Consider the following 63,463-nt stretch of genomic DNA (forward strand, 5'->3'; position numbering starts at 1 on the left):
CCTCAAGTAAAGTGGCTTAGATTGCTACTCCACCATGTTTGTTAGCAATTGAATGATTAGCGCTGGAAACACCGATGCTGTGGAGATTATTCGCACACAAAGAAGGGCGCTGTTATGGACACCCCGCCCCCCAGAATCTTCCCTTTGGATCCGTGGATGTTTACTTAGGTCATTTTGTCTCAGATTGCAGCCCTAAACCTCTTGGGATGGAAAACGGTGCAATCTTTGATAGTCAGTTAACTGCGTCGTCTTGGACCGCTTCGAATGTTACCGCCAAGGATGCGCGACTTAACTATCCCCGAGATGGCGCCTGGGTACCAAATCTTGGCCCAGGTCAATGGCTACAGATAGATTTGCTTGACTACCACACAAGTGTAACCTCGGTGGCAACACAAGGAAGATCTCTGGGGTACAGAAACCAGTGGGTGACGACTTACAAGCTGCAATTTAATAACTTAGACCACTCCTTCAAATACTTTAAAGAAGAAGGGAAAAATGAGGATAAGGTAAAATATCGCGCGGATAATCTCGTACGCAGATCCTACCGCGTAACTGTTACTGAAATATAGGTCACTCAACCGGGGAAGGTCTGGACTCGACACTAGCGCGCGGATCTAAAAGAAAACTTGAAAATAAGCATACAGTAGTAACTCTATGGTGAGACAAATGTATGAACTTCCATATCTAACGTGTTGTTATCCTTTATTTGGTTTAGATTTTTGCTGGTAACACAGACGGAAAGTCTACTGTATCACATGATCTAAACCCACCAATAATAGCACGCTATATCCGTTTTCTACCGATAACGTACCACGGATGGATAGCTATGAGGGTAGAGCTGTATCACGGCTGTGGACAAGGTATGACCGTTTTCAATCCTAACGGCTTTTGAATTTCATCAGGTCTGTATAGAACGTTTATATGAAGCCTTGTGGGAGACCCAAGAAGAAACTCAAAGGCCCCAAATAAAAAAATACAAGTCAAGACCCAGTGGGATAATTTATGTTAAATTAAATTGAATTAATTTGAAGTTGAAGCTAAAGGTGCGCTAACAACATAGCATTCAAACCGAAAAGGTGGGGATTGTAGGGATGGGGTAGGTGGGGCTTTACGTGCAAAGATTATACCAACATTTTAGTGTCCGACTGAGGTTTGGGACCATAGAATGTAGGGAAGTATTTTATGAAAGTTATCTATCTAACGTAGCGTTGACGTTCTTCCACAGCTAACGAAGCGCAAGATGATACAATCATTTCGTGGCGAGATACGAATTCCATCAGTGAAGACAAAGCGTTCGAGTTTAAACAAGTGAATGATCTGTTTAGACCCCTTTACCAGCTGTCCGTAACATCTGAAAATGAAACTTATTCTCTGAACATTCCAACAGTCCCCATAACCTGGCATCACGTGACATTCACGTGGAGCAAGGCGTGGGGATTAAAATACTATCAAGATGGCGCTCTTGTGGCAGAGACAGGGAGGTCAGAGAAAAGCATATCTGTAACAGAAGAGGGAACAAACGGATTGTTTATCATTGGAAAGAGGGTTCTGACCAGCATAATAAACTCTGCAGATAGTTTTCAAGTTCAAGGACTGACTGTGTGGCCTCGCCTTGTCTCTCAAGCACAACTGGAACGGGAGTTGGAAACTGGTAATTCCCTGATGTTAGAAGCAAATAATCTATTTTTTTTTTGGTTGATAGACAGTGCAGAGAATTGTTTTTTTGTTCTATGGAATAAAAGTTCGAAGACTTTTCGAGCAAAAGAGTCAGGACCCTCTGTTTAGCGTACAACTATAGAACTGAAGCTTTTTCTGTTGATGTAGTTAGGATATAAATTCACGCCAAAATTTCCAAATCAGTCAAATTGTGCTAAATGATTGAAAAACGCTATTTTTGTCGCATTGAGTTTTAATCCTTTGGAGGATGAGGACATCATCCTTTTTCAATCCCACAAATACCTTTTTTCCTTTGTAGTTACCTGTCACATTATGGATCAGTGTCTAAAGCAAACTTATAACGACGATTTTGATTGGTCATTCGGAATAAACTGTACGAAAACTCCCGGCACAGGTCCATGCAGTGATCACGTGCTCAGCAGTGAAGGTATGTGTTCAATTTCTTTATCGTACAAATCGTAAAAAGGTTCTTTTTCTGATCTTTCTGTTATTAACTGGGTGCACACAACGATTTTGACGTATAAATCGTGTAAAATTGAGCACCATGAGCGCCTGGGGGTGGAACGCAGGATTTTGATTCGCGACCAATTTGCTTGAAACTCGTACACCCATCTTCAAGTTCTAACATTGGTTGAAGAAATATCTGCGAAACACGGACTTTACACCGGAAATGATTTAGGTGGCTGCTGAATGGTTGTTAGGAAATCATTCTCATAATAAAAATTTGTAACTTTTAAGAATGTCTAACCGTTGACTGATACCTTGTTTGTGCTTTTCAGTTCGGCGTTCATTCAGTAACGCAGCTTTCAAAAGAAAAACAGAGCAATATGACAGAGCCAACTCTTCTCGGATGGTGGTTGATGGTGACCTTAACTCGTGGAGTGAACTGGGGCATGTCCAAAAGACATGGTGGAAAGTAGACTTAGGGCGTGAGGGCCTGGTGACTGGCGTGCGACTCGTACTCAAGCTTGCAAGTAATGGAAGCAACATAGAGTCAAGTCTTGATGTTATAATTGTGAAAGAGACTGGAAAGATTAAGGAGTCTTTGTGCGCAACCGTTAACAAAGGCAACATCGTTGAAAACGAGGTTGCTTACAAGGTGTCTTCTTGTGGTACGCCGTTACTAGGGAGATTTGTTAGGGTGGAAATGACGATGGAAGGTCACGTGAAATGCAGCAAGAACTCAACGTGTCCATCTCCAGTAATGAACTTGTATGAGGTGGAAGTCATGATGGGTAAGGATATAGGCTCATTTAGGGAAATATTCTTTCAATTGTACGTCCTGTGTCGACCAAACAACGTTCATTTTTCATCTTTCGCCCTTGAGGTGGCTCAAAATGGTTTCCTTAGTTTTTTTTCCATCATTTCTTTGATGGATCGTGTTTTCAAAAGGTTTCTGGTTTGTTTCTTGAAAATGCCATAAAAAATTGTTCAAATATTTCTGAGCAAGTTGTAATCGTTTTTCGCTAAATAAAGTTATCACAGCAACATTAAAGCGCCATGTAATAACCTTGTGCAATTTCAATGATCCCCGTTTTTGTCACTGAATTGGAATCACCTTATCAGCATTTATCTGTCTGAATCGGCATTTCTTATTGCCTATCAGCATTTTAAGATCAGTACTACCTTGCTCTTTTGTTGATACAAGGGTAAAAGTAATTAGGAACGTCGCTTGAACTTTATTGCGGTTATCTTTTATTTTTCCAACAGTACAATCTACTGGTTTCATTTACATAAACACTACATCTCCTCGCGTTAAAGGAGAAAAGGCTCGAATGATGACTCGGTACATTTTACCCAGATACAACTGTCTGTCATTCTCGTACCATATGTATGGAAGTCACATAGGAAGGTTGAATGTATATTTCAAGAGTTACAAGAGTTCTGAGATTCTTTTGTGGAGACTACATCAGGCGCAGTCCAATAACTGGCATCATGGAGAAATCCTCATTCAAACCAACGACACCTTTCAGGTTTGGCGCTTCAGTTGAAAATTATTTCATACGCAAAGTTTAAACGGGATTTACTTATGTATATAATGATGGCTTTAAGAAAACCGTATCATTTAGCAGCTTCAGAGACATCTATTAATGCGATACAGGACCGTAATATGCATGGATAGGCACGGTTGTCTGATAATTGGTACACTGAACCGCGGTAGGATCAACAGACCTGGGTTCGAACCTTGATCATGTCTTGCATCGTGACATTGTGTATCCCGCATGATCCTCCTTCCGTTTCGTAGGCTGAATTTCGCTTATTAGGGCTTTTTAATTTTCTCTATTAGATAATATTTGAAGGAATTGTTGGGAATGGAAATGAAGGCGACTTGGCCATCGATAATGTGATGTTCACAACAAATAGCAACTGTTCAATCACACCTCATGCCGCTAATCCGTCACTGATGCAAGGTAAGTACTGAAGTGATTAAGTTAGAATCAAGACCACAAAGTTTAGCTGCGCGAGTGGTATAGATTCCGTAACAAGGCTACCTTTTCTTAAAGAATGTAACCTAAGAAATTTTTTTCCTTATTTTTCTTTGATTTTCCTTTTTTTCCACAATGATTGGACCCGCTGTTTGAAACGAGCAAACTTAAAATTATTCTCCCAGGTTTCAGATCTGATATCATCGGCCACATCCCAGCATACCAAGCGCGCCTTGAGAGCTGGTTAACGTCTGTTAATTTTCATGGAAAGCTCTGGAAGCCTTGCTACAGCGCTGCCAAAGATGGATGGGACAGTAGTATTTTCCACGAGAAGTGCGATGGAAAAGGAGCCACTTTGACAATTGCCAGATTTAACAACACCATATTTGGAGGATTTACAGACCACAGCTGGGGAAGTATGTTGTTTGAGTGAAATAGTCATTCATGGCAGAATTCATAAGAGGGTGAGATAAAAATGGGGGGAGGGGGGAGAGGGTGGGGAAGGGGCATAAAAGATTGTAAAAACCGCTCAAAGGGAAGTTTTGGCGGGAATCATTTTCTACAGTAAACGGTTTAAAACCCTGGGTGGGAGTAGTCCTGAGAAGGGCTGTTGTCGGTGAGAAGGAGTGTTGTCGGTAGCAGTAACTGTCATGTCGACATCCTAAGTGGAAGGCATCATCAAAGTCAGGAGAAGAGGACATGCCAGTTTAGAGGTAGAAGTCCATTTCTTGTAAACTGATTGGTCGGTTTCAAACGTGATGTTATTGGCTCAAATGTTGTAAGTTGTTCATGATTGGTCAGTTTCGATTCGTCGGTCGTATTTCGGTTCGGTTCGTTTTTTCTCGTGATCTCACGGAATTACGTTTTTCAAGTAACCACAACTGACCACACGTGTTGACTAGGAGTTGGGGCGCCGGAGATAAAGCTATAATGTTATTCTGGATTGTTGTGTGACCTTATGCTGACATACACATTTTCTTCTCTTTTCAGGCTACCCCGAAGGCTACCGTATCAGCACACAATCATTTCTATTTCGTTTCGAAAAAAAGATAGGCCAACCATTCGAGAATCAAGTTCTGGGGATAAAACAGGTACATAAATTAATTCAGTGGAGAAAGGACAGAGGACCCGTGTTTGGAGTGGAAGAGCTGGTCATTACATCGAACATGAAACAAGCTACAACCAGTAACTTGACAAATTACACTCATCCATCAGGTTCAGATAAAAATGGTTCATCGACTGAATACTTACTGGGGGAAAGATTCGTTTCTCTTCACGCCGTAGAAGTTTTAGCCATAGGAGGTAATCCTAGTGTCACTTTTCTAACTTATCGTATCAAATTGGAAGGAAAATGAAATAACTACACGATCAAAACTCAAACTTGTTTGTGGAAGTGACTATTGAGAATACCAAACCGTGCAGTAGTTGTGATTGATTGATTCAGCTCCGGTTCGAATTGCGCATGCTTGCAGTCAAGTCGTCAGTTTGGAAGGTTCGCTTCCAGACTAAAGCAGAGAAAAACCGTTTTAACAAAGCAAAAATCGCCTTTGCTAAGATAAATTTAAGGCAGAAATGGATAATTATAATTCAACATGGAATGAGATAAAGAGGATATGCGCTCCTTACTTCTGTTAACTCTTATGTTGCTACCTTCCGTAAAATAAAGCCATGGAGTTTTCATTTTCGTGTCAAAATTTTTCACGCCCGTCGATTAGCGTTTTCACGGATTTTTTCCCATTTCTTACCATGATCGTTCGAATTTACCCCTTTATCGTAGTTTGCTTACATTTCACTTTACTCCTAAGCCGTAATTTATGTCCTTCAGTTTTTCCCGACACAAAAATGTCCTTGTGTATAGTGACAGTCATTTTTAACAATTCCTCGCAGATACACTGTGTCAGAGTCAATGTCCATTGTACCAGTACTGCGATGAAGTCATGGGTTGGTGCAAGTGGGATTCCGCTCTGAAAGAAGCTCGCTTTTGTGGTATTGGTAAGATGCCTTTCTCTCTTTATCAAAAGGTCCGAGTAATACCTATATTCTGCTCAAAATGTTATCATATAGTCTCTTGCTGATGTACTAAAAAGATAAGAAATAATTTTTTATGAGTAACGTAAAAAAGGCAGTCTGAGACTGCCTAAGGCTTCATTGAAAAGAACCAGAGGTTGTATAGTGAAGTTAGCGGGTGGTATTGCAGGAGTTTTGTATATATATGCAAAGCAGAAAACTTACGGCATCCATATATTTATGAGAACCGTTTCCCACAAGAGAAAGTTGATTCAGGAATATAGCGACCAATTGATCTTCAACCAATTATTAAATAGTATCAAATTATCCTACTGACAATAGTCATTATGATAATAATAGTAACAGTAACCTAAAGGGGCTCGCTTTAAAGCCTCGCGGTTTTCCCATCCTCTAGGCCCCAATAATGATTAAACTATTCTTCTTTAAATTCTGCCTCTAAGTTATCAATAATTTTCTTATTTTGATGCAATTTTCCATTTTTGTGAGACTTTTGTTTTATATAACAAAGCATTTCGCGTTTTAGGATATTCCGTCATTTCGCTAAGATCCTATTTTTAATTTTGGACACTAGTGTCAAAGTTTGGATTTTGGTCACCATTGTCCAATTTGGGGTTTTGGACACTAGTGTCCGATTTTGGCTTTAAATCATTAGTGTTTGATTTGGATTTGGACACTAGTCTTCCAAATTTGATTTTAGACACAAGTGTGATTTTGGATTTTGGACACTAGCGTTCGATTTTGGATTTTGGACACTAGCGTTCGATTTTGGATTTTGGACACTGGCGTTCGATTTTGGATTTTGAACACCAATGTCCGTTATTTCATTTTGGACACTAGTATCCGAATTGGCTGTTGGACAATAGTGTTAGATTTTTAATTTTGGAAACTATTGTCCGATTTTGGTTTTTGTCCAGTATAGAAGACAGAAACCGAAAAAAATTTGAAACTTATTAGGGGAGCAGTCAGACTGGATGTGACCCTTCTTGTTAGATATTCCTGAATACGTCACCTCTTTAATGTAACACTTGCCTCTACCACAACAGATACCTGGACTTCCTACTGGCCTCTGGACAGTCACGTGAACATGGTCAACCTAGGTGGGGACGAGTGGGGAACATTTGAAGGTGCTGTGAGTACCACGCAAGGGGCCCGGCTAGGAGCTGTTCACACCGGTGGGGAGGGTGCGGTCATAACACTGGGTGAAATCAACGACAAATGCTTCACTGAACCTTCGTCCTGTAAAAACAGCAACAATTTTTCCGTAACCCTGTGGTTCAGACACAGGACAACCTACTTAAATCATAATAATACTGTACAACAAACATTCCTGTCCATTGGAGACAATGAAAACATAGTATTTAAAATATTCCGGCTGACCGAGCAGACAGAAGAACATCTCGCTGTTGAAGTAGCTGTGTCGTCGAGAAATTGTCGTTATGTCTTCCCCGTTCCAAAGTTTTTATGGTCTCAGTTCGCTTTCGTGTGGAACACCACGGATTTGAATATTTACAGAGATAATGTTGAGGTGGAAAACTTTTTTGTCACAGATTGTTCTGCAATAACTGACTTTCCCCCTCAAAGGGCAGTAGTAATCTTGCAAGGTGATGCAACGTTTGACGATTTGAGGATTTGGAGCAGAACACTCGAAGCAAAAGAGATCGAGGAAATGTTCACATGTGTAAGAGGTATGCTAAATTCCCTGGGTGGAGTGCTCGGGTAGGTTTATATTCGGTTGGTATGATTCAACCGGATGTTCTATATTGGACCCCGCTAATTACAAGATTATTGGCCGTTAAGCGGGAAAATTAACAAATTTATGCCGTTAGTCGTAAAAAAATTAACTGCTAAGCCGTTAAACTCTTCCTATCTTCGATTTGTCGTTTAAACCGTCACCCAAAGACACTCAATTATAAAAAAGCAATCCACCGTTTTAATCTGAGGAGTGATTTTCTTGGTCTACTAAGATTCCTCCTTTGTTTCATCTAACTTTATACACGTATCAGCTTTCATTCTTTGTCTTTAAAATAGCTCCACCGTGGACGTGCAGTACATCAGACTGGACTGAAAGCATAAAAACACATGGATTGTCAAATTGTTCAGAGCCCAACTTCCTGCTGAATGGATTAATCAGAGGAGAGAACGGCGGCTTGGAAGATTACATTGATCGACTGGAAGGTGCAATGTGTTGCTCTGCGCCACTGGAATACAAAGATGACGACTTAAAATGTCGTAATTCTCTATACAGCAACAGTACTGGGTAACTAATAACTAGTAATACAATAGTCTTTCAGTGAGAAGTCATACATTATGGAGACCTTACTCTATTGAGACCCTACCAATAGCGTAATCATAATCATATCTGATAGTAAAGTTAGTAACGTTAATAATACATTGAATACAGTTTTACAAAAACTCGAGAAAATTATGCTATTTAACTTTGTATAGCTCCCAGAATGTCTTCTCTTTCCGCATAGGAATTTATTTTTGGCACGTGTTGATAGTGTTGTTTCTATTGTTTTCGTTTTAAGTTTTTTTATTTATTACTTGAAGCTCTCTCTTACTCAAGCAATAGACCGCACTTCCTGTCAGTTAACCGGCGTAATAACCCATGGCGGGACCAATCAGAGCGCTTGTAGCATTTCATTTATTTTATAAAAATTGATAGACTGATTCCGTCAAAGACGCTTAGGTTATTTTTGACTCCATTTGCTTCAAAATTTATCCATAGCCTATAAGCATTTCTGTCTTTGACCCCTTCAGAAATAATTTACACTTCGACTGTTATTATGGCACCTTCCTCCGTGGATTTTACCGCCAGGGAAGTTTACCAGCTACCTTCGATGTCATCACAAAAGGCCAATGCTGCAAGCATCGTGGCGGCCCATCCTCTTATCGTCAGTGTTACTCTTTTCAAATCAGTGACTTTAATAGACCCGGCCTGACTAAGTGTGAAGAACATTACTACATGGCGGGTATACGCGTGGGGGCCTGTAGACAGTTATACTGCATCAATCGGATTAGATGCTGCAGAATGAAAACAGGTAAGTACAGATTCCTCAGTTTATTGACTGACTGATTGGTTTATTAGTTGACTGATTGGATGTCTGGTCGGCTGACTGACTGACTGACCGCTGACTGATTCATTTACTGCCTCATTGCTTAACAAACCGACTCGCTCATTTGCTGACACTGATTGAATGACTGACCGGTTGGACATATTGACTAAGGGAGGGGCGGGGGAGGGGTGGGTAGACATAGGGACAAGGAATCAAGGAAAAGACAACCAAATTGACGAAAGTATGGACGGACAGACAGACAGATAGACGGAAGACGAATAGATAGCCAGACAGACGTACAAATAGATGAAGGGACAGACGGACAGACAGCCAGAAAGCCAGAAAGCCTGACAGACGTACAGCCACACAGCCACAGAAGACTGACAGCCAGACAGGCATACAGCTAGCCTGATGGCGTGATAGCCTGACAGCTTGACAAAGAAGAATAGGTAAATGAATAGATAGACTGACAGACCGACGTACAAAGATACGGAGGAACTTCAGTAATTCTGGCTCTTTTAACTTCTTTCCCTTAGATGAACGAGATGATCGAAATCTTGAGATTAGTCTGAAAGTAAATTTGTTGGATGAAACATGGAATGCCAATCTATTGAATAGTTCGCACGACGATTTTAATGAACTGCAGGGAAAAATAGAAAATAATGTAAGTTCTTGTCACATTTTCTGTTAAAGTAAGGGCACTATCATTTTTTGGCTTTGTATCTGAACAGAGGTCAAAATTTCACGTTTAAAACTTTTGTGCGTAAGGTGATCGGATGATACAAATTTTTGAAACATTTGAGGCAGATGTATCTTACATCAACTTACTTATACACTTATTATATTTTTTTGCATTTAGATCAAGGATATTTATAGCAAGGCTAATAAAAAGCACTATATAGAGGAAATACCAACACCAACCTTTAAGTAAGTATTTAAAATTCTAAAGTGATAACTGAAAGCTCTCTAATATTTCATTGTAAATCAGGTGAAAGAACAAAAATTTGGTTTATATCAAGATGGGTTGATTTCCCACTTTTGACGAACATACCTCTCTATTTCCACAACCGGGCTCAGTCAAAATGCTTCTTTTCTTAATCTATGCCGAAGATCAAATTGTTTCGTCTCCGACTACTTTCCATTGTTTTATTTCAGGTCTGGCAGTGTCATAGCAAGTTTCAGCATGATTTTTAATGTTCCTCAATACGATTTAATCTCTCCGCTCCTGGAAGTTATCAACAAAACAACAACAGGACCGGAAGAAGTGAACAAACTTGGAAATATGGCAATACAGCTCTTAGAAGTTAATCCACTCAACGGTAGGTTTAGATTCAAGCATGTTATAGTTAAATGGAAGAATTTACCTTGTTATTTCTACATAAGAACTTAATAGTCAAGAGACTTCCAGATAGTTTGTACACGTTCATCATTCATCGCGTATCTACAGCAAATTCGGTTTTGAGGTTACCCTTGGAATAACAAACCGTTCGTTAGGCTTTGACAGTCGACCTTTTCCTCTCTCCTATACTCAAGTACATACTTCCCTCCTGTTCGACTGCGAATCCTATTTTATACATTTGAATCTCTGATGACATTTCTTCTTCGCAGTTTACGGCAGATCTTTAAAAGTGACTGTCACCTTGGCTAACAGCTCAACCTTTCAACTGCAGTGGCAATTTGCTAAGGACGATCCGAAGTATGGGACATTTCAAGGGTATCAAGTCTTGTACCGAAAAATCAGTGAAATTACTGATGAATTCTTACTGAGCAATGACATTAAGGAGAATATTACTCAAGCTTGGTTCTCTGTCAAAGAAGAATGCGAGTTATTTGAATTCAAGGTCCGTGCCTATTCTTTGGAGGGATATGGAAAACTAAGTGAAGCAGTCAACGCGTCGACTCCTTGTAAAGGTAAACGCAATTTTCTGTCGTACTTAGGGCGTGTTTGTAATAGCTTTGTTATCACAAAGCCAAAAGAATATCATCGGTCAATCGTAACCGAACAATTTTCGAGTAAGACCCTGCAGCCATGAGTGGAATATTTTCTTTGCGCGTTGTACGAAGAGGAAACTAACAAGTCAATATCTTTGCCTTTTCCAGCCGTTCAAAATATTACTGCGACCGCGATTACATATTCAACTATCCGTCTTGATTGGAGCCCCGTCAAGGGAGGTCTTTTTACCTATTATAACGTGACGTATTCGATTACTGAGGCGAGTCTTACGTGGCACGAGGTGGTTGAGCGGAGTTACTCTTGGGTAGATCTTGTAAATCTTCGTGGAATGACAAATTACAGCATGAAAGTTGGTTTGATGTTAGAAGATGGTTTCACTCTCTGGAGTGAGGCTGTAACAAGTGAAACTCCTGAAGGAGGTAAGGAACGAGTCAATCGGTTACCCCCAAATACTCTTGGAAGGAGAGGGGGTTGGCGACCGGTATCTCCCCTTGCTTCAATTGCCGGAACCTGCATCACATTATCATCATTATTATCAGCAGTTTTACTATTTTTTGTTGTTGTTTTTATTCACACCAATTTTTTTGAAAAATACAAAAATCTGCAAGGAAAAGCTTTGTTATTCGACGAAAAAAGTCAAAGGTACAAGAGCTCAGAGAATACGACCTGCTGGCCCATCAAAACTAAGGAATTGCAAAGAACAGTGAATACTCCACGATATGATGCAGTAGAGTCAAGGACGGTTTTTAAGGCAGAGGATAGGACAAAAATATCCCAAAAACCCTCACTTTCTTACCTCGTCATTTTGTGTTTTCTTTCACCAGCTCCGAACGCTCCACCTGAAAATGTGATGTCCTACAACCTCAGTGCAACTTCTATTTACGTCACGTGGTCTCCGGTTCAAGAAGAGTTCTTGAATGGCATCCTTCGTGCTTACCAAGTGTTCTATCGAAAGTCGTTAGATACAATATCGTCCCCGATGGAAATATTCTTAACAGTTTCATCGCCATCAGTAAACATTTCAGATTTAGATAAATTCACGGTGTATTCTGTGTGGGTGAAGGCGGTTACCACAGCAGCCGGTCCCAGCTCTATCGTTGTCAACGTTACCACTGGCGAGGACGGTAAGATTTTCTTCTTTCATTTGCGCGCTTGAAACTTCCACCTTAATTTGAGTTGTAAAGTAGCTATAGTTGGGAAGCTTGAAATATTTATGGTAGATTTCTTGGTTGAGTCGTGTGTAATCCGTCTAAATTTTCCGCCGCGCTGACGATCTTCTTTCTTTATGTTTTTGTCTTCCCAATTATTTTTTTTCTACCTTACCAAAGTAAACGTGTGATTTTTTAGTTGCTGAAAGTAATCCTGCTCTTCGCTCACTTTATTCTTCCTTCAATTTCATTTAGTTCCCAGCTTACCTCCCTCCATTTTATCCGCGTTCCACCTGAGCTCCACTGTTATCCGTGTTGTTTGGGATCCCATACCTACCGAACATATCAACGGCTTGTTGTTGGGTTATCACGTGACTGCTCAAAAAGTTGGCAGAGTAAAGAGAAGTGTTACCATCGAGACATTGAATGCAACATCCATGTCAGTAAACTTAACAGGACTAAGCAAATTTTCTGAGTACAAAATATTGATCAGCGGATTCACTAGTAAGGGTGACGGGATTGAAGCAGAGATCACAAGCTGGACTGACGAAGACAGTAAGTGCTCATGGGTCCGTTATTGACTTTCTACTTATATACTTCGTGAGCACGACATAATTTTATTTTTTCGCAAGAAGCAGAAATCGAGATGGCATTGAGGACTTACCAGTTGTCTAATAATAATTTTTCTTTGCCTACTTGGTGATCGATTGAGGGAGAATGACTTATAAAGTGACCCATCGACTTGTTAGCTGATTGTCTGACCAATTGAATGTCTAAGTAACTGGAGAGACTTAAACTACCCCCTTTTAGTCACTGATTGACTGGCTGGTTTACTGTCTGAGATTTTGGACACTACATAATGTTTGCTCTTTTTCTGGTTATCAGCTCCAGACAGCCCACCAACAAATCTTTCTGTACGGAACAACGGAAGCTTGACTTTGGATGTCTACTGGAATCCAGTTACCCAAGAGGACCGCAATGGAATAATTCTTGGCTACAATGTTTTGTTATTCGACGCCTTGGGCGTATTTTTAAGAAACGCGACGGTTATGAATTCCACCCAGTTATATTACCAGTTCGAGGACCTTGAGGCATGGACCAACTACTCGGTGAAAGTGAACGCGTTCACATCTAAGGGGGCTGGGCCAGTTAGCTCCAGCATTTTTGTACAGACAGGCGAGGACGGTATGTTGCAGTACCACCACATTATCAACCGATATTACGTCAGACGAGGCCAGTCAATATTTTTGACCAATCATAACACAATGAACCGTGAATTTATCGTCAGAGTGCACTGCATGACTTCGATGACGAGTTCCACTTGACCGTTTATGTAAACGTGAATATTTCTTTTTTTTTTCAGTTCCTCTCGTCGCTCCAACTAACATAACTGGGCATAACACAAGCTCTACGTCTATCTTCGTTGCCTGGCAACCAGTTTCCCCAGAAACAAAGAACCTCCGGGGCATTCACCGTGGATACAGAATCTACTATATGCCACGTGAAACTTCCCGTCCGTCAGCGTTGGGTAACACAACTGTTGATGTCCATACCTCGGAAGCGGAACTGGTAAATCTCTACAAATATACCCTATACGACATATATTTGACAGTGCGAACGAGATGGGACGGACCAAAAAGTGGAACAGTCACTATTTCTACCGATGAAGGAAGTAAGCTGTATGGTTTTTACATTTTTATTTTTACAGCCTAAATTATGATGGCCTAGGGCTTAACTAGCCAAATTGTAAGGCCCCGACCCAGCTCTCCCTGTTTCGTATTTAAACAAGGCACTCGCCTCCGTCCTCCTTTTGAGAAAACGAGACTAAAACATGTTCATTAACAATTTCTACGTCTTACATATCAATGGGGAAACATTTTCAATTTTACTGGAAACGGTATAGTTTCTACCCCGAATTAAAAAAAACCTTCTCAAAGGTTCTCAGTTTACCATAACTATATAAGCAACATCTGTGTGGTTGCCTTTGTACTCATCGTTTTTACTGTTTCTGCTTTAATTTATCTTTTTTAATCCTAATCAATTCTAGTTCCAGACAGCCCCCCCACAAATGTCTCTGCACACGGTAACATGAGCACAGTTGTGGACGTTTTCTGGAACCCAGTAATTCAAGAGGATCAGAATGGCATCATTCTTGGCTACCAGGTCATCTTGTTCAATACTTGGGATAAATTCTTACAAAATGTAACCATCATGAATTCCAACCAGTTATATTACCAGTTCAAGGACCTAGAACCGTGGGTCAACCGCTCGGTCAAAGTGAGCGCGTTCACATCAAAGGGGACTGGGCCATATAGTCCCGGGGTTATCACAACGTTTAACGAAGATGGTAGGTTACTTTTCGATTCCACTTCTTGTCACTACTTCTAACAGCGTTCGCCAAGAATCTTCGGGAAAACAACCATCATTCACTTAGCCTCACCCTCATGTTGCATTACTAGACCTTAAACTACTGTCTAATTTTCTCCTATCCAGTCCCCCTCGTTGCTCCTGCAAATGTTACTGGACACAACACAAGTTCTACCTCTATCCTCGTCACTTGGACACCAATATCTCCCAAGGACAAAAACATTCGAGGTATTCACCGAGGCTACAGTATCTACTATGTACCACGTAACACTTCACGATCGTCATTGGCAAAGAGTGCTGCGGTCGATGTTAATGCCACGCATGTATATCTGTCAAATCTCTACAAGTATACTTGGTACGACATATATGTGACAGTGCGAACGCGATGGGATGGACCAGAGAGTGAGACAATCACTGTTTCTACTGATGAAGGGGGTAAGTTGCGTCCTGCATTTTTTGTTAATCATCCTACGGTCTGTTCCAATGGGTGAAGGAGACGAAGAGGCCCAAGATCCCTTTATCACTCCATCAGTTCCACGTCGAACCTCTTAGGATAAAATTTTTTTCTTCTTCGTCTTATCTCGCAACGGAAAAGAATTTGAACGGGCTAAACTAAGATTTTATTCTTGGGAACGGATCACCCTTAACCCTTTGAGTCCCACTAGTGACCTATACAGAATTTCTCCTTACACTATCAGTACGATATATATAAGCTGATAAGTAATGAGAATAACTGATGAAGAGAAACATCAAATAGGGGATTATTGGTTGATCCAATTCCAAATTCTCCAAACTAACATCACATAAATTGTATGGCAGGTGGCAAGATGAATTACTAATGAAATCTTGAGAGTTAAATGGTTAAAGAAGGTACATTGTCAACAAACTTCTCGAGAAATCTGACGAGAGGCTGAGGTAAAGTAGGTTGCGGGTAATGCCGAAAGGAAACCTGAAAAAAACATAGTGTTATGGTTGATAATCACTTCATAAAATGAAGACGACGAATATCACCAGGTTTTTGGATAAACTAACATAGCTTTCAATAGTCTTTTATTGCATTTTCTTCATTTTTTTTCAGTACCAGACCTCCCTCCGGCAGACGTAACGGCCAAGCTACTGGACAAGACGGAAATCAGAGTACGCTGGGGTCTAGTCCCTTTGGGTTATCGTTGTGGTATCATAACAGGATATAGGATCTCTTACAACTCCAGTAACTCAAATACCAGTTTTATTGACGTCCCAAGTGACGCTTCAGACGTCATTTTAACGTCACTTGCAAAATTTACCTTCTATTACGTGTACGTTCAAGCTCACACCATAAAAGGAAATGGCCCGGCTCATTATCTGAAGGTTGCCACTTATATGGGAGGTAGGGAAGTGACGTCACTTAAAAGGCTTTCTTGAAAGTCTAAATGAATGAAAACTTCATACAGCTTGTCCTTTAAGCATGGTATAGAAAAACAAAAAGGCAGTCATTTGGGAATGTTGATCTATTATCTTCCTGTTTCCCTTATTTAATGAGTTTCTCAAAATCAAAACCAAAGTTATTTCAACAACCAGTCAGAAGTAAAGAAAATAACTCACGCCTGACAGCAGGCTCGTGCTAATCGCATCAAGCGAGAGAAAACGATGGTGAAGTTGACTTATAAGTCACGATTGGTGATTGGTTCAAAGGATAGGGTTAGTTTTACTTTAGACTAATCGCAAAGCTTATCTCAACCTGGTTGAAAATTTGCTCGATGTCCAATGCATCATTATGAGCAAATATCATAGCAAGAATTGACAAATTCAAAACAAAAGTCTTCAATTTTCGCACTCAGTAGGTTAGGATATTTGGGAGATAACTTTCGTCTTTTTCATATTGTTTTCAAGTTCCTAATCTGGGCCCACCAGGACTTACAGCAGACAATTGGAACACAACTCACACAATCACAATCAGATGGCAGCCATTGCCTCTATCAGATGATTACGGAGTCCTTGCTGGGTTTCGAGTTCGGTATCAATTGGCGAAACTCGGAGACGTATCTGTCTCAGAAAGTTCTCGGAAGGAGCTGGTAACTAGTCCGGGAACCAATCAGGTTTTACTGGAAAATCTGGAACTGTATGGGACTTACAGTGTTTGGGTGTCTGCTTTTACTCTCGATGGTCACGGACCCGCAAGTTTTACTTATGCAGGTTAGATCTTGGAAAAATCCTCCGTGAAAATTTGTTAGCTTTTTTTCTCCCTTTTAACCCTAAGCTGCGTTTGTTACTATCCCAAGGGGAGTCGTAATGCCTTCAGTTGTAGGTACCTCACAAAAAATTAAACGCCAAAAGCCTAATGAGCACCCTTTTACTCGAATTCTAATGGGTACATGTGAAAGAGCTAATGGTTCTTGTCGAGTATCCATTCATTTAGAGTTGCTCATATGTTATGAGTTGCATTTTCAAAGCACACTCTTTGATCCTTGTTTTAATCGTTATACAAATAATTTTAATAATCGCTTATTTTGGTGAACACTTTCGAGAAGCCATCAGCGGGACTCAGAGTTTCGTAAAAAAGTTGCAACACAATTTAATTTGTTTCTTTCTTATGCCCATAGAAACATGTCGTTGCAATAAGCACCTCACAACAAACTGGCGCCAACTGCCACCCTACGTCAGTGAAAAAAATGCGGACCTACCCCTTCCTGATGGAATTCTGGCTTCTGTCCTAAGTAAGATGGCAGTTACGTGTTGTCAAACCTGCCAAAGTCACGGTGAGTCATTCCTAGAATTCAGTCTTGATGGCGACAAGAGGAACGCTGAGAAACCCAGTGATGCAGCTTTGAAGGAAGCGATTTCGGAGAAAACTGAGTTTCATTTTCCTATCCCGGGATCTATGGATCAAGAGAAGTTCGGCGCGGAGCATGGGTACTGGCCGTTGGTCCAGACACCGGGCGTTGCTTATATCGTAAACACTGGTGACAGTTATACGCCATCAGATGCACTAAATGATACTTTACTTGACTGCTGGGCTGCTTTGCTTGTGGTTTTTGTGACTTCTCTGCTGGCAGGATTAATAATATGGATTTTGGTGAGTTGTTTTTACATTTTTTAGGGGACGAGTTCTACTTGCTTGTATTCAGTAAGCGAGAGCCTGGCACAAAATATGTTGATGATAGTCAATGCATTAAGACTCCATCGCACCGAGTTTAAGTGAGGGAGGGGGGAGGGGGGAGGGGGAGAGGGGAGGGGAAAGGGGATGTTCTTTCAGCCCCTGTCTCCATTCATTGTATTGAGTCAATAATAGAACTTTGGCTCAGTCAGAGATTTGGCTGGTTACGTAAAGGGTTATGGGTAGGCTGGTCATACTTGTTTCCAATGTTTTGTATGGCTTTCGCTTGCGCGCTTCGTTCGCAGACACTCCACAACAATGTACGTATACCATTGTTACTGCTCGTAACCTCACAGGCAAACTAGATTAAAACAATTCTATCCGGAAAAAGATTGTTAGCAGTGGTAAGATTGATCAGTTTAAGTTTGGCATCAACCTAAATGAGCTAGTATTTGCAAAATAATTTGGGGACAGGAAATTTAACGCCTAACATGTTCTTTACAGGAAAGCGTGGAAAATCGAGAACAGTTTCCACGATCTATAACGCGTGGGCCTGGTGAGGGCTTTTGGTGGGCATTTGTTACCATGACAACAGTTGGGTTAGTACTTTCTTATGGTCAATTGCACAATTTTGATAAACATTTGCTTTTTCTTTAATATTTGTGTGATAGGTTCGATCAGATTCGCTTGTAGATTTGTCTATGAACGGGTGCAAAATAACTACCAAGCTCATGCATCGAGTACGAGCACGTGGTCTGGCTAATATTCAATAACCAAACAGCCAATAGGCTTCGCAGATTTTTAGTATTTCATGGTAATTTAAATTATTTTTTGCAGCTATGGCGATAAATACGCAGTCTCTCCTGTAGCCAGAATATTTACCGTTCTTTGGATGTTAGTTGGCCTGGTTACTCAGAGTCTCTTCGTTGCCACAGTAACAACGTCGCTGGTTTCCAAGTCTCTAGATACTGACTATAAACTCTACGGTAACAAGGTAGCAGAGCACTGAAATGAAAATAATTGTCCTCTATGAGGGCCACTGACAGTTTTACTCAGAGACATACAAAGATACCAGAGTTGCATGTGGTGCAATTTTCACCTGAATGCCAAAAGTAATCGATCCGAGATTGTGCTAGCTTCCATTTTCTCAGTCTGTGATTGGTCCAGAAAACCCCGCCAATCACTCAACCAATTAGATGCAAAACTTAACTCAATTGTGCCTTATTTTCCCTTCTTTTTTCTGATTAGCCGTTGCGATAACTTGTAACTGTTTGTGCGGCACTAAATGTAAGAGCACTCATTTTAGCAATAAAATTTCCGAGTCATAACTTAAATCCTTGTCATCTTACTTTCGAACTTGCTAATTTCTTTTGTCTCTAAAGGTTGCTGCAATTCAAGACTCCTTTGAATATCGTTTTGGGTTGAGACGGAACGCTCAGGTTAATTCTGGTAAGTACAACAATCCAGAACGAAAAGGAGGCAAACACGAGGATGAAGATGTATTTGTTAGAAATGGTTAGTGCGTGCTCTGTACATCGGCTCGATTGGCCTGGTTTGGAGTGTCGGCCATGGATATCATGTCTTGTTCTTGGGGTATAGCACTTCACTCTCTCAAAGCCTTTTCCACCCAAGATTGAACCCAGGACTTTTAAGGGTTACCGGGAAACTGTCAAGGAAGACCGATATAAAGCTAAAGGGGGGGGGGGGGGGACAACCTGTGATAAAAAAAAAAAAAAACATCCTTCTTAGAAAGGGGGGTAATGCTCTTCATCGCTTTTCTCCCACAGTGCCCCTCCCCACTCAAGATCCAACCCATGAGTATGAAGGGTACGAGAAATTTGTTGTGGAAACTGAATGAACTATCGTAGGGGCAACTCGTGATAACAATTTTCCCGTTGGGATGAGGGTACAAATCCTCTCAGTCTCAGATAACCAGCTTACTTTTCTTTCTCATCTAGATAATCAGTACACGACTTATGAAGAGATTGTCGAGGCGTTGTTAGACGGTGAAGTGACAGGAGCCTTAATTGATGCATACGTTCTTGGTAGCAGAAAGGATTTGTTTGAAAATCCCTCTCTTCGAGTCATTAAAGTCTTTGACTATTCCTCAGCGTACGGACTGGTGATTAGCGGTGAAGCTAAAAAGCTCAGAACGTGCTTTGGAAAATTTGCACAAAGCCACAAGAAAGAAATATTTGAAACTATAGAGAGTCATGTCGAGTCTGTGGAGGTTAGAATCCTACATTACCCACTTATGATATGTGGATAATCTTTTGTTGGCCTTCTGAAGGCTTTCAGCGAGTATAGATGAGCGCCGGTAAAAGCGAGCGAGTAGTCTCTCGCTCGGCTTAAAACCCGATTACCAGGAGCAGGTTAATTTTCCGTGTTTTTGAAGAAGTCATATGCGGAGCAATTAAAAATGGACAATTAAGCGCCAACTAGCGGTAGACCGACTGGTATTAATTACTTATGAGGGGGGGGGGTGAATGTTCTCATGATTCCTCCCTCACTGGTAGTTTGTTGGCGATCAAAATAGCCTCCACTTTACACTCTGTTCGCGACGACTGATTCCCTCCCTGTTTTCCCTGAAAACCGTGTCAAAAATCACTCAAACCCCCCTCCTCCATTCCCCTTGAAAACCATGTCAAAAATCGCTCACCACCACCCCTGTTCCCCCTGAAAACCACCTCAAAAATCACCCACACCCCCCCTCCGTTCCCCTTGAGAATCAAGTCAAAAATCACTCACCCCCTCCCGGCGACAAATAATGAATGGTATCCAAAGGTTATGTATTTAATAATAGCCTCTTAGCAACCTCCTCATATCTTACTTGTGTTAGTGGCATTATTGATCATTTTGATTGAAAGTTATCAATTGCTTTCTCCAGGAATCCTCGATACCACTTGCAGTGGAAAGAACTACTGGGTTGTTTGATATCGAGGGTTCAATGTTCCAAGCAGCTCTTATTTTATCGTCTGCTTTGTTGCTGGTGTTTGTCATAGCAGGACTTTTGTGGGAGTTGGTAAAGAGATTGAAAATTCGACGAATGGTGGCAACTGATGGTGAGTAAAACGAAAAAAGATCGGCTTTCTCATTCTGATTTTCGAAATGAAATTGTTTTGGCTCTGAAAACTTTAATTGGCCACCGTAAAGAGTAAAAAAGCAGACGTTTCGAGTGTTAGCCCTTTCGTCAGAGCGATTGGACGAAGGGCTAACGCTCGAAACGTTGGCTCTTTTACTCTTTGTGGTGGCCAATTTGCGTTTTGAATTCAGTTGTTAACACTAAATTACCTGCTATACTCTCCCACCGACGCAGCACAACAGTTTGTTTAGAAACTTACCCCCTTTATTCATTTGTTTTGGCTTTATTGAGGTGTACTCTCTGATTGGTTAAAAAAAATATCTCCAAATATTTGACCAATAAAATACAATTTTGGTGCCAATCATGACTAGTTCACGGGATTTCTTTCATAGGTTACAAGGAGATGGTCAAGTGATTGTTTTGATTGGTTCATAGGATTAATATTATTATACACCGGGTCAAAACAAAGCACGCATGACAAACTTTATTAAGCCAATTGTAAAGAAGCTTATATATTAACTGATACTGTAGCCAATCAGACTCACAATTAAAGCTAATAAACATTCCATGCTCAGAATAAATTTTTTGGAAAATTTATTCAGCTCACCGTTGATCATATCATTGTTTTATCCATTTAGGAGACCGTTTGAAGCTATTGACACAGAATACAAAAAGCGAAATGAGTGGCACTGTGAAAGATTTTATAACGGGAATAGAAGCTTTAACAGAAGAACTGAAATCTAAACACTCGAAACAGAGAAGAAATCTTGTAAAGACACTGAAGTCAAAGCAACAGAAGGGCGTATCTTATCATCTTAACGGGTGTTTTACAGGAGAATCTAGGAGTTAACTAATAATAAGTTGTGGCAGAAATAGAGCGCGTCATTCTCTTTGAAGTCATGCAGCCCTGAGTGAACACTCACAAAACGTTGGACATCAGAAATAAATAAATAAGTTAGTAATTAAATAGATGGATAGATGGATAGATGAAACAGCCGTAAACGTGCGTAAATACCAAAATACACTTTCCATAATTTTCTCTATCTTCTCCGCCCTGTTCCTCCAAATACCACGGTTATCATTTTTAAAATAAATATTAACATCATATTTGCATCATATCATGTCTCTTGATATCAATTAAGAGCTTACCACTCTTGTTCACGATAGTAAAATGTTTGTTTCACGATGCAGTCTTGCAATTAACGCTTCGGAAATTATAAAACTATTGGTCGATCCTCGACTTCACGTCTGAGAGAAATTTTACTTCCTTAGATCACAACTGATCTTAGGGGATATCCTCTTCAGTTCGTTCCCTTTGTTAAAAGCAAACGTGACTAAAAACCCATTGAACAAGCTCACGTAAGACGGCAGTTTTACAAGAATCTTAGTTACCTTAGCTTTGAAATCGAAGCAGTAGCCCATTTCTCTCATCGATACTATACACGCTTTAATCTGTACCTTCAGGAAAATTCAGAGATTGTTTACCACTTGAAAGTAACAACTTCTCAACATGATCTCGAGACCGAAATTACGATTATCGTTATTTCTAAATTGGCACCAAATTTATTGATATAGTAATTTCGTGGCACTCTTTACCAATGCTCTTTACCGTGTTAAATAAAGAGAAGGACTCGGTTCCACTGTCTCACAACATTCAAGATGGCGGAGGAAAGGGGTAAATGTGTGTTCAGTTGTGATCAGCATGATCTCGACACCAAGATAACGATTATCGTTATTTCTAAATTGGCCCTGAAATAACGAATATCATAATTTCAGTGCATGTCTGAGACCTTCGGGCTCGAAGCTTGGGAACTAGTATTCAGGGAAAGATAAAATGGCGGCTTACGGCGGCGAAGGAAATCTCAGTAGTTTAATATTTTAGCGTGAAAAGGCTTGGGTGTTGTGATCTGGTTCTCAAGTAAAAAAAAATCACGGTCTGCAATGGCCCTACCACCTTTTGAACAACAAGAAAACATTGAAATGGTGGTAAAAAGCAGCAAGTTTCGAAGTCTAAACGAAAGATGGGTAAGCTGAGTTTCAGTCAAATATCATGACATTTGGGATGTAATTTCGATACCGAATAAATAGTTCTACATGGTTATACACGCATAGGATTCTGTTGTGTTCACGTGAAGGCCATTTCAGCCATTCCTGCCACTTGTAAGTGGTAGGAAATAAAAGATATGTATAGTTGTTTCGTATTGAAGCCCTGTGAAGTCACAAATTTGATTTATTTCTTCTTTGTTTTAGGTGGTCATTATCCATTACTTTTGGAAGTCGATACTGATGAGAAAGAAAAAATGTTTATGATTATTTCTTCTCTCGAACATTTTACTATTTAGGTACCAAATAATCTTGATACTGAAGACCATTGCATCCTATTATGAAAAATGTACCCCTGATTGCTTTGTCAACATGTATGATGTAATATACCTTGTGATTTGTGGGATTTTCACATGTAAACTAGAAATACCTGTAGAGGGTAATGATGTACTTAATGCAAAGTGTTTTGGTACAAAGTCTGCTTTGCTGTAATCTACCTGAAGGTGCTTTTTATATGCTAGTAACACTTGCACAGCCCGGTCAAAATGTTCTTTAGTAGTAGTCAAGCTGGCTGTTGTAATTATAGGCAGCAGAGGCCAAACCTCATCCTGAAAAGCAGTCTGAAAGGTGTGAAGTCAGTGGAAGATACTTCATTGTAGGTGGCCAAATTGCAGGCTGTCAGCCCATTTTGAGTGAGTAGTTAAACTCAAGATCGGCTATTTTAACTAATTTTATTGAGAGCCAAATCCTGCAAGGCTTATATTCTGTATTAATTTGAAGTGTTACTTTTATGTTTCTTATTTTGCAGTAAGTGGGCTTGTTGTGGCCATTTTTCTCTCAAACATTTTTTTCAGCTTAGTCAAAACGTTTTTTAGAAGTAGGCAAGCTGGCTATAGTAACAGAAGGTAGAGACCAAACCTTGTCCAGACTAGACGCCTAACAAATGTTCTGTGTGGAAAGCCAAATCCCTGGTTACCGGCACATTTTGACTAGGCTATTTGTTATTTAGCTACTCTTATTATTAAAGATTACTGCATTCCTTTTTAATAATTTGCTGCCAATTGTATGCTGTATATAGCTTATGATTTGTGTGATTTTCAAGAGTAAATTAGAAATACCTGAAGATGGTAATGATGTACTAGATGACGTACTTGATGCAAAGCAATTTTGGCACAAAGTGTATGCCTTGTCCTCAGGTGATTTTAACATGCTAATAAGATTTGTTATTCAAATAATATACATCAGCTGGAATGGGAATATTGAAAGAAAAATAATAATATTTAACCATAACAAGTTTTGGTTTTATGTCCAAATTAAGCACTTAGTTGAAGATCACTGCACTGATCAGGCCCCGAAGGCCAAAAAAGTGCTGTCTGCTGTTAGTTTAATTTTTGTCATTTCTATTGATTTATTTTATTTATCAATGTTTCTTTGAGTTATAATTCATTGACCTCTTTCAATAGTGCAGGTTCGCTCGTGTAACCTAATCCCACATGTATGTATGTACAATCTCAGTTGAAATTTTGAGTGGCAGGCAAGCTGGCAATAGTAATAGGCAGCAGAGGCCAAATCTTGTCCTGAATAGAAGTCTGACATGTGTGAAATTGGCAGCTATTTCATTGTAGGTGGCCAAATTGTTGGCTGCAGCACATTTTGACCTGGCTGATTGTGTGTGTGTTATGTATGTGTTCTTCTTTTTAGGTGTTAAACAGGTCAAAGTACCGAAAAAAACCTCTGTGATAACTTGGTAGTCTAAGATGTAAAAATTTTTAATAATAAGGTAAAGCTTGATCATTCTTAAGAGTTTGCATCTGTTCTAAAAGTTTTGGGGAGAGTTAGGGGAGCATTATTTATACAAATGTATTGAAAAAGTAACAAAAAAGTAAAAAGAACTAGGGCAAAATCCCAATTTGCTTTAAAAGTTTATTTTATTAAGAGCATAATTCTGGATATAGCTTGGGATTTGTGTGATTTTCACAAATTGTTAGGTTGTTATGTAAACTTAATTTACAGGAACCTTGTTAGTTTTCAGCTTCAAGAACAAGTACATAATTGCAGGAAAAGCTTGAAGCTTGAAAAATTGACTGATGAAACTGGAACAGATGTCATGAGATTTGTACAATAGGTTGGCCTGGGAGGGACCAAGAATTAAAGAATTCATTGATTCTCTTACACCTTTTGTCTGCATAGTGTGCTTCTGTAGAGCTTAGTTATTGCTGTAGAAAACGTTTTTGGAGGGCCCTTGAGATCACTCACTTTTGAGCTAGTTGCCCCTAGGGAAGAGGATATCTGTACTTATTATCTTCCTTGGGGGGGTGAAGGGTTAAAGACTGATTCTTCTCCAGTAGCCACAAGTACCCCTGCATATGGAAATTTTGAACACTATTAAAGGGCTAGTACCCTCATTTCATACTTGAATTTCTAATTTAGTGTAAGTTATGACAAATAATGAATGTAAATTCATCTTGGTTGTACAGGTTATATCCAGCAGTCCTTAAAAAAAAATAAAAGGTATTTTTCTGAATTAAAAAAAAAGTGTTCTTGCTTCAAAGTAAGTGCATGATATGTCATTCAATTAATGCTCTAGCAGAGTTTTTGTTTGAAATGCCAAAATCAACTTCATGAGTAAGGACAAAAAAAAAAGGCAATAAGCAAATGTTCTTCTGTATCCTTTATGTCAATTTGGGCTGAAAAACAGGTTTTTTTCCTTTTGCAAAAATTAGCTTATTTCACGACCAAAAACGATGCAAACACGCTGAAACGTTATGTTTTCAGCAAAACAGCGATAGAATCTGCGAAAAAACAATGGAGACAAGCTAACACACAGTGTTCTCAGTAAAATTTGGGCAAACAAAACCTTAAAAACCAAAAAAAAAACAATTGCGCTGACTTACCCATTTTTTGACAAGATAACTGCCAAAACACTGAAAACTAGCTTGAAACTACATGTTTTTCACAAGATCGCGACGAAATCTGTCTAAAAACTCTAAAATACGGCAGAAATGTACGATTTTTGCAAAATTTTTCGCTAAAGTTGACAAAAACACTAAATTCGACTGAAAAACACGTTTGTTTTTTTTGCAAAAATAAGCTTATTTCAGTTTTAAAAACGCTGCAAAAAATGTTCTCAGCAAAATAGTTTAAGAATCTGTGGGAAAACACAAAAACCAAGCTTAAATCAAGTGTAAATTGATAAAAAGGCCCGAATTGCGCATTTTGGCAGTTATTTTGGCAAAAAATGGTATATTTTGATTTCAAGCAAACTTTCAAGTAGTTGTTAAAGTTTAGAGCCAAACACAATACCAAAAAAAAATTGGATGTTTTCAGAAAAAATTGTGACCCTCAGCCTAATCATAATCCCACCCTACCCAAGCCCTAACTCTAGCTGCGAGCTATCCTAACCCTAACCCTAACCCCGGGTTAGGGTTAGGGCTCGGGTTAAGAACGGAACTTTTCACTCCAGTCAAAATGATGCAACTGGTTAACATGGTCCAACCAGCCAAAACAAGATAAAATGGTTTAAACGGTGAAAAGATTTTAATTACGTGACATGGTCCAATCGGAAGAAACGATCTCACTTAGTAAAATGGTGCGACTGGTTAACATGATCCAACTTGATAAAATGATGCCAATATCTAAAATGGACAAACTGGTTTAAATAATCCAACCAGTTGAAATGGTCTAACTGGATAATGCATGTGTAACCAGTGAAAATGGTTCAAATAATTCATGTAAGGATGGTAACATTAGTTAAAAAGATCCAGCATATTACAGTGGTTCAACTGGTAAAAATAATCATCCAACTACTAAAAGTTATTAAACCCCAATCAAAATTAATCCAACCGCTTCAAATAATCTAACTGGTCAAAATTCTTCAGGTGGTTATTTAAGTGAAAAAGGTGACAAAATCTTCTTAAAAATATTTTTGAAGAGGCTTACACCCTTACCCTAAACACTAACCCTACCCCCAAACCCTAGCTTAGGATTGGTTTGGGGTTTGGGTTAGGTTTAGGATAGCACAGAGTTAGAGTGAGCACAGGACGAAATAGCATGATTCCGTAATTCGGAAAAATGAAACTCTATGTTTCCACATCATTCACTTCTTCCTTGGACCTGTTATGTTTCCGTTATGATTCCTGAACGGAAATATGACGACACGTTTCCGTTGCATTTCTGTCAACGGAATATTATCATCGCCTGTTTCCGTTACGTTTCCTTGTACGGATTCAAACTTTTACCGTCAAGTAAAACATATATTTATAAAGTGCTGTACAGTTCTTACACCACGTTACCATGAAGACGTGATCGTTCGAGGACAACAAAGGCAAATTGACGTGCATTAGGTGTGTACGTTCGTAGGAATCATAAGAAGTCCTAGAAGCTTCGATGTTTTACACTGAGCTATGTGCATGTTAATTTTGGAACTGTTTCGAAACCTTACAAAATTGAATCTTTTAAACTTACTCTGTGCTTAGATTTTTAAGCAGCTGGATCATTTGAGCCAGTTTAGTCACTCAAACCAGCAATACAATACTAGGCTAACTGGATAGTTTTAGGGTTAGGGTTAGGATTTTCAAGTAGGCACACGCAGTTGTGTGGATATTGTGGTACATGGAGTTTAGTAGAGTGTAGATTTTAGCAGTATTTGCCAGTGTTGACATATTTATAAAATTATGGTTCCAAAGTGCGTGTCACTGTTGAGAACCCAAGAAAATCATGAGAAAGTCGCCGATGGATTAGCCATAAAAATAAGCCCAACTCTGAGTCAATGCCAAACCAGAAGAAAGTTGTGAAACTCGCGCCAATGTAAAAAAAAAAAAACAACAACTGAGGTTCGAAGAATGGGTCGCTAACATCCTATGAAAATCATGGGAAAGTCGAGGAGATTGGTCATGGTACCAACCAATGCCACTTTCCCATGAAAATCAAGAAACCTGTGGTAACTAGCCAACATATGCTAGAATGACAATCTTTAATAAAATTCATATCTAATAAGGATGTGTGAAATGGCCAATATCGCTCTTGGCCGAGATACTGGTTTGCCGTGTTTTGGCAGTTATTTTGGCGAATATGGTTAAAATCAAATGTGTAAAAACAGTAAAATCAACGAGTTATTGAGGTTCGTCAACATAGGGAGGGTCCTCTTAGTCTAGAGAAAAACTTCTGCCCACGGCTAAAGGCGTTAAATTAATGAATTGATATATCTGGGCGGCATATCACACAGCAACACTAAACTTCTCCTTTCTCACAGCTTTTTCCCCTTTAACATCTTTGCTAATTCCATTTTTTTTTTAAGTAAAAACTCGTTTTGGAGGCATAAAGGTCCCTAAAGCAACGTTTCAAGATTTTATGGCGATCTTGTGAAAAACATGTAGTTCCAGCTAGTTTAGAGGGTTTTGGCAGCTATTTACACAAAAAGTAGGTAAAATCAGCCCAAATTTTACTGAGAAGACTGCGTTTTAGCTGGAATAAGTGTTTTCACATGGATTGTATCCCTATTTTGTTAAAGACATCGTGCTTTTGAATGTAAAATAGGCTGATTTTTGCAAAAAAAAAAAAAAAAAAAAAGGTGTTTTTCAGGTCGAATTGAGCGCTTTTGTCAACTTTTGCGTAAAATTTGGCAAAAACTCGTGCGTTCTGCCGGATTTTGGTGTTTTTAGATAGATTTCATTGCAATTTTACGAAATACATGTAGTTTCAGCTAGTTTGCAGCGTTTTGGGCTTGAGACCGGCAAGAGTGATGGTAGACACTCTTAGCAGAGATAATTGTGCTAGCAGATATTAAAATTTCACCTGTAAAGACAATAAATTAATTGAACACAAGAAAATGGAAACTTGATAAGAAAATTAGAATAATGGCGGGGAGAAAAGAGGGCTGCACTAAAGATTATGTACTTGTGTTATTGAAGCTGAAAATTAGCAAGGTTCCTAACAATTTTTGAAAATCACACAAATCCCAAGCTATATCCAGGGTTTTCTCTTAATAAAATTAACTCTTAAAACAAATTGGGATTTTACCTTGGGCCTTTTTTTTTACTTTTTATGTACATTATTTATGTATAAATAATGCTCCCCTGACCCTCCCCCAAATTTCCAGAACAAATGGAAACTCTTAAGAATGATCAAGCTTTACCTTATTATTTAAAATTTTTACATCTTGAATTATCAAGTTATCACAGAGGATTTCTTGGTACTTTAACCTGTTTAACACCCTAAAAGAAGTGCACATATATACTACACACAATCAGCCCAGTCAAAATGTGCCACAGCTGACAATTTGGCTGCCTGCCACAATATAGCTGCCGCTAACTTCACACTTTTCACACTTCCATTCAAGACAAGGTTCAGCCTCTGCTGCCTATTACTATCACCAGCTTGCCTTCCACTCAAAAACATTTTGACTGAGCTCATCCATACATACATACATAAGTGGGAGATTAGGTTACATGAGCGAACCTGCACTATTGAAAGAGATCAATGAATTACAATTCAAAGAAACATTGATAAATAAAATAAATCAATAGAAATGACAAAAATCAAACTAACAGCAGACAGTACTCTTTCAGCCCTCTGGACCTGAGCAGTGCAGTGATCTTCAACTAAGTGCTTAATTTGGACATAAAACCAGAACTTGGTATAGCTAAATATTATTATTTTTCTTTTAATATTCCCACTCCAGCTGATGTGTATTATTTGAATTACAAGTCTTATTAGCATGCAAAATCACCTACGGACAAGGCACACACTTTGGACATAAAACCAGAACTTGGTATAGCTAAATATTATTATTTTTCTTTTAATATTCCCACTCCAGCTGATGTGTATTATTTGAATTACAAGTCTTATTAGCATGCAAAATCACCTACAGACAAGGCACACACTTTGCACCAAAATAGCTTTGCATCAAGTACATTATCTAGTACATCATTACCATCTTCAGGTATTTCTAATTTACTTGTGAAAATCACACAAATCATAAGCTATATACAGCATACAATCAACAGCAAATTATTAGAAAGGAATGCAGTAAATTTTAATAAGAATATTACTAAGTAGTTAAATAACAAATAGCCCAGTAAAATTGTGCCCGTTGCTGGGAATTTGGTTCTCAATAAAATTAGCTAAAATAGCCAATCTTGAGTTTTACTGCTCACTCAAAATGGGCTGGCAGCTTACAATTTGGCCGCCTACAATGAAGTGCCTTCCGCTAACTTCACATTTTTCAGACTGCTTTTCAGGAAGAGGTTTGGCCAGCTTTTCTACTACTCAAAAACATTTTGACTGGGCTGTGCAAGTCTTACTAGCATATAAAAAGCACCTTCAGGTAGATTACAGCAAAGCAGACTTTGTACCAAATGCTCTGCATTAAGTACATCATTACCCTCTTCAAGTATTTCTAGTTTACTTGTGAAAATCCCACAAATCACAAGGTATATTACATTATACATTCCAGTTGACAAAGCAATCAAGGGTAATTTTTTCATAATGGATGCAATGATCTTCAGTATCAAGATTATTTGGTACCTAAATAGTAAAATGTTCGAGAGAAGAAATAATCATAAACATTTTTTCTTTCTCATCAGCATCGACTTCCAAAAGTAATGGATAATGACCACCTAAAACAAAGAAGAAATAAATCAAATTTGTGATTTCACAGGGCTTCAATACGAAACAACTATACATATCTTTTATTTCCTACCACTTACAAGTGGCAGGAATGGCTGAAATGGCCTTCACGTGAACACAACAGAATCCTATGCGTGTATAACCATGTAGAACTATTTATTCGGTATCGAAATTACATCCCAAATGTCATGATATTTGACTGAAACTCAGCTTACCCATCTTTCGTTTAGACTTCGAAACTTGCTGCTTTTTACCACCGTTTCAATGTTTTCTTGTTGTTCAAAAGGTGGTAGGGCCATTCCAGACCGTGATTTTTTTTTACTTGAGAACCAGATCACAACACCCAAGCCTTTTCACGCTAAAATATTAAACTACTGAGATTTCCTTCGCCGCCGTAAGCCGCCATTTTATCTTTCCCTGAATACTAGTTCCCAAGCTTCGAGCCCGAAGGTCTCAGACATGCACTGAAATTATGATATTCGTTATTTCAGGGCCAATTTAGAAATAACGGTAATCGTTATCTTGGTGTCGAGATCATGCTGATCACAACTGAACGCACATTTACGCCTTTCCTCCGCCATCTTGAATGTTGTAAGACAGTGGAACCGAGTCCTTCTCTTTATTTAACACGGTAAAGAGCATTGGTAAAGAGTGCCACGAAATTACTATATCCATAAATTTGGTGCCAATTTAGAAATAACGATAATCGTAATTTCGGTCTCGAGATCATGTTGCAACTTCTACGCCTCTTCGACGCCCTCTCAAACCCAGTCTTTGCTCGGTTGAATTGTGATCGCGCGGAAACTGGATACCGTTGTCTGGGGAGACCTGACATTAGTCGATTTCTTTCGAAATATTTATAACTCCTGCATACGCGATGAAGTTCTACTGCACGGATTGCTTGCTCAAGTAAGTGATATTCGCCTTGAAATTTATTGAAAGCTTTCGCAACGGGAATAAATAACATTTGTCGTTATTTTGGCATTTTTAGATTTAACTGGAATCAAGTAACGAGCGCTTTTTGGACACGATATCCAAACCCGTTCAGTCGACACGTGCTGTCTGAGGACATCGTAAGCAGGTGGATATCTCTTCGTATTTTCCGTCAGCCTATTGTTACTTTTTGTTACACGTGAAGAATATCTTATTTCTGGAATCATTTATGTTTTTGTTCTGGTGAAATCTTGGCACTTTTTAGTAGTAGAAATAGCATCGTGACCTACCACATGCAGCCTTGTGATCCAGTACATTGGTGACGTCAATTAACATTCAACGCGTTTAGGTTACCCTGCCTAATTTGTTTTTTTTCGGCTCATCCTCGGGTAACTCAATAGATGAGCATATGTTTTACTTTCCCATGATACATTCTTTTGCAGTATTCTTGAAACAATCTTCTTAAAATGCGTGTCTTTGCTAAGGATCGAGTTGGTCAAAATTGTACTTTTTTTCCCCTCGATATTGGTAATGAAATCTTTTTTGTCATTCAAACCTGAGCTTACAGGTACAATGCTTGTTGCTGTTTGTTTCTCACGATATCAATATTTTTTCACTTTTCTTGAACACGATAGTTGTGGAAAAACGATATGTTCTTACACCTTTTTACATGAGGCAAATCATTGCAGAGTTTTCTAATTGGAAACCATTTTGTTTCTGTCAACTCTCAAGAAACCAAGTTGAATGGGGATTATTGAATTATAAAATTTACAATACAACTGGCATTACTGTATATTTTGCATTTTGCAAACATTCAGATTTGATGCCCTTAACAAGGAACAGGCCAGGAGTTTTATAATGTTATTCATCAGGCTTTAAAAGTCACAGAATTCAAGTTTGGGTCATGGAAATGCATGGGAAATATTGCAAAAAAATTAGTTCAATTTTGAAGACAAAAAACAAACAGATTGTCTAAAAATATTATTTTTTTTAAATTTTATTGTTACATTTTTGAGTTGTAGAGCGTGAAGAAATGCGTTAAAGGTTTTGCAAGGCTCAAAATGAGAGCAGGAGCTGAATATTTACAAATTTAACCCTTCACACCCTAACATCAGTATGCATATTCTCCATACTTTCTCTATACATTTCTTAAGGTTCTGAAAAGGAGAATTTGTGTAACAATCAAGAGCTTCTTAAGTTGTTGATCATTTCCCTTATTCTCATGACCTTGCTAATGTTCTATTCAGGGGTGATATTGTAAGGAGAAATTAGATGCCAGTCACTTTAAAGGGTTAAAGGGTTAAGTAAAGTAGAGTAAAATCTGAAATCAATAGTCCTTCCCTTCTGACTATTTTCTGAGGTAATTTTTGTGGTTATTTGTTATTTTCAGATCAGTAGAAGGTAACAAACTAGTCACTAAAAAACTAATCACAAAGACAAACAGTCTACCAAGATGGGCAGAGAGGGTAAGAAACAATTTTTACTTCACTTTGGTCACAAAATTTTCAATTATGGGTTATGCCATAACTCAAGTTATATGAACAGCAAAAAACATAGATCAGTATTGTTCACAACTGCAAATACACACTTTAGATGCAATCCTTGCAGTTTTGAATAATACTAAACTTTTTGAAATAAGGCCTGAAGAAAAATTCAGGCCTGTGCAGGATTTGAACCCATGACCTCTGTGATACTGGTGCACTGCTCTACCAACTGAGCTAACAAGCCAAATGGGAGCTGGTCATTATGTTGGATCCAAATAAACCTTTCACATGGCGAATAATGACTGGAAGTATATGAAAATCATGTATGTGCTTATTTCAACCACTAGTTCAGTAGTTTTCATAACTGCAAGGATTGCTTCTATATTCTATATTCCATTCTATATTATATAAATCTAATTAATTATTTTCTTTATTCTCATTACTTGCCTGCTTGATATCATATTGATAGTGTAAGGAGAAATTCTGTCTTGGTCACCAGTGGGACTTAAAGGGTTAAATATCAGCTAGACTCTGCAATTGATAATAACTCTAAGTTGTGAGACAAATGATTAAACATTTACTTATTGGTTCAGTGTTATCATAACGGTGATGGAACTAGATTAAGGTATGCCAATCATGCTCATTTTTAAAAATTACTTTGCAAGCAGAGTTTGATGGAATCAATCTTCATCATTTTTTCCCTTGCTTTGCTTTTTAGTTTGTAAATTCCAGGGTAGCGTGTATTGTGGAGGAATCTGTTGTTGACCCAGTGGCCAAAACTCTCACAACGTATACAAGAAATATCACATTTACAAGACTTATGGTGGTAGAAGAAAAGTGTGTTTATTCAGTACATCCCAACAACAAAGAATGGTGAGAATCAAATGATAATGCTTTTATTCTGTTCTAATTGTTAGTGGTCTGGGTGAGGGTTATTATTATATATGTCCTGAAGAGAACTGACGTAAGAGCAGTAACTTATGTTGCCATAACTGGAGGGAAAATCAAAAACCCTTCACTCCCATGATCTCAATACTAATTCTCCTTACTATCTGTCATAGAAAGTTGTTTGTTAGTTTGAAGAATTTGGTATTGGATCAACTAACAATCCCCTAATTTATTGGTGGATTGTCTTTATTCTCATCACTTGTCTGCTTAATATTATATTGATATTGTAAGGAGAAATTCTATCTTGGTCACCCACAGGAGTTAAATGTTGACAGAGAACTAACTATAGGAGCGTACATTTTCAATTTCATAATACGCTGGCTTTGATACTAAAAAAATTTGAAATTCTAATTAATGAGTTAAGATTAGTATTTAAAGTTTTAACCTTTTTTTTTTATTAAGGACAATGTGCAAGAAAGAATCTTGGATATCTTGTGGTATTTTTGGTTTTGCAAGACCAGTTGAAAGATTTGGAGTTGAAAGATATAAATCAAATTCATCTAAGGTATGTTGTTTGAATACCACTCCTGTTACAGTTAACTGTATTTATTGTCACAAAAAAGGTAAACATGTTAACTTAAGTGTATTGGATGGAACATAACAGGGTTTATCATGTGACACTTATAGTACATGATATCATGGGCAGGGAAAGAAAAAGCTCTAGGGCCTATGAGATGAGCTGTAGGGCTGATGGCTCTTGTTCATGAGGCACTGACCTCTCTGCACTCAGTCCATATGTCATGATCATGAGCCAAATATTTTTCTGCCCAGCCCCTCCCACTCAGTCAATAAGTTTGTACTATTAAACAGCATTGCAGGAAAACACTTTTTTATGAATTTTTTTTTATTAGGCTCTTAAAGGGCTGAATCATGTGCTAGAGAAGCTGTATATTCCTGAAAGACCTTCAAGGCCACTCTCAATCCCTGTGCCACAGATGAGTTGATATGCCAGGTCATCCTTCCTTCAAATTATGATATTTTGAATCCAAAATGTAGGAACAGGAAGTTTATACTTTGTAAATTTATAACTTGTCATACAGATGGGGCTGCTTCATTTCGTTACTGATGCAGCATAAACTAGACACTGCCTACAAGGGGCATGAAATTTTTATTTCTGCTGCAATGAGTGTTTTTCACTTTTTTGTGAAGATCAGCTTGAAATAATATATGTATATATAATTATTATATAAAAAAGCATTCAAATAAAAACAAAAACAGGTAATAGCAAGTTGCTGTGAGAATTTTGGAAGCAATTGCCTCCACACTCACTTGTTTGTCTTGGTTAATACTGGTTCATTTTATGAAGGGATTGTCATCATAGAGGAAAGCAATAGGGTGGATAGGTAATGTGCAGACTCTCTTCTCTCCACGCAACAACCATTCAATCCCTGTGCCATGTAAAAACAATTTGGCAACTAAAATTCCGTATCAGGATGTCATTTTTTTAGATTTTAGGTTGACAAATGGTGACTTTGGAAAGAAGTGAACTTTGGGCCCTTGTTGAAAATGTGAAAAAGCTGTACCATGCTTCCCTATTAACTCAGAATTTATTCACCTGATTTTAATGATTTTACTACAATGCTTCAGGTAACTCCCACTCACAACTCTCAGCTCATTCAAAGGAAACACACACTCAATGTCCCATTATAAGGATGTGGAACAGTGCCATATATAGGGCGATAAAACATATGTGGCATACATGTTTGTTTGGTTATGTGTAAAATAAACAAAATCACTTATAAATGTCAATCAAATTAAAAATAATTAATGCATCATACAGTGTCTAATACCCTTAATGGCAAATGTTATTTCAAACATTTTAATGTAGACTTGAATTTGAGTTTCTTTTTTTTTTTTTATTATTATTGGAGGATCCTACAGGGAAAACCAGTTTACATGATGTGTTAATTAAACTATGGGGAATTTGTACAAGTTAAACTCCAGGGTAATACAGCGTCAAGGAAGGCAATGATTTCCATATTTCTCAGAAACTTGGTTTGAAATATTTTCATTTTTTGTCTATGTTTCTGTGATAATTTAAGTGCCAAAACATTGACATCCTCAGTCATAATGTAATTAGAAAACTGGTTTTTGAACAATCTACAATTTATGGGTTCAAAGGTGGCTGGTAGTGAATTCATGTTTTTTGGATATTTCACCCTTGAAGAGTTAAATAAATAATTTATTACTTCTTTTCATTAAATGACAATTATTTCTTTATGGTAACTATCAAAATCATTGTCATTGGATACTGTCAAAGGATGATAAGAGTTAAAATGGAAAAAAGATGAAGATACTATTTTGGTGTTGTCTTCAAAAATTCAACAGTTTGAGAAATTTGAAATAAAATTGTTGAAGAAGAATTGTGTCACATTTGTCTCTATAATTTTTTATATTTTTAATTTTATGACTTTTGAAATTTTCCTTTGTAGCCTGCTTAACCTTTGAATTCCCAGAAGTGATTGACATGTAACTTCTCCCTATAATGTCCATATATTATTCAGCAATAAGACAATGAGAATACTCTAACTTATCAGGCAGAAGTTGTTATCTTGATCTAACACCAAATTCTTGTAACTAAGTGGCAAGAAAATGTGTAACAGCTAGAGGAGAGAATTAACAATCAGATCTAGGTAGTAAACAGGTTAGTATACTGCAGGAAAAATGACCAAAGATTAGTTCTTTCCTTTCCTTGTACAAAAATTTTCAGATAATACTAAAACATTAAGGCATCTCATAGCTCTTGTCAGAATAACAGCATCTAACAAACATTAACGTCTTTAATGGCCCTGAGGCCACTTTTGTCTCGCAAATTAACCTCAGTGGCACAACAGTTTGTTGAAAGTAATGTCTATCCCTCATGAGCCTCTTATTTGAGGGCTGACATCTACTTTCAAGGGAAGCAATGCCATTTCATCTTCCTTTGCTGCCTTTTTCTTATGTGGAATTTTCTCTCCAGCCAATACAATATGTCACTCAAGCCTTTGCTGCTGAGCATTGCTACCTTTGTTATGTTGCAGAGTACTGCCTTCTGTCCAAAGTTAATTTCTAGCTGGTAGTTTGGTGTATCAGTTAAAAAGCTTTTGGGAACAGGTGCCCAGTGGTGTATAGGGATTCAGTGTCAGATCCAGAGAAGGGGCTGAGAAATCTGCCCTCCCTCCCCTCCCTCCCCTCCCCCCTAACCCAACCCCATCAGCTCTTACTTATCTGAATCAAAATTCTCTTAACAGTAGAATTACATACTGCCGCTGGACTTTCAACATATTTTAGCTCGTTGAGGCTCTAGATTTATTGATTTATAAAAAATTCATTCTGCAAAGGGATTCGTGCGAACTGTTATGTTACGTAACATAAAGATTAAGCAATAGTTAACTAGTAGAAGTTTTCATATCCCCTACTTTGAAATTCCGGAAATGATCGAATGCAATTATGGTCAAATCAAACAATAAAAGAATGACAGCAGCAGTCAGACACAGGATGGCGGCTTATTTCAAGCTCTACCGCCAGAGATGCGTTACAGCACAGCGATTGGGTGATCAGTGGTTCCACCCTGTTGATTGCGAGGCAAAACAAACGTTCTGTTGGGATTGTGTCTGGGGGTATTTCACTGGAGGAATTGATCTTTGTAGTAGTTAGTTTATGCAAAGTGAGGATATTGCCATAAATTCTTACAAAGTTATGTTATCAAACGGATTTCCTTTGGAGGAAGTTGCAACTTCACGACCTATGGGGATTTGAAATTGTGGGTTGCGTGTTACGTCCAGGCGACCACACAGAAATAACGAGTTCTACTTACAACATGGCTCCATATAACTCGTCAATGAAAGTTTCTTGAATCTGATGTAGTTAACACTCCAAAGAGAGGTCAGTGACAATTAGTTATGGGTTCTGGAAGTTCTATTACGAAAAAAGTGATCGTAGACGACGAATTTAGTGAAGGAGATTCCATGGTGACCAAGAATATTCCCATCGAATGTCCGCCTGGACGAAAAACTACATCACTTAAACCAAGTGGTTCGATTGGCAAGAAAAAGAGTCGGAGAAGCACAAAGGCAAAACCAGTAATAAAAAGCTTTAGTCTCCGCTCTGCTTTTTCTGTGGAGCTAGAAAGAGAAGCTGATGAACTCCGTAAAGAACTTGAAATTTACCGACAGAATAAAGCAACAGAAATTGCCGAACTTGAAGTTCGGAAGGAGAAATTGCATAGCGATAACCAGCGGCTTCGTGGCGAGATTAAAGCTTTACAAGCCACTTGTTTAAAGTTAAAGAACGAAAGGGCTATGGCATTGGAAGGAAGGGATCAAGCGCTTCAGAGAGCAGCAGCATTTGAGAAAGGTAAGAAAAAACTCTGTATGTGCTCCAATTCGGATTTGTCTTACTTTACCATCGTGCAGCTGTGTTTACATCCGCTTACGAGCTTGTCAAGGAATCTATGAATTAACTGGTTGAATCGTGATCGAGCACACATACAAAATATTCAAATACTTAGATTTATGTTGGCATTTTGTGTTATAATTGATTTTGTCGTAGTTACTGTGAGCGAGACAAGGGACATACGTGCCCAAGATTAAGGTCTGCAGTTCAAGTTACTAATTGTGAATCGCGACAAATTCTTTGTCCTTGATCGTTGACCATCACTTGGCTAACCAAGAACTTGAAACTTTCTATTGATAGTTAATTTGATGACTCGAGCATTTTCCACAACATTTCCGTTCATGATAATGTCCCTGATTTTTTTTTTAATGCTTGTGGCGGATATTGAGGAAGTTAAGTAATATAATTACTCTCAGGTTTTCCTTTGGGTTTGCGATCATTACTCAGTGTTTGGTGAATTCAATGTTGCTTGACCTAAGAATACAGATCATTTCAGGGGTAGCCATGCGCAAAATCTAGAAATGCGTAAAATCTATGCTTACTTCCATGGGGAAAATGTCCGTCTAAAGGTAAGCAGCAGTGCCCATATCAGGCAGCAGTATTGGGTTTTTATCTTGTGGGAATGTACATATCAGACCACAGAAGTTTATAAACTTTGTCAGCAGACCTTCTATCAGTTTCTGATTTTGTATTTCCACAATTTATTGGAACAAAAAACAAAAAATGACAAACTGGCCAGAATCAGCTGCAGTTTTGACAGTAGGTTTTCTAGAGAATTATATGAGGAAAAATGTTTAATGTTAACACAAACTGTTTTTTTTTCTTTTTTGACCAGGATGCTTGCATTGTAACTTTACATAACCCATGTCTCACACCTTTTGTGCTTCTTGTAGTTAATTTGCATTAATCACACCTTATTTCCTACACTCAGTCCCTGAAGTTTTTAGATCTTCAAGATCCAGCTTCCCCTTTTATTATCTGACTGCACAAAGTAGCATACAAATAACCTGCGAATAGAGTACAGATATCTTGTGATATTGAATGGTTATTTGGTCACTTGGTTATTTTGTGCTGTAAAAAAACCTGTTTAACCAGTTGGCTGTGCACACTAATTGCTTCTTGCTTTGTTTTTCCTACCCTCTGAGAAATTAGTTGAAAGACTTAGCAGAATAAAAAAACAGTCAGAAGTTTTTTTACAAGTCTTACAAGTTTTTTTGTAATTTGATGAGCCCATAGGGCTCATTAAAATACAAACAACAAGTAAAAATGCTCAACAATACTACACACCAAAATGTCTAATAAGTTATACTGATTTATCTCCTCTACAAATGGTTTTAAAGCACAATGTTTTTGGGATACCATTCCAATATACTAGTAGTTTAAGAACTTTTTCTTTTGTTTGTTAATCTAATTCTTTGAGTTAATTAGAAACTTCTAGATACTGTTAGTAGCTTCTTAAGTGCATCAGAAGAATTTCCATTTCTTGTTCAGACATTGTTATTGTCTCTTTTCGTGATCATCTCCCCAGTATGTGGGCAATTTGCCTCAGGAAATGTTTTGTGTTTGCGGCTGTGTCTATGAAGATGACAATTATAATAATCTTGTTAAGAAGGCTTACAAATAAAAGTGTTTGAATAGTTGAAACAGCCACAGAAATGTACAGACTTATCAAGATATATCAGCGTTCACAATCTGGTGGATGATTAATCAATTTAAGGCTCATGTGGTCACGGAATTCAGTCCAAGTAACTTTGATGTGATTCAGAGTTACATTAGATTTGTAATTTGTGATATATTGCTCAATGCAGGTCTGCACAGCCTTTTTTAGAGCAACCCAACCATCAAATGATTCAGGATCTTAAGATCAGCAGCATTTTTGGTGGCATCTCATAATTTGTCATTTTAATTCCATCCAACCATCTCCTTTGGGAGATATTTCTTTGATGACGCAAAGGAAATGATCAAGTCTTTGTGTATATTTCTTATAGGAATATTCTGACAGCGGACAGGCCTAAATTACTTTTTGAAATATTTGTCATTAGAAACCATTTCTATGGTACAGCAGAGGTGTATGTTATGTAGATGTCGTGTCTCTGGTTTATGTTGGAATTGAGTACAACTCTAGAGTAGTGGTGGCCCTTAATGATGTTGTCACCATGTTAGTCATGAGATTAACATCTGAGTGTTAAAATAATAAATTAACAGTGTTAGTTTTATTAGCAAGGCTAGAATAAACATTGTTTACTTAATCCAATGGCAGTGTGCATGATCAAGTTCTGATTTAAGCTCAATTGTGGCTCGAGAGTTGTTTTTTTTTTTGGCTCAAAAATAGTGTGGGACAATTGTAATTTAATGCAACAGATTTTGACCAAGATTTAAAAATCTGTCAGTGAACATATTGATTACAGTCTGTCAGTTTTTGCATTAATCCTTTGATGGCTTAGAGTGGCTGGTATGTACATATAATTTCTCCTTACAATATCACTCCTTAAACACACACTATGTTCGTGATTGTTGAAGAAACTCTCCATGTCAGCGTCTTTGGAGGTGTGTGGAGAACAGTATAGAGAATATGAATACTGATGTTAGGTTTTAAAGGGTTACGTAAATGATTGTGACTTGAAGACTTCAAAATGAGAAACATTTTAAGTTGTTAATGTAAACATGCAAATAATTTACCAAACTTGACTGTGTGCCAAAAAGAACAAATTGGGAAGATTTCGCAAATGAGATACTGTGAAATCTTTCTGGTCCAACAAAGCATGAGGTGTTTAGACAATAAATTGAAAGTGAAAAAAACAATGATCTGTAATTCATAGCCTGGAAGAGAACAGGGAGTGAGATATTTATTGAATATCTTCCATCACACACTGTTGGGTTTGGAAAATGATTGGGTGTAAGGGAGAGCTGACAAAAATGACTGATGCATGTCTAAACCAAAGTTAAAACCAAGCGATGGTGAAAAAAACAATTTCAGCAGCAAAGACAATTCTAAATTTAAGCATGCAGAATGATAGGTGTAGCCAGCCAGACTGCTTATTGATTGCTGTAAGCATAGAAATGTAGAGATTTGTAAAATGTTAACAATGAATGCTTAATATGGTCTTTGTTAGAAAGGGACAAAGTTCAGCGACAGTTCAAGATCTTCAGGGAATCCAGAGAACGTGAAATACAAGATGTACTGCAAGCAAAGCGTGACCTTGAGCTTCAGTTTCAGCAGTGTCTATCAGTGTGGTCACGAGATGAAAACAGGTCAGAAGTTGTAGGCAACATGGCCACAGACTGGTGGGCGTCATCACTGGAGAGTGACCCAAGCATTGATAGTTTAACACATGTGACATCTTTTCGGGGACCTGAATTCTTTCACAGTCCATTGGAGAAAGAAGGACCTTTTACCAACATCAGTAGAGGTATGATATCAAGGAACCCTTTAACCCCTAAGAGTGACCAGGTTCAAATTTCTTCTAACAGGTTAAGCCCTGAATCAAACATTCTTTAAGGTCAAGAGAATACAGGGTGTGGCTATCTCTAATGAAAAACAAATTATCCTGTCTTGTCTAGTGTCTTGCAAATGCATTGAACTGAGGACTAATATCACTAAATCTGTAGTGTAGTTCACTAACCTTTAACCCTCCAGATCACTTATCTTTCAAGAACAAGACAACTCTTAGTCTTATGGAACTTTTCACCTTGATTAAATTTCAATTCAGATGACTGGAATGCAGTAGTGCCCTCAGTTCTGCAGCTTGCATCATTAAGTCTCCAAGCTCCAGTCCAGCAGCAAACAATCAAAATGTACATATCTGCACCAAGTGGCATGCAACAGGAAGTTGATCTTTTCAAGCAGGTAAGTGCACTTGGTACATTTGCCAAAAAATGTGCTTTCTTTTTCTGACACTTTGACCTCCTAACAGTGAAAAAGTGACTACTTTCAGTATCACCCCTGGAACAAACATTAATGCCAAAAGGGTAAAGGAAATAAATTAAATCACCAACTAAATAACCCCTTGATTTTAAACAAATTCTCCTTTTCAGCACCTAAGGAAATATATCTTAACAGAACAGTATGAGGAATGTGCATACTGATGTTAAATTCTCAGGATTCTCCAGTGTGACCTTACAGGTTAAAGCCTATCTTACCATGAATAAGGAGCAAGACATGTAAACAAAAATCAGAGGGGATAGGTTTACAGACTTATGAATGATTTAATTTTTTTTTACAGTTATATATTCCCAGGCTCGAGTGGCTTTGTGAAAGTCATGGAAAGTTCCTGGCAGTTGTCCATTTTGAAGACACAGAGGAAGACTTAAATGAAGAGGTACTATTTCTGTCATTAATAGTAATAACAATGAGAAATTGTTGGATCAATCTGTGAAAGCTTAACCAAAATTAAACCTAACTCATTATCAGGTGACTGTTATTGGGTTAGGGGAGGGGAAGATGTGCTTTTGCTCAGATACTATCTTTGATCATATTATTTTTAATTCAATAACTACTGTTAGAGCATTAACTACTAACACTGTGAATATAGGTTAACAAAGTCAAGAAATCATCTGTAACCCAATGAATTCTCTTGATGTCTTTCTAAATTACTTTGAAAATAATTGAGTACTGTGATATTTAGAGGAAGTTATTGAATGTTTTCTTTTAAAGGATATAACGGCAATGGTCCAGATGAGAAGAAAGCAAATAAAGGAGAGTAAGGTGTTCATTGCATTTTTGGGTGGAAAATCAAACAGGTTTGTCATTGCAGTATCAAGCTCAAAATTTGCCGTCGTAATAATTCTATCTTTTCACATGAGGCTTTCAACATTTCTCATCTTAGCTGTATGCAGGGCTATTGTTGCTTATTAACCCTTTTGTTTTCAAGATCTCATTAGTAATTCTCCTTACTATTTGCTACACAATTCTTATGATGTCAGCTACAAGAAGTTGGTTTTTGATCAACAAATAATTCCTTTTCTCTATTCTCATCACTTGTCTTCTCGAAATTGTATCAATGTTGAAAGGAGAAATTCTACCTTGGTCACTTAAGGGAGTGAAAGGGTTAAAATTATAGCAATTTCTCAACTCACCTCAGTGTTCTCTGAAGCTCAATGGTTGAAAATTGTCAAAGCATGGATTCAAAGGTCTGAGATTCAGTTCATCTTGGGAATTTAGATGCCTTCCTTAATTGTTCCATGGTTGTGTTTTAAGTCCTAAACCTGAACCATGAGTTTTTCAATTGGGTCTTCTTATTCATTTTTAACCCCTCAGAAAAGGTAGAAATAGAAGTGAGGGTACCATAAATTAGTCCCCTTTTCCCATGTTTGGAATTTGTTTGTGTACTGCAGTCCTCATGAGCTGCATAAATTTTTATTATTTCTTCTTGTTTAAGAAATGACTCGCTTAACCCAGAAGTGATTCACATGTAACTTCTCCCTACAATATATGTCCACTATTTAGCAAACTGGTAATGAGAGTATTCAAATGTATCTGGTAGAATTTGTTTTCTTGATCTAACACCAAATTCTTGCAACTAATTTACAAGGAAATGTGTAGCAGCTAGTGGGGAGAATTAACAATCAGATCTTGGGAGTTAAGGGGTTAATGGCTGACATTCTCCTCTGGTTTTGAACTCAAACAAGAATTTAATCAGCTTGCATTTTGTTTTCTCAGTTTTACGTATGAAGAATTTCACCAAGCGCACTTGAGTAACCCTGGCAAATGCCATCCTATCTTCTGTTTCAAAGACCCAGACTGGGATAAGTAAGTGAAATATGTTTGACTCACCTGTTGAAGATATGTGAGAGACGCAGGCACCTGGTACTGTGCTGGACTGACCACAGTAGGGGATACAGTAGAAGGGTGTGGATGGGGGGGGGGGGGGAGGAGAAGGGAGTTGGTAACCACATATGAAGTTGGGATCGGGGGTGGTTATGGGTTGGTCTGGAAGACATACCTCTGGAACAACCCCCCCTTCCTTCCTCTATCAAAATTCGTGGATGTACTCCCGAACTTGTGTCATGTCTGAAGGCTGATGAATGGAAATTCTGACTGAACAGATTGTCTTCTATACAATGTGAAAACCATGTGTCTTAAGTAAAAAAAGAATCCTTTTTTATTGTGAAATACATGGTTAACCCAAACTGTATATGAATGTATTTGAACATGCTACAATTATGTGAAATGAATGCTATAAACAAACAGAAAAATTTGAGTTGTAACATCTAGAATGATGTAGCTCTAAAATTGTGTCACGTTTTCTTTGTGATTATTTTTCTGTGTAAATTTTCTTCAGTGATCCATCTCTTAAAGATGAAAGTATTTTTCTGGCAGAGCAGTTGAAGACAGAAATCAGAAAAACAGATGATATGAAGGTACTGTAATTAGAAATTATGGTTACTCAGGTGAATTCAGTTCCACTGAAAATGTTTACAGTAATGAGTCATCTGATGTGTTTAATAAACACCTTCTTTCAGGTTTTCTATAATTTCTTTTCTATGAAACCTTGTCACCTCTATTTAATCATGATATTGTTGCAATTTTTATTATTGTAGCTGTTTGACAATTACAAGACGTCAGAAAAAGGAGCAGAACTTGCATACAGGGAACTTAAGAAATTCTTAGCAAAGGTGAGGTAAACATAGAAACAAAGGACATAAAACACTGAACAAAAAGTCTCCCTATGCTTTTCATTTGCTTTGTTTGTACTGCTTCCAAAATGAGTCAATGTTGCAACTAATTTTATACCCCTCTGATGTAATTCTGTCCTAGGAGAAGGTTTGTGATCAAAGACCAAAACAACATTTTAACTGATTCTTAAGTTATTGCTTGGCTAAAAATGGTACTCAATTATCTCCCAGAATGCTGGAAATTATTTCTTAGAGATTTTCAAATTTCACATTTATCTGGGGGCAGACCCCCAGACCCACTCTAGATGGGCTTGTTGCTCTGTTATTCAGCTGCCTACTCTTTTCAGATCATTCAATTCTATTACATATTTTAATGTCAACACTGGCAATGGCAACTTATGCTTTTGAAAAATTCCTTAAAGTGCTCCTGTGATAACTGGTTGGCCTTAGTTACAGACCCTATCCCTGCATACAGAGGATTTTCTTTGATAAAAGCTTTGCCTCAATATTTCTTCTTTCCCTCAGGAACTTGGCTTATTTGATGACCATTCATCACCTGTTGATGCTCACTTCCTTGATGGTTCTTCTTGGGATATGGCAGAGGACTGGGAGCAAGTTGAAACATTGAAGGCTGCTGCAGAATGCTCCTGTGAAATGGGGCTCAGTAAAGTATGTTGAGGTTTGGTACATGTACTTGTAAGTATCAAGCTTCAACTTAAAAGAAATTCCCACCCCACCAGTCAGCTAACTGATGTGAAATCCAAATACTCTGTCACTACAAATAAATTTCCATGGCTCAGCAGAAGAAGTGTCAACTCCTTTACTTGTAGAAGTAATTGATAGGTGACTCTTTCATACAGCAGCAAAACATTATCCATCGCATACATGTGGGCATCGTTCTCCCTAATTTAAAGCATGATAAGTAAAAGAAGAAATCCTTTTACAAGTTGAATGTTCAAGAATTCCAAGCAATTTTAGATGGAAAGTAAGAGCTACTACAGGCGGTAAATTTTACTAGTTACAGTGTGAATTACTCCTTCATTAATTACACTCATTTCATAGCAATAGTATCTGTCATAATTTATGACATTATAATTATTACTGCCAGTTCTATAGTGACCTCAATGAACATGTGTCCAGCGCAGGACTCAAAGCTCCAATGCTTGTAAAAGGTGATGCTGGGTTTGGAAAATCACTTCTCTTAGCAAAGTGGTAGGTAACTTTGTGTTACAATCAGTCAGCCATTCTATTTTATGCAAAGCTGTAGTTTAAATAGGAAGAAGCATGACCAGGCTTTAGTTGATGATCATTTCCTTTATTCTCCTGACCTTGATGTGTGATTCAGGGATGATATTGTAAGGAGAAATTAGATGTTAGTCACTGTAAGAGTTCAAAGGGTTTTTTATAGAATATGCTCTCCCAGGGGTTTGGTGTTATGCAATTTTGTGAAATACATGAATAAAAGTTTCTAATATTTAGATTCATGCATTCTAATTGCAAAAGGACCTGAAGAGAAGTTTACTGTATGTTTGTATCAACTTGGTGGTCTCTATTGACTGTTTTTTGGAATGAAGTAATTTCCTTCAATTCTTTGGTTTTAATCTTTATACACACATCCTCTTTTCCATTCAAGTTGCCCCAGAGAGTTCATTGGTTTCCTCTCTGTAGTCACCGTGATGTGAATGTAGTAATTAGTGGAGTGACAATGTTTAAACAGTTTCTTCGTTTTCATTCATTCAGGATAGCTCTGCAACAAAGCAGTTTGTCTGGACGGCTGGTGCTTTATCACTTTGTTGGATCATCTTCATCATCCAGTGCTAATTCAATTCTGATGATACGAAGGTTTACTCTGCAGGTAAAGTGTGGTGAAGTGCATGATCACTTGATATTTTGTGGCATACCAAAATAAATTTTGTTTTCTGTGTGTAAGTGTGGTGGATTTCTTGCAAACCATTTATTTGGCATCCAAAAGTTTTTTGAAATTTGTTCTCAAACAAAGTGGCATCATTACCATCGTCATCATCATTGCATCTTAACCCTTAAACTCCCAGCAGTGATCAACATGCAACTTCTCCCAATAACATCCATTTATTACATAGCAAACAGGTAATGAGAATTCTTAGTCTTATCAGGTAGAATTTTTCATCTTGATCTACTGTAACACCAAATTCTTGCAACCAATTTACTCAGAAATATGCAGCAGCTAGAGGGGAGAATTAACAATCAGATCTCAAGAGATAAAGGGTTAAGTAATGGTGTCATGGTTATTGCAAAGACTATGCTTTCAGGAAAACTGCTTTTTATTATTCTGAATGAATTCGAAACTTACTTTGAAAAATTTTAAGGAAACATCTCACAATTAGCTCTTCTTTTGCTTTACAATAATTTTGTAATAGTTTTTTTTTCTATAAACATCTTAGTTGATGAAGCAGTTGGCATCATCACGTGCAGTGCCATGTGACCCAGGTCACTTGGAAGAGGAGTTTCCACGGTGGCTGGAGAGAGCTGCATCCAAAGTCCATGGTGGTATCACCATAGTAATTGATTCAGCTGATAAACTACAAGTATGAAAATATTTGTGTGTTAGCATTGCATGCTTTTCTTCAGTAGGTTGTTGGATGTTAAATTACTGTCTCAAGTGAGGCCTTAACCCTTAAAACCCCAAGAGTGACCAGTATCTAATTTCTCCTTACTTTATTACTGCTGAATCACTCATTACAGTCCTGAGAATACAGGAAATGATTGCCAAACCAAGAAATTGTGTGGTGAATTCTTCTTGTCAGTAACAAGGGGCATTTGTAGAGAAGAGGATGGAGAATATGGATACTGAGGTTTGGGTGTAAAGGGTTAAACTACAAGTTTTGGTCATTAACCTTACACACTGTTCTTGATCAGTGGCATCAATTAGGTATTTGAAAACTTGCCACTGTAATTGACCAATTACAGCTAGTATAGGACCTCACTTTAAACAATAGCATGTCAGTTATCAAAGATTGCTTCCAGTGTAATATGTGGAAGAGCTGGCCAGATAATTTGTATTGATATGGATAAATTGAAGATTGAAAGGTAGGAGGCTTAAAATAGTTGATGATGCTTTAGTTATTTTGTAAAGAGTTTTAAAACCACTTTGTCATTTTATGCTTCATCAGGGTGCACCTAATCATATGAAGTGGTTGTTGGATCCTTTGCCTGTTGGTGCAAGAGTTATTTTATCCGTCACAGAAAGCACTTGTCCTTTAGCATGGAGGTCAGTTTGTTGTTCTAATTAAGAGGAAAAAACCCTTTAACCCTCATTACACTCTCAGAAGTTGACAGAATGTATTTTTTTTCTTACAATATCAATACTTTTTTAAGGGTGTTGAGAAGAAAAAAGAGCATGTTTACATGATCCCTTATAAATCTGTCTGAGAGTGTTTCTTGATAGTTGATTGTTTTGACTGTAGGCCATGGTCATCACTGGAACTTCAGCCTTTGGATTTCAAAGGCAGTGTTGAATTGCTTGCTTCTTCTTTAAACAAGCTTGCAGTGAATATACCTCAAGAACAGGTAGGAAAACGCATTAGTATTGGTCGAAACAGTGGCATTTTTTTCCACTTTGGGGATGTTTTGTCAGGTTTTAACTAATTTTGGTCTACCATGATGGCTACATCAATTTTGTTATCATAATCCTTTTCTTTAAACATCAGTGTCATTGTAATTATCATTTCATTATCATTTTCATTGTCATTTTTTGAATAATAGGAATTTTATTAGATGTTTTAATACTAGTACTAACAATAGTAACTCTTCAATTCTGCATTGATCTTCAGTATGCATATTCTCCATACAGCTCTTTCTACATTTCCTAAAGTGCTGACAAGGAGAATTTGTTTTCTAATTGAAAGCTTCTTTTATTGGTGATCATTTCCATTATTCTCACGACCTGAACATGTGATTCAGAGGTGATATTTGATGTTAGTCGCTCTTAGGGATTAAGGAGTTAATTTGGTAAAAAAATCACCAAAATCACTACACAATAGTAATAATAGCAATGATTAAAATAATAACCATTAAAAATATAGTAATACTAATATTTATGATAAAAATTTTTCAGTCAGATAATCTATGGCTAGAAATTAAGTTAAAACTATGCTTAATAATTGTTCAATATCTGATAAAATCTAAAATTTCCAAATCAAATTGCTCCCTCTGTTGTCTTGATGCCAAAATCAGCGTTCCTTTCATTGCAGGGGACTCTCCTCACTGACTCTCCTCACAGCGTTTCTTTGTCATTATCAGTATTATTATTACTGTTGTTATTATTATTATTATTATTATTATTATTATTATTATTATTATAATTGCTATTATTGCTATTATCTTTCTGACTATCATTATCAATATCATTTTCAACAGGTCAGCAGAATGCTTTATAATTCCCCTTCTGAAGACAAATTCAATCCAAGATTTCTAACTCTACTGGCTGCAGAGATGGCTGCGTAAGTAACAATCACAAGCACTTTCCTTATTTGATTATTGCAGTGTATGTTGGTACAATAACATGTAAACTCCTTACAATAGTGTTAATTTAGAGTAGCTTCAAGAAAAGTTTGTGACTTTAAATTCACCATGGAGAAAACAAAACATGATTCACAGTTCTATGTTTTTTTTTTTGTTGTTGTTTTTTTTTTTGGTTTTATCTCTGCTAGATGATTCTGTCAGGGTGAAAGACAAAAGTATAATGCTCAAAATTATTCATTGTATCTTCTAGTTGTGAAGATAGAAAAGCTCTGTTTGACCACTTTGCAGATTGTTTATCCCAAAAGGTTTGTATGTTAACCCAATAATCAACATGTTCCTATGGTACTGAACTTGTTCTGATTGTTGTTGCTTGAACTGCAGTGTAGTTTTGCCATGTTGAAAATTTCTAGACTCACCCCATCCTGTCCCCCTTACTCCCCAAGGATTCACAATTTTCTCATGATCTCAATTGAACTCATCAATGCTACAAACAATTTATTTATTGATTTATGATATCTTGCATGTTTGTACCTGAAGTGATGTTATCGCATGACTGGAATTGGATAAATTAGTTCAGCACCTAACAATATCACTTGTTACATGTCACTGAGCAAAGCAAATTTCATAGGTTTGATGTCACCCTATTCTCCCTGTCACACAACATTTTCCTTCCCTTAGTTGGGTTGACCAAGCAATGGCTGCAAAGGAGACAGCTGTCACGCAAGCATCAAACGTTTTTGTCAGCTTGTAAGCTCTCCTGTTGCAAAGAACCTCAGTCAACCCCCTGCCCCCTGCCCCCTGCCCCCTGCCCCCTGCCCCCTGCCCCCTGCCCCCTGCCCCCTGCCCCCTGCCCCCTGCCCCCTGCCCCCTGCCCCCTGCCCCCTGCCCCCTGCCCCCTGCCCCTGCCCCTGCCCCTGCCCCTGCCCCATTCCTAGCTTATTGGAAGGTTCTCCTACAAAATTGGTGTACCACATTAATTTCTTATTCCTTATACATTAGTTGAGAATGAAAGAACTTTTAGTGTGATCGTAGAGTATTAGGGAACTATATGGGAGTGCTATAATTCTCTTGCTTTGGTAGAGGCTTAAAAATGGATGATGATTTTGCTTAGCCAAACCTCTTCTTTCTTTAAGCCGCCATGTATCTTCTTTCTTTAAGCCGCCATGTAGAAATTTTTGAATGTAGCAGCTTGTTTTATATTCTCTTTTGTAGAACACTGTGGACCTTTTGTGTCATATTTTGAGCCGCATTAAGAAACAATTCAGTCATATTTTGTTTGAATGGAAGCTGAGAAGGGTGAGTGAATATTTAGGTTGGAGAATACATATGCAAACACAACTTAACGTGTTTGTTAACCCTTTGAATGCTTTAGAGTGACCAGCATCTAATTTCTCTGGAGAAGGTTTTGATTGTTAAACAAATTTTCCTGGTTAGCACCTCGGAAAGGTATAGAGAACAGTTTAAAACTAAGAATATACCTCATTGAATCACAATACATCCTGTTGTGTTCTGCCTCATTCTTCAAGCATGACGACAAGGTGGACCTCAGTGGCCCTGCCTTGTACTGTGTAGTTGCTCCCAATATGAAGAGTAAGCATTCTAATTTAACGTGAAGGGGAAAATGTTCCTTTTGATTCCAAGCAAAATGTTGCAGCAACATGTTCCTGCAATGTGTGAAAAGCAGTACTTGTTAACTACTATGTGACTGCCAAAACACTTTGACCCCAAAATAACTAACATCTAATTTAAGGGTTAATGTAGGTCACCAGAATGAAGGAAATGATCACCAACTAAAGTTGCTCTTGATTGTTAAACAAATTCTCCTTGTCAGCTCCTTAGCGAACGTATAGAGAACAGTATGGAGAATATGCATACTGATGTTAGGGTGTAAAGGGTTAAATGACTTTTGATTGATCAGAAATTATTCTTCCCATCCGTGTTTTCAAAAATGTTATGGAAAGAGTAAATAGGGTTAACCTGAATGATATTTACTGCCTGGGTTTTAAAGAATATCTTATTTTCCTATCCAGGTATTTCTTCATATCCTTTTGGCTCGTAATGGGATCAGTGAGTGTGAGTTATTGAAGATTATACCAATAAAATGGACGGAGTGGTTATTACTGAGTCAAACCTTGCATCATAGCTGTATTGTCGTGACAAGAATGGGCCTTTTGACCTTTTCAAACAAACAGGCAAGTAATGGAATAAAAAAAGGCTTTGGTAGGCTTACGACAAGTGGGGCCAATTCTGTGCATTTTAAGCTGATTATAGCAAAAAGTTTTGTTAAGGACCCTTTACAGACTTCTCAAACACTTGCAGCTCGTATCACACGAGCATCGCACAGCTCTAATTAAAAGTTTGTTGCAGGCTTTCAAAGAAAGAAGTTAGTCACTCCTTTTGTTGAGGTATGCTCAGCATTTATGGCCTTACTCGTGGTAATAATCATTATCTGTGTTATTTTCAGGTAATAAGAGCTGTAAATGAAACGTTTTCATTTGAAGACAACTCGCAAGAGATGGAGGAATCGCAGGAATCTTTTATAAAATTCTTCGAGGAAAAGCTAAGGTATGACATCTTTCATGGTTCCACTTGAGAAATTTCCGGATGAATGTCGAAAATAATCCGAAAATCCAAATCGAACACCAGTATCTAGTGAAATTGTTCACTTCTGTTGGATTTCAGACACTTGTCTCCGATGTTAGACTTTTATGTGAACACTTGCATCTGATATCGGACAATCCTGTCTGATTTCAGAAACTTAATGAGAGTATTTCCTAATAGATTCTCCGGGGAATTTAACGTTAACCATTAAATAGCTAATGTGTGTTTCTACTCAGTGTTAACCATATATGCTGGAGGTTGACTGACGAATTACTCTGGAGTTTGAAGAAATCTTGCAAGAAAGAAAAGCTGACAGAATGTCTTTTGAACCCAATTGTCTTTAAAGTGTTTTTTGAAAGGTATGTCTTCGAGGTTTCACGTTGCCTTTCACCAGCCTGTATTTTCATTGATAGAATGTTAGTGGGCGAGTAGGAAAGAGAAGAGGTTTCAACTAAGTCCTCTGGGGGGGGGGGGGGGGGGGAGTGAGAGAAAAAAAGAAGTCGTTAGGACATTGCCTGTTTTCTCAGAACTAGAACGTAAAAAAATTGATTGAAAGAGTATAATACTGTGAAGCTAAATTTTACCCTTTACACCCTAATATTTGTATTAATATTCTCCAGACTGTTCTCTTTACATTTCTAATGATATTTATAAGGAGAATTTGTTTGACAATCGGTAGCTTTTTAAAATTGGTGATCATTTCCTTTATTTTCATGCGCTTTACATTTGATTCAAGGATGATACTTAATGGAGAAATTAGAGGCCAGTTACTCCTAAAGGGTAACGGTTTACTACAGATGATTAACCACACTTTATATAGTTTTTGTGGAGCGGAGAAGAGAAGCGTTTAGACGGAATTCTGATAATTTCCCGTACATATATCGTGATTTGTTTACTGTTTTTCATCCCTAGGGGCCGCATATCTGAGCTGATAAGTTACTGGGAATACTTGGGAATTGATCAGACGTCGCTTGGGAAGAAATACGTGGATGTGATAAAACATGTGGAAAATGGTGAGTGAATGACACGTCGACTGTTGTTGAGAAAGAATTAGTTAAATTGTGTCCTTTAATGGGGTGATTTGATTTTTTCGCTGGTTTCCACAGAGAGCGAACTGACGGAGGAAACTGCTGAAATATTTGAGGTCGTTGGTCTGTTTCTGAAATGCTTGGGGCTTCTCAGTCAGGTTGGTTTATGATTACCAGTAAGACTTGTCAATTATGATAACGTGAAATATTAAGTGTGTAGAGTGATCTTAAATTGACTGTCGAAAGTAATTCAGGGTTGCGTTGGTTTTGCTTCAAAACGCACTGTGATTGGTCCATAAAATTCGCTCCACTCTTTTAACCAATCAGATGCGGAACTAAATTCAATCACCTCACGGTCACTCTTGCTTTCCCGCGCTTTTCTTGCTTGTTTTTTCTTCGATTTCTGATTGGTGCCTTTAATTTTCTTCTCTGTCTGATTGGCCATTGTCATTTCTTTGGTTTTGGCTTTAAGACGCCCAGTCGAAAAAGTGTTTCAGTATATTTTCAGCCATCTTCAGCGATTTGCTCCAAAAGATTTGGTTTGAGTAGACGATGTCGTTGAAATAATACTTTTTTTCTTGAATTTTGAAGACAAAGACTAAATAAGTAACGTAAAGGTGAAAGAGAATGAGGATGGTTATGTATGAAGAAGATAAACGCAGATTCCAAATTATGAAATTGTAAAATCAGAGCTGAATTTTTAAGATGTGCAAACCGTGACGTACTCTCCTACGCTGTGTAACGCTCGATCAGGAGATTAGGAGATCGTAACATGACATCCTGAGGAACGGTCATGAAGAAGGAGGAGGAGAATGCTATTTTTAATGTGTCACTGAATTATTTCCAGGCTGCTCCATTGCTGCAACGAGCCTTGGAAATCCGAGAGACGGTGCTCGACCCAGACCACCCGCTTGTGGCTCAATCTTTGCATCATCTTGCTGATTTGAATGCACTGTGGGGAAAATTCAGGTAACAAACATTTGATTCATTAATGATTCTAATTTTATAGGAGATTCCTTATTTGCTTTATACATGAAGTTTTGACCATGTAGTTTGATCGTCGAGGGAAGACTAGTCCTGAAAAGGGCTGTGGTGGGTGATAGTGACTGACGTTTCTATAACCTGAGCGGAAACATCATTCTAGTCACGTGATGAGTTGTTTGAGGTGTGTTTCGTGAAACCTGATTGGTCGGTTTTATAGTGATGTCGGTGGTGGTGAGTCTCAGGAAGTTTAAGTTTGTCTTGATTAGTCAGTTTTCATCCTTCAGGTTGTTTTGTGCCGTTCGTTGATTACATTTTATTTCGCGAACAAGTCGTTTGTTTGGTGCGGACATAGTTATTGACAACTGTGGAGAGGAGACTTAACAACATGAAATGCTCATGTATATATTTTTTACTTCCTTTAAAGCCCAGCCGAAGCATTCTTCAAACATGCTGTAGAAATCAAGGAAAATGCTCTTGGCAGAGATCACCCTTCTCTTGTTAAGGTAACCTCCTTTTCACTGGATTCATGGATTTGTGATTTGCGACGTAGACGATGATTGAACCGCATTCTTTTTTTCAGGATTTAGAAGGTTTGGCTATTTTGTATAAGAAGCAGGAGAAGTGAGTAGTGTTTTGAATTTTGTCGTAGTTTTAAAATTTTGTTCTTAATAATACATGATGTCGAAGGGAGCTGCAGGTTTGCATTTCAACCTTTTTTTAAACCCCACAGACATGCTATGGCAGATTCTCTTCGTAAACAGGCAGAGGGTATCAAGCAGAAGGCAAACTCATCAGTATGTAACAAAATATAATATTCATGCGTAGAATGGCTTTCCGTTTAGGGATGTAGGGAGGGGTTAAAGGGTGGAGGGGGATGGGTGGCGTTCCGATACCTATTTTTGCAGCGTATCATCGAAACAGGGGCACCTGCCTGACATGTAGGTTACTTGGCTTCTGTGCACCAACGTGAATTGTAACCTAACTTTCAACAAGGTAAACTTTGTCTTACTTATAGGATTAGCAGTCTGCTCTTATCTTTTCTCGTCACCTTCCCGCTTGAAAGTGCACTGGTATTTTAAGGAGTAGTTCCTCTTTGATAGCCCTCCCTGGGAGTGAAAGAGTTGATTGGGATCCAACGTTGTCAGAAAAGAACATGAACCCCTGTTGGATGGTTCGCTTCACGGTTTACCCTTTGACCCTTAAGAGTGACTCGCATCTAATTTCTCCTTACAATAGCACACCTGGATCAAACGTTAAGGTCATGAGAATAAAGGAAATGATCACCAACTAAAGAAGCTTTTGATTGTTAAACAAATGCTCCTTGGCAGCATCTTAGGAAATATATGGTGAACAGTTTGGAGAATATGCATTGCAATGTTAGGGAGTTGAGAATTTCTGTGTCTCTTAAGGTTGATTTGAGTGACTTGAAAAAGAAGACCCTGCAAGTGGAAAAACTCGCTCGTGGGTCACCAAGCGCAGAACTGGCTCGATCGCTCAATGAACTTGGAGTTTTGTACTTCCTTCAAAATAATCATGAGTAAGTTTTCTTTGCTCTGACGATGGGCTAGCGCTCGAAACGCCAGCTTTTGAATTTCTCTATGGTGTTATATTTACATTATCAACTCCGTTGATTAAACCAAAGAACCTTTCAATACACTTCCCCCCTCCCCCCCCCCCCCATGACGTACACACCAAAGGGTTTTTTTTTTTTAGAAACTTAGCCCCTTCAAGTTTTATTTGAACTGTTTCTTGTTCTGCTTTCACAAATGTGTTTAGATTTTTGTTTGGGTAAAATTTCCAAGTACAATGCAATGTGCAAGTAAAAGTCGAAAGCCATGCGTGAAAGCAATGATTTTGCTTTAATTCACCTTGTGATTGGTGTGAATAGCGTCTCCCTCTCAACCAATCAGATACAAAACAAAGACCAATAACCTCTTAGTAATCAGAGTATTTGTGCGCTTGAGATGTCCAGTTTATGCTATTTTGATTTTGAGTTCTCATTGGCTGCCTGTGATTTTTTCGTTAATCTCAGTGGCCCTTGTTATTAATTTGGTTTTGCTGAGTGTGTATTGTTCTCTTTATCTGACAGAGCGGCAAGTTCATTTTTCCAGCGTTCTCTTGAGATGCGCGAGGCTGTTCTTGGTCCTGATCACCCGGATGTGGCCCAATCTCTGCATAACTTGGCAGCCTTGTACAATGATCAAAAGTTGTAAGTACCAAGTTGTGCGTGCGTGATTTTTTAAAGGTAAAGTGTGTGTAGAGATATTTACGTCTAAATGAACGCCTTTTTTTGTAGTACTCTCTTTGTTCCTCGTCCATCCTTCCTTTTTTTCTTCTTTCCTCGCCCTCAACATGTTGCTTCTCAGTTCAGTTGGTAGTTGCGTCCAACTAATTTCTAGGAGGTATGAGTTCGAATCCTGTCAAAACCCGAATTTTTTCAGACTGCCCTCCTGTAATTTCTTTAAGGATCGTTTATTTACTCGGAATCTCTTCCGAAACTGTTGACAGATACACCCAAACGTTCAGACATACTTCAAGATGATAGTATGTTTTCTAAAAGATTAATTATCTATCCAGGTTTTTCATGGTGTAACTCTTTTGCGATGAATTTCTTCAGGTATGAAAAGGCGGAGCCTCTCTATTCAAGAGCTTATCAAATAAGGCTAAAGGTAAGATTTTACTAACATACTGAAACTTTAAACGATCGGGTCATGCTGTTTTTTCTTGAACAATGCACTTTGCCCTTGGTAGTGTATAGATTTGCTGAATTTGACTGACAGGTTAACATACTTGTTTTATTCCTTTGTAGGCCTTTCCTTCAAATCATGGAAGTGTAGCATCTACTATCAAACACTTAGCTGTTCTTTACCGAAAGCAGGTGTGACTGTTGTTCTCTCTTTAGTCTGTAATGACCTGTGATAACTTCAAAAGAAGTCTCTCCATCTTAATGTCTTTAGTTGCAGTTTTCCAGCTTAATACACTAATATTCTCTCTTACGATCTCATCGCTAATTCACAGACAGTTTCTTGAAACAGAGAAACGGTTTCATTTAAATCTCTTGTTTTTATTGTTAGGGTAAATATTCTTCAGCGGAGCCGTTATACAGGTGAGCATACAAACATTTATACGCTTGTAACTAAGTCTTGTAGTGTGAAAACGGGCGCATTTTTGCAGTTCTCCTTCGTTAAAAACAACACTTAACCTCTCCATGAGGAAATCACTGTTGTAACGTTTTTTGACCAAGTTTTAAGAACACACCCAAATTTTTTCTTTTTGGTGTTGTTAATGGTGTATGGAGCCACTTTAGATAGTAACTAGGACGTCCGCAAAGGAGTGGTTTATTTGTTATTGCCCTTAACCATTTCTGTGTTTACCCTTCAGACAAGACTTGGAAATCCGAGAGAAGACATTCGGTAAATCGCATCCAAGCGTCGCCACAGCCTTGAACAACCTCGCTGTAGTGTTATGTCTTCAGGTATGATAGTGACTGGCGTAACAAAGCATTACTTAATGCGCTTTTCGCTGTGCGTATGATTTGATGAGCAATTGTCTAGTACTCTTCTGGAAAAACGCGAGTCAAAATCACGTGTCATGTGTTTAATTTCCGACACGGTATATACTAAAGCAATTGTCAGTTTAAGTAGAGGATAATTAGCATTATTGACCTTCACTTCGACAAATGATTGTGAATTGTTGCTGATTTGATTAACAGGACAGACAGTCAGAAGCATTACCACTGTATGAGCGAGCTTTACACATCTATGAAGACACACTGGGTGGATCACACCCACGAGTTGCCGAGACACTTGTGAACCTTGCCAAGCTGTCTTACGACCTGGTAATTCAAAAGCTTTTTTTCTTAAATATGTGTGAACTGTCTGACCTCAAAGCATTCCCGCCAAGAATCTCATTTCAATGGTTATGCACTCGGATTTTATACACAGACTAGCTGTAGCCCAGTTTCCGATACAATTCCCATGCAACCTCTTTCCGGCCAGACTTTTGTTTGCCCAAAGTTACAAGCAGCTATGTAGTATTTTATTTTTTATTTAGTATTGTAACCGCCTTTATAACGTTGCTTAACTTTCCTGTTTCCATCAGGGATCCCCAGAGAAAGCTGCCCAGCTGTATAAACGAGCAAACGACATCAGACAGAATGAACCACAGCCTGGTCTCTCTCCTCGTTCTTCCTGCAGTCAGCTTAGTAACAACTATTTGCGCAAATACTCCCAGCCGCACGACAGTGTGTCAAGGGTGATATCATTATCAAATAGTTGAGGGTTCACTATTAGAACGTTTCTATGTCACTTTCTAGAGTAGTGGTCACGATTCCTTTATTAGAGATGTTACAGTTAAATTTAGCCAATCATAGGAAGGATTTTAACGTTGAGAGCCAATCAGGTATAAGTATTTGCGATAGTTGTGCGCCATTTCCCGCGCTTTATCCAACGCATCTTCCACATTGTCTGTCTACGCTCTGATTGGTTTATTTAATTGTGTAGGAAGCCAATCAGAAGCTATCACGGCCGTGGCTTCGTGCTATTTCTTTACTTAACATAAATTTTTAGTTCATTTCTTACTTCAAACGTGGATAACAATATTTTATCTCTGTGTTCGACTCGAGATGTTACACATGGTTTTGTTTAACAGTCACATCTGATATTGTCGTAAAAGGTGTTCTGAGAGGCCAGTTACGAAGACTAAAATCTCAGCGCTAAGATCTTCACTAGTTGATTGACTGCGACATCTCCTTTACTTGGCTGAAAAGGATAAGGGCACTTTTTGATTGAGTGTCAGTCGTAAAACATAAAATCCAAGGTAATCACAATGGCCACTCAGAAGAGAGGAAAATACCTTTAAGAGCCAATGAGAACTCAGTCAAAACAACCAAACTTCCTAAAGGGCGGGAAAACACCAACAACAAAATCGTGATGGGTGTTAGTTACACATCTGTGGCGAGAGAGAGAGGCGTGAGTTTTCTGGACTAATCACGGAGAGAAGGAAAGGAAAAACAAGCAATCACATTCGGTTACTTTCGACATTCAATTGAAAATTGCCTCTACCTTCCATATCATCCATACTCAATCAAATTATTAACAAACCTTACATGATAACTTCCTAAAAAAAAACTATAGTTATAAATAGATTTTACAAACATAAGTTGTGGACTTAATCTTGACTCAATTGGAAAGATGTACTGTAGACTCTTAGCAGTGTGTGCTCTGAATTCAAAGCGGAAGCCACGTCAACAAAATTCACAAGTGGCTTTATACGACTTTATACTAATTGACGAGCGTTGAAAAGAATATATTACCACCTTCGTGAACTTTAAGATAATTAATATATCCACCAAAGACATGTAGAAGGAGGCTTTTGCTTGCGTTTCCCTTTATAATCTCGTTTATCAGAGGGTTTATACGTCACTCAACGTATTTTTTAAAGATTAATTTAATATAAAAGTACAAAAGGCTCCTTTCGGCTGGTCCACTTGATTTAGGAAGCATTTATAAAAAACTTCGGCAACTATTTTAAGCTTTTTTTAAAAGATTTTCAAGGGGTTAAGAACAGATATAACTACTCATCGAAGAGATTTTATGGTATATATTAAGAAAGTTTTTATATGTAAATAAAGTCAAATCATAAAAACCCTTTTTACATTTGTTTCAATTTATTTTCCTTTTTAACGCAAACGCTGCACCAAGTAATGTCTTTTCGTTCATTCCCCACAATATACGTGTAAAAGTTAAAACTCTCTTGTAGGCTGAGAAAGTCCTATCTGAATATTCAAACAGTAGAATTTTCTTAAAGAGTTTGAAAACTCGGTTTGCTTGCATTTTTTAGCTCGTGATAAGGGGTGTGATCAACTCTGTATTGTATGCAAGTGTCAAAGTATGAGCTCCCTTGTGGGCCGAGAAAATCTCCTGAATATTGAAACAATAGAATTTTGTTAGTGAGTTTGAAACTCGGTTTCGCTAGGGTTCCTTCCAAACTGCCAAAAAGCTAATTAACCAAATTCTATTGTTTCAATATTCATCCGTTTATATCTTTGCGAAAAAGAGGAACTCCTAGACATTTTATGGCTCGATAAAAAGAGCTTAATTAGCTGTGTATTTTGTACAAGTATCAAAGAGCCCTTTTGTTGACCGAGAAAATCCCCTATGAATATTGAAACAATAGAATTTTGTTAATGAGTTTGAGAACTCGTTTTTGCTAGGGGTTCTTCCAACCTGCCAAAAAGCTCATTAACCAAATTCTATTGTTTCAATATTCATGTGTTTATATCTCTGCGAAAAAGAGGAATTCCTAGACATGTTATAGCTCGATAGAATGAGCTTGACTAGCTGTGTATTGTGCACAAATGTCAAAGTAAGAGCCCTCTTTTTGGCCGATAAAATCCCCTCTGAATATTGAAACAATAGAAGTTTGTTAATGAGTTTTAAAACTCGGTTTTGCTAGAGGTTCTACAAAGTTGCCAAAAAGTTCATTAACTATTTTCTATTGTTTCAATATTCATGCGTTCATATCTCTGCGGAAAAGAGGAATTCCTGGACTTTTTACAGCTTGTTAGAAAGAGCTAGATTACCTGTGTATTGTGTGCAAGTGTCAAAGTAAGAGCCCTCTCGTGGGCTGAGAAAATGTCCTCTGAATATTGAAACAATAGAAGTTTGTTAATGAGTTTGAAAACTCGTTTTTGCTAGGGGTTCTTCCAAGTTGCCAAGAGGCTCATTAACCATTTTCTATTGTTTCAATATTCATGCGTTCATATCTCTGCGGAAAAGAGGAATTCCTGGACATGTTATAGCTCGATAGAAAGAGCTTGACTAGTGGTGTATTGTGCACAAGTGTCAAAGTAAGAGCCCTCTTTTTCGCCGATAAAATCCCCTATGAATATTAAAACAGTGGAATTTTGGTAATGAGTTTAAATACTCGGTTTTGCCAGAGGTTCTTTCAAGTTGCCAAAAGGGTCATTAACCAATTTCTATTGTTTCAATATTCATGCGTTTATTTCTCTGCGAAAAGGAGGAATTCCTAAACATTTAATTGCTCGATAAAAAGAGCTTGATTAACTTTGTATTGTGTACAAGTGTAAAAGTAAGAGCGCTCTTTTTAGCCGAGAAACTCCCCTCTGAATATTGAAACAATAGAAGTTTGTTAATGAGTTTGAAAACTCGGTTTTGTTAGGGGTGCTTCCAAGTTGCCAAGAGGCTCATAAACCAACTTTTATTGTTTCAATATTCATGCGTTTATATCTCTGCGAAAAAAAGGAATTCCAAGACATTTTATGACTCGATAAAAAGAGCATGATTAGCTGTGTATTTTGTGCAAGTGTCAAAGTAAGAACCCTTTTGTTGGCCGAGAAAATCCCCTATGAATATTGAAACAATAGAAGTTTGTTAATGAGTTTGAAAACTCGGTTTTGCTAGGGTTTCTTCTAACCTGCCGAAAAGCTCATTAACCAAATTCTATTATTTCAATATTCATGCCTTTATATCTCTGCGAAAAAGAGGAATTCCTAGTCATGTAATAGCTCGATAAAAAGAGCTTGATTAGTTGTGTATTGTGTACAAGTGTCAAAATAAGAGCCCTCTTGTTGGCCGAGAAAATCTTCTCTGAATATTGAAACAATAGAAGTTTGTTAATGAGTTTGAGAACTCGGTTTTGCAAGGGTTCCTTCCAACCTGCCAAAAAGCTCATTAACCAATTTCTATTGTTTCAATATTCATCCATTTATATCTCTACAAAAAAGAGGAATTCCTAGACATTTTATGACTCGATAAAAAGAGCTTGATTAGCTGTGTATTGTGTACAAGTGTCAAAGTAACAGCCCTTTTTTTTGGCCGAGAGAATCCTCTCTAAATAGTGAAACAATAGAAGTTTGTTAATGAGTTTGAGAACTCGGTTTTGCAAGGGTTCCTTCCAAGTTGCCAAAAAGCTCATTAACCAATTTCTATTGTTTCAATATTCATGTGTTTATTTCTCTGCGAAAAGGAGGAATTCCTGGACATTTTATGACTCGATAAAAAGAGCTTGATTAGCTGTGTATTAGGTACAAGTATCAAAGTGAGAGCCCTCTTGTTGGCCGAGAAAATCCCCTCTGAATATTAAACAAAAGCCCTTTTGTTGGCCGATAAAATCCCCTATGAATATTGAAACAATAGAAGTTTGTTAATGAGTTTGGAAACTCGGTTTTGCTAGGGGTTCTTCCAAGTTGCCAAGAGGCTCATTAACCAATTTCTATTGTTTCAATATTCATGCGTTTATATCTCTGCGAAAAGGAGGAATTCCTGGACATTTTATGGCTCGATAAAAAGAGCTTGATTAGCTGTGTATTGTGTACAAGTGTCAAAGTGAGAGCCCTCTTGTTGGCCGAGAAAATCCCCTCTGAATATTGAAACAAAAGTATTTTGTCAATGAGTTTGAAAACTCTGTTTTTCCAGGGTTCCTTCCAACCTGCCAAAAAGCTCATTAACCAATTTCTATTGTTTCAATATTCATGCGTTTATATCCCTGCGAAAAAGAGGAATTCCTAGACATTTAATGGCTCGATTAAAAAAGCTTGATTAGCTGTGTATTGTGTACAAGTGTAAAAGTTAAAGCCCTCTTGTTGGCTGAGAAAATCCCTTATGAATATTGAAACAATAGAAGTTTGTTAATAAGTTTGAAAACTCGTTTTTGCTAGGGGTTCTTCCAAGTTGCCAAGAGGCTCATTAACCATTTTCTATTGTTTCAATATTCATGCGTTCATATCTCTGCGGAAAAAAGGAATTCCTGGATATGTTACAGCTCGATAGAAAGAGCATGATTAGGTGTGTATTGTGCACAAGTGTCAAAGTAAGAGCCCTCTTTTTCGCCGAGAAAATCCTATATGAATATTAAAACAATGGAATTTTGTTAATGAGTTTTAAAACTCGGTTTTGCTAGGGGTTCTTCCAAGTTGTCAAAAAGCTCATCAACCAATTTCTATTGTTTCAATATTCACGCGTTCATATCTCTGCAGAAAAGAGGAATTCCTGGACATGTTATAGCTCGATAAAAAGAGCATGATTAGCTGTGTATTGTGTACAAGTGTCAAAGTAAGAGCCCTCTTGTTGGCCGAGAAAATCCTCTCTGAATATTGAAACAATAGAAGTTTGTTAATGAGTTTGAAAACTTGGTTTTGCCAGGGTTCCTTCCAACCTGCCAAAAAGCTCATTAACCATTTTCTATTGTTTCAATATTCATCCGTTTATATCTCTGCGAAAAAGAGGAATTCCTAGACTTTTAATGGCTCGATAAAAAGAGCTTAATTAGCTGTGTATTGTTTACAAGTGTCAAAGTAAGAGCTCTCTTGTTAGCCGAGAAAATCCCCTATGAATATTAAAACAATAGAAGTTTGTTAATGAGTTTGAGAACTCGGTTTTGCTAGGGGTTCTTCCAAGTTGCCAAAAAGCTCATTAACCAATTTCTATTGTTTCAATATTCATGCGTTTATTTCTCTGCGAGGAGGAGGAATTCCTGGTCATTTTATGGCTC

General features: G+C 38.0%; 3 protein-coding genes and 2 long non-coding RNA genes across 5 annotated transcripts; 4 read left to right on the top strand and 1 right to left on the bottom strand.

The window, feature by feature from the left end:
• Positions 1-206: 206 nt before the first annotated feature.
• Positions 207-21,923, top strand: LOC113681989 (uncharacterized). The gene is made up of 33 exons (XM_089194925.1): positions 207-506; positions 716-860; positions 1,226-1,651; positions 1,976-2,104; positions 2,457-2,912; positions 3,388-3,650; positions 3,965-4,088; positions 4,289-4,519; positions 5,094-5,405; positions 5,991-6,095; positions 7,175-7,816; positions 8,160-8,388; positions 8,892-9,172; positions 9,724-9,851; positions 10,047-10,114; positions 10,343-10,506; positions 10,796-11,098; positions 11,288-11,560; positions 11,966-12,265; positions 12,545-12,844; positions 13,175-13,474; positions 13,653-13,961; positions 14,337-14,636; positions 14,783-15,091; positions 15,735-16,025; positions 16,529-16,831; positions 17,239-17,711; positions 18,237-18,331; positions 18,570-18,726; positions 19,115-19,181; positions 19,691-19,962; positions 20,620-20,794; positions 21,453-21,923. Exons 1-33 carry the CDS (start codon positions 207-209, stop codon positions 21,662-21,664), a joined length of 8,442 nt encoding a protein of 2,813 aa, XP_089051051.1. The 3' UTR covers positions 21,665-21,923.
• A 533-nt stretch (positions 21,924-22,456) lies between these two features.
• LOC149034867 (uncharacterized) lies at positions 22,457-25,029 on the top strand. Its single transcript, XR_016183225.1, has 2 exons — positions 22,457-22,839; positions 23,065-25,029. It is a non-coding gene; the product is annotated as an uncharacterized LOC149034867 (long non-coding RNA).
• Positions 25,030-29,627: 4,598 nt separating this feature from the next.
• Positions 29,628-31,081, bottom strand: LOC149034868 (uncharacterized). The gene is made up of 2 exons (XR_016183224.1): positions 30,699-31,081; positions 29,628-30,473 (listed from the first exon to the last, which is right to left on the bottom strand). It is a non-coding gene; the product is annotated as an uncharacterized LOC149034868 (long non-coding RNA).
• Positions 31,082-31,282: 201 nt separating this feature from the next.
• Positions 31,283-36,219, top strand: LOC113681908 (PRELI domain-containing protein 1, mitochondrial). The gene is made up of 6 exons (XM_027199044.2): positions 31,283-31,392; positions 31,475-31,564; positions 32,807-32,882; positions 33,619-33,773; positions 34,251-34,353; positions 34,700-36,219. The coding sequence occupies exons 1-6, from the start codon at positions 31,361-31,363 to the stop codon at positions 34,790-34,792; spliced, it is 549 nt and encodes a 182-aa protein (XP_027054845.2). The 5' UTR covers positions 31,283-31,360; the 3' UTR covers positions 34,793-36,219.
• Positions 36,220-37,295: 1,076 nt separating this feature from the next.
• LOC113681978 (nephrocystin-3) lies at positions 37,296-59,596 on the top strand. The gene is made up of 34 exons (XM_089194790.1): positions 37,296-38,183; positions 41,336-41,632; positions 41,933-42,069; positions 42,446-42,541; positions 42,877-42,962; positions 43,882-43,971; positions 44,504-44,582; positions 44,763-44,837; positions 45,363-45,506; positions 45,946-46,049; positions 46,578-46,692; positions 47,258-47,401; positions 47,987-48,084; positions 48,281-48,383; positions 49,233-49,315; positions 49,588-49,642; positions 50,550-50,633; positions 51,368-51,529; positions 51,802-51,902; positions 52,175-52,297; positions 52,851-52,951; positions 53,045-53,124; positions 53,814-53,935; positions 54,375-54,453; positions 54,531-54,571; positions 54,681-54,744; positions 55,360-55,487; positions 56,040-56,159; positions 56,568-56,619; positions 56,760-56,828; positions 57,025-57,056; positions 57,332-57,425; positions 57,663-57,788; positions 58,052-59,596. The coding sequence occupies exons 1-34, from the start codon at positions 37,730-37,732 to the stop codon at positions 58,226-58,228; spliced, it is 3,915 nt and encodes a 1,304-aa protein (XP_089050916.1). The 5' UTR covers positions 37,296-37,729; the 3' UTR covers positions 58,229-59,596.
• Positions 59,597-63,463: the final 3,867 nt, after the last annotated feature.

Source organism: Pocillopora damicornis, chromosome 14 (assembly GCF_964200805.1).
Source record: "Pocillopora damicornis chromosome 14, jaPocDami1.2, whole genome shotgun sequence".
NCBI lineage: Eukaryota > Metazoa > Cnidaria > Anthozoa > Scleractinia > Pocilloporidae > Pocillopora > Pocillopora damicornis.

What these genes read in the sequence shown, in the direction of transcription:
- LOC113681989 (XM_089194925.1), top strand. Translation starts at nt 207, where the DNA reads ATGGAAAACGGTGCAATCTTTGATAGTCAGTTAACTGCGTCGTCTTGG. An exon ending in ATGCTGCAGAATGAAAACAG is followed by an intron (nt 9,173 to 9,723) that starts GTAAGTACAGAT and finishes TCTTTCCCTTAG; the next exon opens with ATGAACGAGATGATCGAAAT. An exon ending in ACGAATGGTGGCAACTGATG is followed by an intron (nt 20,795 to 21,452) that starts GTGAGTAAAACG and finishes TTATCCATTTAG; the next exon opens with GAGACCGTTTGAAGCTATTG.
- LOC113681908 (XM_027199044.2), top strand. Translation starts at nt 31,361, where the DNA reads ATGAAGTTCTACTGCACGGATTGCTTGCTCAA. An exon ending in TGCACGGATTGCTTGCTCAA is followed by an intron (nt 31,393 to 31,474) that starts GTAAGTGATATT and finishes TGGCATTTTTAG; the next exon opens with ATTTAACTGGAATCAAGTAA. An exon ending in ATAAATCAAATTCATCTAAG is followed by an intron (nt 34,354 to 34,699) that starts GTATGTTGTTTG and finishes TTTTTTTATTAG; the next exon opens with GCTCTTAAAGGGCTGAATCA.
- LOC113681978 (XM_089194790.1), top strand. Translation starts at nt 37,730, where the DNA reads ATGGGTTCTGGAAGTTCTATTACGAAAAAAGTGATCGTAGACGACGAA. An exon ending in ATTCAGCTGATAAACTACAA is followed by an intron (nt 47,402 to 47,986) that starts GTATGAAAATAT and finishes ATGCTTCATCAG; the next exon opens with GGTGCACCTAATCATATGAA. An exon ending in CCAAGCTGTCTTACGACCTG is followed by an intron (nt 57,789 to 58,051) that starts GTAATTCAAAAG and finishes TGTTTCCATCAG; the next exon opens with GGATCCCCAGAGAAAGCTGC.